The 72089-nt window shown below is 40.2% G+C and overlaps 2 protein-coding genes and 1 long non-coding RNA gene across 10 annotated transcripts; 2 read left to right on the forward strand and 1 right to left on the reverse strand.

Annotated features, from left to right (window-relative positions):
* Positions 1-6113: 6113 nt before the first annotated feature.
* LOC123759039 (mitochondrial glycine transporter) lies at positions 6114-35177 on the forward strand. Of its 2 annotated transcripts, none has more exons than XM_045743788.2 (7): positions 6114-6179; positions 25592-25704; positions 32461-32548; positions 32923-33099; positions 33322-33490; positions 33682-33941; positions 34117-35177. In XM_045743788.2, the coding sequence occupies exons 1-7, from the start codon at positions 6153-6155 to the stop codon at positions 34141-34143; spliced, it is 861 nt and encodes a 286-aa protein (XP_045599744.1). In that variant the 5' UTR covers positions 6114-6152; the 3' UTR covers positions 34144-35177. The 2 variants fall into 2 exon arrangements, with proteins under 2 accessions (XP_045599744.1, XP_045599743.1); XM_045743787.2 differs by lacking the exon at positions 6114-6179 and adding an exon at positions 21393-21814.
* LOC123759042 (uncharacterized) lies at positions 35173-38358 on the reverse strand. Its single transcript, XR_006772971.2, has 2 exons — positions 37780-38358; positions 35173-36680 (listed from the first exon to the last, which is right to left on the reverse strand). It is a non-coding gene; the product is annotated as an uncharacterized lncRNA (long non-coding RNA).
* LOC123759040 (failed axon connections homolog) lies at positions 38357-48414 on the forward strand. Of its 7 annotated transcripts, none has more exons than XR_006772968.2 (8): positions 38357-38493; positions 39120-39235; positions 42877-43009; positions 43338-43534; positions 44138-44343; positions 45364-45480; positions 46144-46322; positions 47237-48414. XR_006772968.2 is itself a non-coding variant. In XM_045743789.2 (7 exons), the coding sequence occupies exons 2-7, from the start codon at positions 39120-39122 to the stop codon at positions 46227-46229; spliced, it is 855 nt and encodes a 284-aa protein (XP_045599745.2). In that variant the 5' UTR covers positions 38357-38493; the 3' UTR covers positions 46230-47147. The 7 variants fall into 7 exon arrangements, 3 of the variants coding, with proteins under 3 accessions (XP_045599745.2, XP_069180981.1, XP_069180980.1); XR_006772969.2 differs by having other exon boundaries at positions 38396-38493; positions 39108-39235; XR_011228531.1 differs by having other exon boundaries at positions 38404-38493; positions 39108-39235; positions 42604-43009.
* Positions 48415-72089: the final 23675 nt, after the last annotated feature.

The following is a 72089-nucleotide window of genomic DNA, read 5'->3' on the forward strand; positions in this document are numbered from 1 at the left end:
AGCATACAACCCCTCCACCTCACCAGTAACCAACCACGCCGCTGCCTTCATTAGCGGAGAAACAGGGGGGCCACCAGGTGTCAGGAGGGGCCACCAGGTGTCAGGAGGGGGCCACCAGGTGTCAGGAGAGGGCCACCAGGTGTCAGGAGGAGCCACCAGGTGTCAGGAGGGGCCACCAGGTGTCAGGAGGGGGCCACCAGGTGTCAGGAGGGGGCCACCAGGTGTCAGGAGGGGCCACCAGGTGTCAGGAGGGGCCACCAGGTGTCAGGAGGGGCCACCAGGTGTCAGGAGGGGCCACCAGGTGTCAGGAGGGGGCCACCAGGTGTCAGGAGGAGCCACCAGGTGTCAGGAGGGGGGCCACCAGGTGTCAGGAGGGGTCACCAGGTGTCAGGAGGAGTCACCGGGTGTCAGGAGGAGCCACCAGGTGTCAGCAGGAGGCCGCTAGATATCAGCAGAGGGGGGGGCTGGGTGCCAGATGTTATCATCACGAAACATTATCTCTGTTATCAAGTGAATTAAATTAGCCTGCACCCTCGTAGTTGCTACACACTCAAGTGATCAACAGTGTTGTTGTGACACCTCTTACGACTCAGCCAAATATACAGAGAAATATAATATTTGTTGCTGTAAAATTAATATTTTGTTTCCGAAATTCCACTGAAGAAACATATCTTAATTGTAAAAGTGATATCCACCAGTTGGGGGAGGCTTCTCAGTAGATTTACTTTAAGTCTTTAGTCTTGAAGTATATTCAGGATCAAAGTATACTCGCTGATTGCATGGTCAGTGAACTTGTTAAGTACCCTTCAAGCTTAGCGCTAAGCCTAAGCAAGGGACTTAGGCAATACAGTTACAGTATCGTGGGTCACAAGACTCTCCTAAGAGGTGGAGTGTCAATATATTAGCAGAGTGAAGTTCAGTGCCAGTACGGCATTTATCATCAAATGGAACAGCCTTCCCTGGCCACCAGGACCAAGTCTTCCTCGGCCACCAGCACCTGACCAGGACCAAGTCTTCCCCGGCCACCAGCACCTGACCAGGACCAAGTCTTCCCCGGCCACCAGCACCTGGAGAACTTGATAAACAGTTTAGTGTAAACATGTCATGCAAGAGTCACTTAGCAACCAACCAAGCCATTGCCGCCTCAGCTGGGGCGGAGGAAGGGTAAGCTTGGGTGTGTAAGGTGAGGAAGGATAAGCTGGGCTGTGTTGCGTGCAGATGGAAGACAAGCTGAGATCTGTGAAATGATTTAGGGCCAGCTGGGGTCTGTGTAGTAAAAATTCAACTTTAACAAGAGCAGTTGGCAAGAGAGATGCAGCGCGCTCTCATCTGGGACATCCCGCCGTTAGTGATAACGTTTGTCCTTGACCGAGATTTACTTCATGTCATTTCTTAGAATTTGTAAAGCAGTAATAGCTTGGGTAAATGTGTCTAGGTCAAAGTTATCCACATCACTTACCTCTCGTCAGGGTAAAGGTGTCTAGGGCAAGCTTATGCTCATCACTCGTCAAGGGTGAACAAATCTGTCTGACATATTGAGTTAGAGGCACCTCTGAGCCCTGAGACTGGCACCCATGAGCTCTTATGCCCAGGAGGACACACCTACCTACACTAAATATATAAATATCAAGCAGACATGCCTTACTATTTTGGCGCAATACTGTATAGTATTTTATTATGTATCGGCATAATCAGACCTTATCAGTGATGTTATGAGGAGTAGTAGTAGTAGTGAGAGTAGCAGTACTGGTAGTTTTGTGATGAGAGAGGTCTCGTGTTACGGAACTTACCATTGTCTTATGTGGAGTGATGCTACCAATGGTCGTGCTTGATAAGATTCAGCTCAAGCGTTATGGGTGCTTGAAGCATGGCGGGGCATGTGTGTAGCAGAGGCAGATGTGAATGTTATGATACTGACTCACCCTTGCTACCCCAGTCATCCTACTGACATGTCTTGGCCTTGACATTGTTCTTTAACTGGTTATAGGCAATCCCAGGTTATAATCGACTCCTCTTTTAAGAGTATACCCTTTGATTAATTCATCAGTTGTGTAAAGTGTTCGAAAGTTTATGTGAGATAGAATTCACGGTGCAAGAAAGTGAGTTCTCAGGGTGCAGGAAAGTGACCTCCCACGATGCAGGAAAGTAACCCCCCACGGTGCAGGGAAGTGCCATTCTTGGTAACTATGAAATATTCAGAGTTCATGTGCACTTTTAGTGATCCATCCATAAGGACGCTGACCTGCGATTAAGAATGTTACAAGTTCTTCTGCGCAGGGTTAGAGTGGGTTGAAGAATGGGATATCAATAAAAACATGAGTTTCAGGAACACGATCACTAACGGCAGGCATAATGAACGCCTTCAAGCATTCTGTCAGGCACTAGAGCCAGCGAGGCTACAGTATAATCAGTCAAGGACTTAATATATGCGAAGTGCCTTATTTGATAAGTCCTGACATTTTCTTCCGCTCTAAAAACTCTGATCATTTCTCTTTATAGACAAACATTTTTTACTTGCAACTTGGTTATATAATGGGATCTCAAGCATTTGAATTTAGTTAGTCAAGCTGAGATCCTTCCTATGTGTATACTTTATAAGACCTTCTCATCTGTCTTCTCAGCTGAAGTGACTAAGTCAACATGTATGAAATGTATCAAATACATGGCTAAAAATGCACAATGGAATCACAAGAATATGATACATCTATGAAGAAATATTGAGCTAATCTTGGTTCATTTGGTAGTGTGTTGCTTATGAAGACCAGTAGTGTGGTTCAGTATCTCTCAGAATATAACCGTACTGGTCACTAATAAATAATGAGAAATTGATTCTCATGTGTATTGCTCCAAAGAGCGAGCTGTCTTGGTTTTTGTTCCTAGCATTGTGGTCACTCTTTGAGTCCATAAGTCACAGATGAAATGTGGAAACGTTGTGTCCATGAGCCAAAAGTGTAGTTTGGAAACTCAGATGAGCCAGAGGAACGTTTGGGAACATTTCTTTAGCGAGCGGGTGGTGGGAAACGGAACAATTATGAGAGGAAAAGAAGCCTAATTTCTTTCAAATTTAAAAACAAAACAAAATAAAGAGAATCGGTAGTCATGATATTTGCATACAGTAAGAGACACATCTTGGTTATATTGTATAACTATTGGATCACGACATTAGTCCATCTTTTGGATGAAGGCAACCGCCTCTCTAACTCACATCTACAAATACACAACCTCTCAAACCCTACACACCGACTATAGTTACGATATGTGCCTACTTGTTTCTTTGTTATTGCAATGAATGTCAACGACTTGGATCCTGCTTCTGAAGTACTTGTGTTTATAACGCGCTACGCACGTATCCCTGTATGTAGGTCCCGGCGCCTCTGTACGCTACAAATATCCGGCATGGCGGAGCTGTGACGTCACTCGCCCTTGGCCGTATTGAATCGATCCCCCTCCCCCCTCCTCTCTATCTCTCTCTCTCTCTCTCTCTCTCTCTCTCTCTCTCTCTCTCTCTCTCTCTCTCTCTCTCTCTCTCTCTCTCTCTCTCTCCCTCCATACTCCCTGCCTCCCCCCAGGTCTGCCCCATACAAACCCTCTTACATCACATCTCCCCTCATTCATAACTCCATCAATACACTGTAAGCATTTTTCACGACACATTTCTTCATCACTGAAACACATCTTTAGATCTACCCATTTCCATCCACACACACACACCTGCCTATATATATATATATATATATATATATATATATATATATATATATATATATATATAAAATATATAATATATATATATATATATATATATATATATATATATATATATATATATATATGATGTCTACGTCATTGATAGTTCCATCGAATGGAGAGATGGAACTGTTCCGATTCGTCCCTTCCCTGCCCAGGGGGCTGACGGCTGAGTGGACAGAGCTCGGTTTTCGTAGTCCTAGGATTCCGGGTTCGATCCCCGGCGGAGGCGGAAACACATGGGCAGAGTTTCTTTCACCCTGATGAGCCTGTTCATCTAGCAGCAAATAGATACCTGGGAGTTAGACAGCTGCTACGAGCTGCTTCCTGGGGGATGTGTAACAAAAAGGAGGCCTGGTCGGGGACCGGGCCGCTGGGACGCTAAGCCCCGAAATCATCTCAAGAGAACCTCAAGACTCGAAACCGGGTCGAATCGCCTCGCTTCCGAGGTGATTGTTCTAACCACTGTACCACTCAAGATAACTGTTTCAGCGTCGTAATATTTTGTTGTGCACTCTCAGTGGCTATTGTGTACTAGACACTCAGTGGCTATATTGTGTACTAGACACTCAGTGGCTATATTGTGTACTAGACACTCTCAGTGGCTATTGTTATTATGCACTGTCAGTGGCTATTGTGTAATAGCCACTCACAGTGGCTATAATATGCGGAAGGATTACAAACGTCACAAATGCTTTCTAGAGCCCGGGTGAGATGCCGCAGCCTTGACGACCTTACTGTTCCGGGATAGTGGTTCCTCATGTGGTCTAGACTAGACGGGAAGGGGAAATGCTTCCTTGTGTGGTTTAGACAGAGGGGGAGTTGCTTCCTTGTAACGTTTTAGACAGGAAATGCTTTTTCGTATATTTTACATATAGGATAATTGCTTTCTCGTATGTTTTAGGCAGAGGGAATTGAGCTGCTTCTCTGCATACACTTGGCAGCAGAAGACCGGGGAAAGGGAAGGGAAGAAACTGTTATTGACGCAGGAATTTTAACATCTGGCTTTTTGAGTTACTGTCAATATCCGCTTAATGCTTTCCGCGCGCTTTTCTTTCGTTCTATGCTCATAATTGGATTTTCCCAAACAAACATGTTACCATAACGCAACCTCTGCAGTCATATATATATATATATTACTCAGTGGGGTGACGTCTCTGTTACCTGCGTCCGAAGAAAATGGGAATTCAAGCACATATCACAACGATTTTATCGAATTTGCCGGAATTCCTGCCCGCTTCTGTCCACATTACATTCCCAGGTAAATAATATATAGGTATGTGTGTATGTAACGGAATCTATCCCGCATGCGCACACCAGAAGTGCACACAAAGTCACTGACGAGTTCACTCACACACACACACACACACACACACAAAAGGCCTCGCGGCTGAGTGGACAGTACTCTGGCGTCGTAGTCCTAAGGGCCAGGGCTCGATTCTCGGGCCCTGTGTGTGTATTTACTATTTGTATCTGCGGAATCGAGCTATTAGCTCCTGGACCCCGCCTTTTTAACCAATTTAATTTTCCTCTATTATATCTACTACATATGTATTTCTCTTACACACGCGCACACGCACACATCCCCAGGAAGCAGCCCGTAGCAGTTGTCTAACTCCCAGGAACCTACTTACTGCTAGGTGAACAGGGGCACAAGGGTGATGAAACTCTGTCCACTTGTTTCTGCCTCTACCGGGGATCGAACCCAGGCCCTTAGGACTGCGACCCCAGAGCGCTGTCCACTCAGCAGCGAGGCCCTTTGTGTGTGTGTGTGTGTGTGTGTGTGTGTGTGTGTGTGTGTGTGTGAGAGAGAGAGAGAGAGAGAGAGAGAGAGAGAGAGAGAGAGAGAGAGAGAGAGAGAGAGAGAGAGAGAGAGAGAGAGAGAGAGAGAGAGAGAGAGAGAGAGAGAGAGAGAGAGAGAGAGAGAAACAGAAACATATGTAGTAAATATGATAAAAGGAAAACAAGTCGGAAGCCATTATATTAGACGGTTAGGCACAAATAGTAAACATAGCAAGAACACACACACTGCTTGCTCCCTTAGTTATGTTTGCAAGGTCGAGCAGATGATGCTCGACCCTGCAAGCTCAACTAAGTGAGTTGAGTCGTCTGTGTACATAGACACATACGCGTGCTGCAGCAACTTCTGGCTGAAATCTCCAAGACAAAACCTTACGACATAGTAAGACGTAGAGTTCCATCACAGTGGCCCCTTACCATTAAATTAATTCAACAGGTAAAAAACATATAAACCTAAATACAAATAAGTAAAATAAATGAATGAAAACTAGAGAACAAACAACCTAACGATCGGAAGTGTAGAGAATGTGGCGGAGGGCCGCTGGCGAGGCGCCGGTGCTCAGTGTGTCAAACAGCGCGCTGAGGGCAGCAGGCGGGAGTACAGCATGGCGCGAAAGAAAACGGCAAAATGGGTGAGTTTGAACAATATATTGAGTTTATCCGGGACAGGAAGCCTGTTTATAAATATATATATATATATATATATATATATATATATATATATATATATATATATATATATATATTAGGATATATATTTTTCTATTATATGTATATATATGTATATATATGTATATATATGTATATATATATATATATATATATATATATATATATATACATATATATATATATATATATATATATATATATATATATATATATATATATATATATATATATATATATATATATATATATATGCACACAGGAACCTGTATAGTCAGTTGATTAACAGTTGGGAGGCGGGGCCAAAGAGCCAGAGCTCAACCCCCGCAAGCACAACTAGGTGAGTATACACACACACACACACTTTAGGCTTGTACCGAGGTCCCTTAAAGGTCGAACTACTGACCTTCCCCAAAATGTTACCCCCACAACAGTTGCCTAACTCCCCGATACCTACTTACTGCTAGATAAACAGAGGCATTAGGTGATCGGAAACGTGCCTAGCCACTTCTGCCCCGCCTGGAAATCCAACCCGGGATGCCCCGATTACGAGTCGAGAACGAAGCCAAGTGGGAATAAGGTACTTGGTATGATAAACAAAGGTATGAGGTAACAAATACCACCAGCCGTAGACAGGCAAGACTATTAAGAAGGAAACAGTACTTGAAGGACGAGTACTAGACAGTCAGGAAGTGACTAAGGTCACACAGCCAGGTAGAAGAAGATCTGAGGTGAATGCTGGATAAGGACATTAAAATGGGAAGTGGACACACCTTCGTTCAGGCGAAGAAGGAAAAGAAACCCGAAAAAAGCAGTAATACAAATGAAGTTCAAATATTGGAAAATGTTGATTCTACTGATGTTAAGTTTTCTTAGCACGGTTAATTAGTTTGAGACTTGCCGTAGCAAAGTACAATTTTTTTTTTTTTTGAGATATATACAAGAGTTGTTACATTCTTGAACAGCCACTAGTACGCGTAGCGTTTCGGGCAGGTCCCTGGAATACGATCCCCGCCGCGAAGAATCGTTGTTACAACCAAGTACACATTTTACTGTTGCGTTAAACAGAGGCTACAGTTAAGGATTTGCGCCCAGTAAATCCTCCCCGGCCAGGATACGAACCCATGACAAAGCGCTCGCGGAACGCCAGGCGAGTGTCTTACCACTACACCACGGAGACTGGTAAACATACGTACTATAGATTGTAAGAAAACTAGTGAAAAAAACTCTTCCTAAATATGTTATGGTTGCCATATTGTTCTGATTTTTAAAACATTGTCCATACCTTGAAATACGTTGATTTAAATATAGTGTTAAAATATGAGTAAATTTTAATTTAATTATGGAAAAATACTTCTTAGGAATAGTCCTCTTAGTGATAACTTGTTTACAAAATACCATAGAAATACTGGTGAATATATATCGGATAAACTTCAACAAATTTGAAATCTGGAATTTCGCAACATATATAAATTGTATAGTATTAGAAACGCCAGAATATGTAATGCAATGTTTTTCATTTGTTTAAATATTGTCATCAAATTACTTGAGAAGGTTCTTCTCCGATCACGAATTATAAGGCCTTTTTCAATACAAACATTATCGAATCAGTTTTAATAAAAATGAAGAAAAATAATGTAATATATGAATATTAACAATCAAGTTTACTTTCTCGATTATACTCGAGTATATAAGTATATATACTTACACTTTAGGGTATGAGTATATTTACGGATGGATGCTTACTACTACTTTAGGGTCTGTGGCTCAGTGGTAAAACACTCGCTAGAGCTGACAGCTAGAGCCCAATAGAGCTCAGGAGCCCAGGTCTGTGCGTGTATTTTTCTCACACTCCCCCAGGAGGTTGATAATAACTCTAGCTGGGATAGAGCCCAGTAGGCTCAGGAATCTGTACACCAGTTGATTGACAGTTGAGAGGCGGAACCGAAGCTCAACCCCCACAAGCACAAATGGGTGAGTACTCACCCATTTGTGCGTGAGTACACACACACCTGCGTTACGCACGTGTTGTGTGCAGCAGGTGTGTGAGGGTTGGAGAGGGAAGATGCAGCAGAGTGAGTGGGAAGTGTGGTGGTGAGATCACTGGGGACCGCCAAGGTGGACCCGCTCTACTGAGAATACGTTCATCGCAGTTCCTTGTCTAGGTTCCTCTTCCTTCTCAGTTCCCAAGACTTACTGCTCACGTGGAGCTTATTCTTAAGAAGTTTTCCTGTTCTCTGGAATTTTATTATTAACATTAATCTTAATTATAATTGAAAACATGCTGTTAATTGAAAGATTGTTGTTAATTGAAAGCTTACTGCTAACCAAGAGTTTACTGTTAACTGAAAGCTTAATGTTAATTCAAAGATTATTGTGAAGGCTTATTATTATTTGAAAGTTTACTCTTAATTGAAATTTTACTGGTAATTGAAAGTTTATCTGTGTGTGTGTACACAAAGATTAAAAAGATACAGGAGGAGACGAGTGTGTTTACATTCCTAGTCATCAACACGGACCTACGTTATACGTTATCTAATCCTCGAATGCAGTTTTGCCTCCAAGACTACGACGTCGCTCAGGCTACGACGTGTTGAGGCGGTGGTGGAGACCCAAGACGCCAGCAGCAAGGACGTGTGGCCAGGCGTTCTCAGCACCACCAGGGGACGTGCCACCCACCATGGGAGGCTCCTGGTGCCCCTCAACACCACCAGGGGACGTGTCACCCACCATGGGAGGCTCATGGTGCCCCTCAACACCACCAGGGGACGTGTCACCCACCATGGGAGGCTCATGGTGCCCCTCAACACCACCAGGGGGCGTGTCACCCACCATGGGGGGCTCCTGGTGCCCCTCAACACCACCAGGGGACGTGTCACCCACCATGGGAGGCTCCTGGTGCCCCTCAACACCACCAGGGGACGTGTCACCCACCATGGGGGGCTCCTGGTGCCCCTCAACACCACCAGGGGACGTGTCACCCACCATGGGAGGCTCCTGGTGCCCCTCAACACCACCAGGGGACGTGTCACCCACCATGGGAGGCTCCTGGTGCCCCTTCAACTGCACCAGGGGACGTGTCACCCACCATGGGAGGTTCATGGTGCCCCTGAACACCACCAGGGGACGTGCAAGTGTGGCACCTACTCAAGTGGAATCCATTGCTAGAGTTGACTTAGTTGTTGTCCAGATAAGGCGTTGTTGAGGGCGAAGTGTTGCACAAATATGAAGCAGTGTTGCAGGATTATTGTTGTGGTCTCAAGTTTGCCTGCATGTATCAGATGCTTGCACACGCGCCAGTGAGACCAACCCCGTTCTCTCCACTAACAGGTCGCGTTTTTTACGTTATAAATGTCAACGTTACAAATGCAACTTGAAAAGTAACGGCTTGCAAATATCTACTGCGCGTTTTCTGCGCCTTCCGGACGCAATAGGTTAGGTGGGTTGCTTGGGTTCGTACGTTTCTGGCTAGGCTAGGAGGGTGGAGTCTGTATTGACAGTGTTTTTATTTTCACTTCATCGTTTAATTATATGTTGATGGCCTTATTCTTGACGAGTAGATCCGTACTCTTGGGTCACCAGCTGTCGGAGTCGGGCGTCTTTGTCTGGTGTCATCTCTTTGGTGTCGGCTCTTTGGTGTCGGCTCTTTGGTGTCGGCTCTTGTAATCATACAAGACCCGACACCATGATATCGGGTCTTGTAACATTTCGATGGTATTCCACACCCTGGCGGATTGTTGCTGTAATCTGGTGTTCAGTGATCCTGGGGCTCTTGGGTTGATTGGTTGTAGAGATGACTGTCTTGCAGCTCTCTCTAGTGCCTTAATTGCACTGCCTGTAGTTAGTGCGTGTTCCTTGTCTTTAAGGTCTGTGGTTTTCAGGATCTGTGGTTTGTTGTTAATGCTGTGGTTTGTTAAGGTCTGTGGTTTGTAATGGTTGGCTCAAACATGTGTAAAAACACGGTCTGCTCGCTACCCCTTCCCGTCATCATACAGTCAGTTCGTCGTTTTCCAAGCGATAAGAGTCTTGATACCAGATAGATATTGCTGACATCTCCAAATACAGCGCTAGTGATGTTAGTCAGTTGTCAGGCACACACACATACGCACGCACACACACGCACACACACACACGCACACATACACACACACACACAGCGAGGTAAAGTCCCTGCTCATGGAGAGGTGGCAGTAAACCAGGCGGCCTTGGAAGGGTTCGAAATTACCAGATATGAGGTTAAGAGGCATGTGTTGGATCCGGACATGAGACAGGCTGTTGGTCCGGACGGAATCTTACCGTGGGTAATAAAATAGTCAGTACATTAGAAAGGCGGAGTCTAAGAGTTAACAGCTCAATCCTGCAGGCATAAATAATAAATAAATACACACACAAACACGAGTTGTGACATGAGGATTATTGAATCCTCCAAGAAGGACTTGAACAAGTTGCTGAGATGGTCGGAAAAATGGCTACTGGAATTCAACACGCTAAGGTGTAAAGTGATGGAAATCAGAACAGGTAACAGAAGACTAAAGGGACAGCACACAATGAAGGGAAACCACCTACCTGTAATGACTCCAGAAAGAGACCTGGGAGTGGACGTAACACCGAACTTAACTCCATAGGCACATATAAATAGGATAATGTCAGCAGCGTACTCTACGCTAGCAAAAGTTAGAACATCATACGGGAACCTAAATAAGGAAGTATTTAAAGCACTTTACATCGACTATGTGAGGCCAGTCTTAGAGTAATCCGCCCCATCATGGAGTCCCCCACCTAAAAAACACACATAGGGAAACTGGAAAAGGTTCAGAAGTTTGCGATGAGGCTCTTCTTAGAATTGCGAGGGATGGGATATGAAAAGCGACTGAAAGAACTAGGCATCCATCAGTCTCAGGAGACTATGGAGTTGGGCTCTGGTTGTCGGTCTGGAGTGGCTTCTCCAGGGCGCAAAGCCAGGGTAGGTTGATACGGAGAAGCTGTTACCCAAGCAGCAGGTCGCCCCCTCCCCCCTCTCCACGGCGCCGAAAGTCTCCACTGGAAAGGCAAACGCCAATACGGTTAGTTCCAGCGCCGTCGCAGGAACTGTCAAAACGAGGTTTTGGACAACAACGAACTGACAAAACGAGGAGGACAACAACGAACTGCCCAATGGGCTCCAGTTCCGGAGTTAACCTCGAAGTTGGTGAAAGAAGGCACAGGGACTCCAAACCCGGAGACCGCCGTGGTCGGGGCCGGAGAAGAACCACCCCAGCAAGGGCAAGAACGACCCCAGCCTCCTGAAGCAGAGCCTGGGGGCCGCACTAGCCCCAGGAGATGGACGTCCCGCTCCCTGCACCTACGGGTTCCAGAGATCGTCACAGCCCCCTTTCACCTGAGGCCGGCCTCCTTCACGACCAAACAGAAGGAAGAGCAATAATTAGTAATTACAACTATTATTATTATAATAATACAACTTATTAATAATTATTACTCTTTCTTCTGCTTGGTCTTGAAGGAAGCCGGCCTCGGGTGATTATAGTTTAGCGTAAGAGTACTGGGAAACTGGAATGCGCTAAAGGACCAGGTTGTGAAAGCAAACTCCATTCATAATTTTAAAAGTAGATAATATAGGGAAATAGGACATGAGTCATTGCTTTAACAACCGACGGCCAGAAAGGCGGGGTCCAAGAGCTAATGCTCGATCCTACAGGCACAAATAGGTGAGTACACACGAGTCTAGCCACAGTTAAAGGCTCTCGTCACCATCTCAGACACATTTGTTCTTAGTTACTCCAGTAATCAATTATTTGTTGAGGCTCTGCTCCCGTCTCTTAACTCTGCGTCAATCTACTACTCTCTGCGTCAATCTACTACTCTCTGCGTCAGTCTACGACTCTCTGCGTCAGTCTACTACTCTCTGCGTCAATCTACTACTCTCTGCGTCAATCTACTACTCTCTGCGTCAGTCTACTACTCTCTGCGTCAGTCTACTACTCTCTGCGTCAGTCTACGACTCTCTGGATCATTAACATTACATAGTGTGAGCCTGGAACCATCATATGTATATTTGTGTCCTTCAGGTGTTTTCAGGTGATAGGTAAACCATTATATATAATGGTAAACCATTATATATAATGGTTTACTTGTGTTATACAGTAAATCATTTGTGGAAAGAAAAGGCTGCACATACATTGTTTACAAACTGCTGAACTGCGGATAACCAGTCAATCAGAGGGATGATGATGATCACATGTTCGAATGTTGGAATGTCCGGTAATCGTGAACTAGGCCGCCGCAGCCTAGGGAACGGCGCACCCGAACGAGGATTTACGAGCTCTTCCGTTTTTCAGGATCCGATGCAGACGCTCTGGGGGCCGGGCCAGATTCACGAAGCAGTTACGCAAGCACTTACGAACGAGTACATCTTTCCTCAATCTTTGATGGCTTTGGTTACATTTGTTAAACAGTTTACAAGCATGAAAACTTGCCAAATCAACTGTTGTTATTGTTATAAACAGCCTCCTGGTGCTTCAGAGCTCATTAACTGTTTAATAATTGTAAACAAAGCCGCCAAAGATTGAGAAAAGATGTGCAGGTTCGTAAGTGCTTGCGTAACTGCTTTGTGAATCTGGCCCCAGATTAGGCCACGCGCTGCGCTCAGTGTATGGGGTAGCAGTCACTACAGGGAGTGTGGGTCACCCTGCGGCGCCACACATTATGTCACAGGTCAAGCCTGCGACGTCACGCATTACGTTGTAGGTCTACCTGTGACGTCATGAATTACATCGCTGATCTACCAATGGCGTTACACATCACAGATAAAGCTGTGACGTCGCGCATTGCGTCACAGGTCTACCTGTGACGCCATGCAGTACGTTGTAGGTCTACCTGTGGCATCACACATTACGGTGCAGTCCGCACTTTGGTGTCATCCATGACGCAACCGGCCGGGCTGTGACGTCAAGCATGATGTCACTGTGACATCACACGTGACGCCACCGATAAGGCTGCGACGTCACAATTTAAAGCTGAGCCAACTTTACCAGATCTCAGTGTATAATGTGTAACATCTCCGTTTGGCAACCAGAACATGTATATTTTGGTATGTGCTTTAGGCAGCCTTTACCAGCCTAGACTGTCCTCTCGTAGCCAACTGGGCTCCACAACCGAAATTAATGATTTGGTGTCCATTGTCCGGGACAGGATATCTTGTTAAGCTAATCGAGGTTCCCCGCTAGGCCGACTGACTTTCCCAGGGATGCAACCCACAACTGTTGCCTTACTCCCGGGTACCTAGTTACTGCTTGGTGAGCAGAGGCATTAGGTGAGAGGAAATGTGCTCAATTGTCTCGCCCTGCCCTTAAATCAAACCCGGGTCTTCTCATTTTAAGACAAGAGGTCATTAGGTACATCTTTGAGGTTTCTAGTGAAACTGCAAATAGGAGTATTTCTACATTAGTTCATCTGAAGCCTGCAGCTAGACTCCTATAGAGACTTATGTATTTCATCAGATTGTATTTTGTATACATCAGGGATAAACTAGCTTCAATACTAAGTAACCTATCAATATAATGAACAGGAACGGGATAAATAAGCCAACTGTGTGCCAGAGCCTTCATGTGATTGGTTAACCTGATCTCCCGTGTATCAACCTGTTGAGTCTACAAGTTTCAAATGTGATTCAGTCTCGGAATGAATGATCGATGATGGCGTGATATTCTTGAGAAAGGCAGTTCCAGCATGAGACTGTTAAAGGTTGAGAACCTACTGTTACGAGTGTCAACTAACTGGTTGTCCACGGAGTTGGGCCAGGTGCGGTACTTCAAGAATGATGGCCTTGTACATAACGGTAAGTCCACCAACATCACGACGGTGTTGCAGGCTCTGGTGGGCTGACCAGTCCAACCAGACTTGGTCAAGACTTAGTCTCTCTCACTCTATCTACTTTACTCTCTCGTATCATTTCTCTGTACTCTCTCTAATTTTCCTCCTCCGACCTTCTCTTCTTCCCCCTACCTTCTCTTCCTCCTCCTCCTCCTCCTCTACAATCTACACCCTTGCACCGAGGAACCACAATAAATTCTACGAAGTTAATGTCAGAGTGTGGCGTTACGAGGCCACGTTACGTTACCCTGGGATGTGGTCCTGTATATCTGACCCTGAGATGTGGTCCTGTATCTTTGACCCTGAGATGTGGTCCTGTATCTCTGACCCTGGGATGTGGTCCTGTATATCTGGCCCTGAGATGTGGTCCTGTATATCTGACCCCGAGATGTGGTCCTGTATATTTGACCCAGAGATGTGATCTTGTACCTTTCATGTTGCACTTAACTCCTTAAGACAACTGTAAAATACTTGTGTCTGGAGCTAGGCTATGGAGCTAGGCACAGATAAAATTCGGCCATTATTGTGATGGAATCAGAGTTTGTCCCCTATGGCTCCCATCCCATATTGGCCTCCGAAGGCAGGCTAGATCTGATAAGTTAGCTAAAGCATGTGCTCCTAAAGACGGAGTTGGTTATCGTCTGGAATGCTTACGAGCAACAGAGATCGCCACAACAAAACTTCACAGATCTGGGCTAAAGTGAAATTTGTGGGTCATCCATCCATCTAAGCCTGCGAGCTTACATTCGACTACAAGTGTTTCTTTGGGTGTAGGTTATGTGGGTTTGGATGGGTGCGAGTTAATGGGTGAGTGTGGATGGGTGGGTTGGCGTGGGCTCCACTACACAGGCCTGTGAGGTGGGTGGGTTGAGTGAGGGGGCGGCCACCCCCTACTGACGACGTTCTCCAACACCAAACATGGCAGCACGAGTGACGGCCGCTTATGCTCCTCCCCCCTCTCTTTGTTATGCTCAACTTTGACAATGTGTGTGTTGGTTTGTATACACACAGTCATACACGACCAAGCACGTGCTTGCATTCGTACACACACACACACACACACACACACACACACACACACACACACACACACACACACACACACACACACACACACACATATATATATATCTTACCAAACACGCCAAGTTGCCTAACAAACACAATTTTCATGAAATAGTATATTTAAAAAAAATCTCATGGAAAGATAAAACTTTCCATTACATTATATATGATTTGATTTTTTTAGTCAAAACTAACAAAAATTTGATCAAACCTAGCCTAACGTAACCTAACATAGCTAAGTCAGTAAATCGTGTTCATAATATATATTAGTATTGTTAGAAAAGAACCAATTTGGAGAGAAATAATTGAAAATAACGAAAACCGTTCTGCCTGTTAGGCAAATCGTACCTTGTATACTAGGACAAGTAGTACGTTTCTTGCTATTAGGTACGACATATACAAGGAAATAATCACAATAACGTGATGGCAGTGAAAAAAATCGCTGGAGCAGAGCACGAATTGAACCAGCGCCTTGGTGTGGGTATGGGGTGCATAATAAAGAAAGTGAATTGACTTGGTGAATGCCACACGCGCGGCATACCCCTGAACCACGACATACTAAAAGCAATACATCCCCCTGACAGTACTGTGGCACTATTACTAAGGCATTGATTCAATCCCCGCTCTGCTCCAGCGATTTTCTCGTTGATATATCACTCGATTGTGATTTCCTTGTGTATTTGATGGGGACGATATTGTGGAGAACTCCATACTTACTCCACAGTGCATACAGGCTATTCGTAAAAAAAAAATACAACTGATTGTGGCAAATGGTGGGACCTATATATCTGACTTGTATTTGTCCTTGGAGGTAATAGTAGCGTCCTAGGTTGAATCGTTTTTTAGCATGTCGTGGCTCAGGGATATGGCATGTGTCTGGAATTCACCCAGATTGTGAATTCTGTGAAATCGGTGTGAAGACTGTGAAATCGCTGTGCTCTAGCGATTTTCTAAATAATAGTAATAATAATAATAATACAGAAATCATATTAACGTGATATATATCAATGAATATATGTAAGGTTAGTGTGATTTTTGTGTGTTTCTTAAGTTGAGGCGTAAGGTACGGGACCACTTTGTCCTTCCACCCGAGTGCTTTAGGCTCAAACGTAAAAACTTGGACGGGCTTAAATAGGGGCCTCCAAACTTCCTGTGATTTCAATAGAAATCTGGTTGATTGGTACAAGGTACGGTGGTCCAATGGTAGAGTGTGCGACTGGCAATTCCTCGTTCGTAGGTTCGCGCAACTACACAGTATTAGTGGATTTTCTCAATAATGATGAATTGTGAATCATTTGGAAATAGTGTGATTAGGTCGTGCTGTTGCTGTCTTTTGAGGTAAACACAGGAGTTGCTTAGGAAATTCTTGAGGTTATCTTGGAATGATTTCGGGGCTTTTTAAGTGTCCCCGCGGCCCAGGTCCTCGACCAGGACCTCCACCCCCAGGAAGCAACCCGTGACAGCTGACTAACACCCAGGTACCTATTTTACTGCTAGGTAACAGGGGCATAGAGTGAAAGAAACTCTGCCCATTGTTTCTCGCCGGCGCCTGGGATCGAACCCAGGACCACAGGATCACAAGTCCAGCATGCTGTCCGCTCGGCCGACCGGCTCCGTATCAAAGTCTGATAAAAAACCAAAGGAAGTAGGTGGTGTGTAGGACAGATATGAACTGTACACACGCCTGATGCACACCCCGCAAAATATTGCATAAGCCATCACCTACTACCAGTTTTTTTAATACTTCCAGCTGTTGCCACACTACTTTGTTTTCTCTTCTGAAGACAGGTGGAGCGTATTCTTAAATAAAGTTACTGCAAGTCTTGTGGCCATTTATTCAGCCAAATTAACGCTGGGAAAAGCTACAGCTTTGTCTACAGATGAAGAGAAATTTGTGTAGAAACACGTGGTTTCCTCGTGATCACTAAACTATTGTCCTCTCCTTCCCCCCCCCCTCCCCCTCCCCATTTTTCCTTCCCAGATCACGTGATCAGTCTGAAAAGCAAGAGGGGGGGGAGGTCCAGTAACCCTTGCTCGACACACACACATATAGAGGCAAAAATAATAACAATAATTGGACTACATTTAATAAGTATAATAATAATAATAAATATAATATCAATGAATATTATAATTATAATAATTATGGTAATAACACTAACAATAATGCACAAAGAAATCACATTAACATGTATCAATTTTGGAGTACCCGGTGTGCAGGTTCGAATCCTCATCATAGCTTCTACTGATTTTCTCAATAACAATAATGATAATGATTTTCTCAATAATAATACTGTAATAATAATAATGGTAATAACAACAACAATAATAATAGTAAGCTAGGCCGCTTCATCCCAGTGCTCTGGCATCACCTGCTCCTGCAAGTCTACAAGTAACATTGCCAAACAAAATCCTGAAACACTTCTCGACGCGAACGTTAGTGAAGTTCTAGTGATGGCTCTCTATGCCTTCTTTCAAGCTCTCATTGATAAACTGTGCCACTAATCTGGAAAAAAGACCTCTCACGAAAAGAATGAGTGAAAACTAAATTTTGTTTTGATACCATACACATTAAAGTGACAATGTCATGTGAGTATATCACTTTCGTCATTAACCGACAGATGCATCCTTTGCTAATAAGATTATGCTTGGCTGACTCATGTTGTGTCGCAGACGCACCAATTTTACAGCACTAGGAAAATGGTGTAAAAAAAGCAGCATTACAAAATTTTGTAGTCGTCGCATCATCAAAACAGCTGCCCTTTTCAGAGAAAGATGAATATCGGTAATGCGCCTCATTTTAAAATAAATTAAATTTTGTACTACATATACCCTTTACGTACACAATAATACTTTTTCAAATATATCCTTGAATTGACATGGTGAAATTTCTTTATATCTTAAAAACTGTAATATTTTAACTAAAGCGATTTGAAGCCGATGAAAATATTTTTAATAAATTTTTGTGGTTGATGAAGTAGCCAAATACACTACACAGGCAGTGCTCATTACACGGACGGTACCCACCCACTTCGACAATACTCATCATTGCAACAGTTACGCTTATACAATAAGCAATCCATACAATCTCCTTTTGTTTATTTTACTCTTCGGTAGGTATAACTTTACTCTTCCTTTCTTCTTCCATGGCTGTATAAAAAGATTATCATGACTAATAACAAACAGGCTGTAAAACCCAACAAGTGAGTGCATGCGTTCAGCTGGAGGTGCGAAGCTTCCGCCGTCCAAGACCAAACCTGCCTACTAATGTTACCCGTCGACCCCCAGCCACCAGCCGCACGCCTCAGCCCACCTCTTCACCACAACAAAGCGTGCTGGGTTTTATCATTTCACCTTTATGTATCAAATAGAGGAATGTATATTTACAAGTAGTTTTATCATTTCACCTTTATGTATCAAATAGGGAGTTATTGCTGGAATATTTGACATTGCTTCGTTTATAATAGTAATGTCATTATAATTATTGTTGTTTTTGTATTATTATTATTATTTATTATAAGACGATAATGATAATCACGGTGATAATACAATAATGATAATATAAATAATGATAAAATGATGCAAGTTTTCGTTAAACATGCATATCATGTACGAATATCATATACTCCTTTATGAGAAAATATGTAATAATTTACCCTGCAGTCATATAATCGCATTGAAGGTCACTTAGATTGTGTGTATGAATAGTGTCTCAGGGAGGCATCCAGGGTTTTCTGTATTTTTAGTTGTATTTTAAAAGCATAGCAACAGATTGTCACAGCTCTATATTTATTTGTTAATTTGTTTGTTTGATTTTACGGGAATTAGTGGTATTAGAGTTCAATAATTGTTATGATACAACCTTGGCTGCATCTGGAAGTCTCCTTTTGTAGCTAGTCCGTATAGCCAGGTAAGCATAGTATCTTAGGGAGTGTCCATTTACTTCTCATATTCATGGCTGATCACATCAAACATGACCGGCACCTTTGTTTCTTGTGTTGCTGAGCTCTATCTTCCAGAGCCATAGTCGCAGACTACGTAATACATTCGTCGCCCTTGGTGTGTTTTATGGTGGATGACCTGCAAGTACCAAGTATCTTGTACCAAGCAACTGATTCAAATATAAAAGATGAGAATTATGAGTACTGTGTATGCTGGTTGGGATATGTCTATTTATATGTTTTATCTGGGTCTAGTTTGTCTATATTTTCGTTGCCATAGATTCATACATGACCGAGTTGACAATGACTGTTTACACTTGGCTGGCTCGCTTGATCTACAACCTGGTGTGAGGATTAGGCTAGGGGTAACTTCGCTTGATCCTACACCCTGGCGTGTGATTTAGCCTGGGGTAACCTCGCCTGCCCCACACCCTGGCATGTGATCTGGGCAGGGTGTAGCCTCGTATATTCCCCAGCTGCTGACGTATGATCTAGGCTGGATGTAGCCTCGTATGTAGCCCACAACCGGCGTGTGATCTGGTCTGGATGTAACCTTGTATGCCCCACATTCTGGCGTATGATCTGGGATGGATGTAGTCTCGTATGTGCCCCACACCTGGCCGTGATATCTGGGCTGAGGGTAGCCTCGTATGTGCCCCACACCTGTGCGTGTAATCTGGGCTGAGGGTAGTCTCGTATGAGCCCCACACCTGGGCTGAGGGTAGCCTCGTATGTGCCCCACACCTGTGCGTGTAATCTGGGCTGAGGGTAGTCTCGTATGAGCCCCACACCTGGGCTGAGGGTAGCCTCGTATGTGCCCCACACCTGGGTGTATCATCTGGGCTGAGGGTAGCCTAGAATGTGTCACACCCTGGCTTGCGAATTAAGCTGGATGTAGCCTCGTATGGCCCACACCGGCGTGTGACCTGGGGTTACTTTGCTTGCCCAACAACTGGCGTGAAATGGCAGACCATCAGAAAAGGAGCAACTGGAAACCTTGGGTATACTGTATACTGCAGCTGTTGTATACAAATGTTGAGACTACTACCAGTGGAGTGTCATTATTTACTAGTCTGCTCTATGGTGAATAGGTCGTGTGAGGAAGTAATACCCAACCCTTCTCGCTATGTATATATCCAACCTCTGATTGAAGTTTCTTTAAAATTAAAAAAAAATTGGCTCCATTTATGCTGACCTGTTAACTGTGCGATAACCATGCTCTGGTCCATTTCTGGAGACCCTATCCACGCATTTTATGTATGTATTTAATGAGGATAAAATAAAACATTTTCTGATTAGGTTACATACCTTAAGTTAAAGTGTAACGGAAATGTAGTATTAGAAAAAACCCGTAACAGACAAAGATCGCATGATACAGAAACACTTGCACCGTTACCTCGTGGGTGACGCACTAAACAGTCAGTGCTCGCAACACAAGAAAATTTACGTACGTCAATAACAACTTTTATAACCATTTGGCCTAAGCTAAAGTAACCATGTAGATTAAATAAACATGGTTACCTGGAAAGGGAGACATGTAAATAAAAAATTTACAGCATATTTATCATTATATAAATTCGAATTAGTGATTTTACACTTACATGAAAAGTTCTCAGTGAGATGAGTACTTCTCAGTACTCACCTATTTGTTGTACTCACCTAGTTGTGTTAGTAGGCCTACTAGTAGGTAAGCCTACTAACCCATTAGTACACTGAGATGTAGGCCTACACCTTAAAATTTATATACCCTTTATAAATGTTGTTTTCTTAAAAACCTTACTTCATAATTTATTTTTTTACAATATTAATTTTCTTATATAACCTGTAAGGATTCCTTCTTAGTTGAGGCTGCATTACAAACTGAACCATAGAGCATACATTTTTAAATTAGTGTTCTTTACACTTTGCAATGAGTATATTTTAATCCCTAAATGTTATGAGTACGCTATAATTAATGGCCATAACGAAGGAAGAATAAGTTAAAATATAATTTGTTTCTGTTTTGTATTCAAAATCGATAGTAGAGAAGTCCCGTTTTCTGTGGAGAAGATAAATGTAGGAATGGCGAGAAAGCGCATGCGGGAGTTTGAAGTTTGTCTGCAATACCACATATTATATCAAGCTTAATATATCTAAAACTTTAACTAAATTTAAATGACCTGAAATGCCGTTACAATATACAACGTAGCAGCTAAAGCCACATAAAGCTGCGATTAATACTGCTGGAGGTGTATGTGAATGCGTGATGGTTAGAGTTGCCGGGTGTCTGCACTTATATATCCCAGGCGGGCTTGGCTGGCCGCCCCACTCTCCCTACACCTGCCGGTACACGCTCACACTACTACTACATCTCCAGCCTTTGGTCTGCACGCTTACGTCTCCAGCGCTCTGCCCTCAAAATAGATCTGTTGTTCACTGTTCACATTAATGGTTTACCATGGTGGTTTCGACCATATCTGAAAATGTGCACATCTCTGTTCGTGTGAACGAGATATATTATTCAGACTACTCTGATACTCGAGTTCGGTGAGACATTGCTCTGCGTTTGTGTATAAAACAGTGATATAGCCCAGTTCTGAGGGACATAGTGGCCTCTTGAAAACGAGCGTCTCCAAAGGCAAGTACAGGCATATAGTCAAATGCCCAGTGGAGCAACAGAGAAGAAAGAGCGTGTGCTACTTGTCAAGACTGAAACTATGGCTCGTCTTGATGCTGTTACCATGGTAAGCGATATTTGTTTTATTTTTGGACGTGAGGGAAGTGTTAAAAACAGTCGCCGGACTTGATCTGCAGAGGTAGTCAGTTGCTGGAATTATTTTACTGCTCACCCATAAACTTGTGTACTAAATTGGTTTGGTAACTAAGATTATAGGCAAGGGGGGATATAAACATTTATATCCTTCAGATTGTTAGTAAACATGATTATACACCATGCAGGGACACTAGTGTGTTATCATAATAATTAGACATTGTATGGAACGTGTAGGTTATTAACTTTTGCATTATATTTAGTCTCAAGTTTGTGCCGGATTGAGTTTGGGTTTCCTCGGTGTTTTAAGGATGTAGAGAAGTGCAGTAAGGTAGCGTGCCAGAAAGCTAATTATAGCTAACATTTCTACCGATTTTATTGGTGTCCAACACGAGAGATTGTCCATTTCGTATTATCCTGCCTTGTATAGCGACTTGTGAGCCTCTTGTTGAATCACTTGTGATAAAAAAGGTTATTGATTTGTGTAGGCGATTAAATATGTATACATACATGTATATATATGTACATGTATGTATATATATGTACATGTATGTATATATATGTACATGTATATATATGTACATGTATATATATGTACATGTATATATATGTACATGTATATATAACATTAATAATTGTGTAACTAGCGTCAAAAATTATTTGCTTAGTTAAACGAACTAGAGGGTTCAGTTCCTGAGCCGACTATGTGCCTCTGTCATCCTTTACACCACCGCCCACGGGATGGGTATGGGGTGCATAATAAAGAAATTTAATTGTATCATCCTGTTAAAAAGGTCTATACCAGCGCCAACTTGTGCTATATTCTTGTTTGAAAAAGCGATTTCCTTCGCCCCCATTGAAAATGGCATAGGTTCTTTTGTTTGTATAATTTTGACTAGTGTTTTCCTCTAGTACTGAAACTTGACTAATTTTCGCCTTGAATATATCTACTCAGCCCCCTGGCCTAGCAATTGGTAAGCATGTTTAATCTAGGCGGAAATAGTTCTCGTGTATCATACAAAACTCGCCAAGCAAGATCCAAATACAAAACAAAATTACCATGGCAAGATCAACTACTGTCATCATGCTCCATACACAACATGGTTACAAAGTTACGTAACCATGCCAGCGGCTCTGGCAACGCGTGCTCCAGGCATGGGGAGCGTGGGTGATTGGAGTAACAACCAGTTCAATCCCCTCCCCAGCTTCCCTTCTGCACCCCAGGAGCTGTATATGCCATTTGGTTCCTAAAGTTGAAGGCTCGGTGCTCGTTGCATACCATCTTAATCAAATTGTATAATTTCTTTTAAACAGTTACAGTGCGTAACACGCTAAGCATTTTAAGGAAACAAATTGTATTGTTTCCGTAGGTATTCATTAGTGTTTATATAAAACTTTGATTTTTGTACTCTGGGCTAATCAAATCACCCTTGCAAGTATGAAATAAGAAAATGAAGGATTTCTCTATGTATGCTCACTTGACTAGACACTGGGCGTAATACTACAATAATTTTGTACTACAGAAAGTTTCTCTACATAGTAATCAAGGTTACATATTTACTGGCTTAATAATCTGCATATATTGCAATAACACCATATGTATTTATTAAATAGTAAACTCCCCTCTTGTAGCCTCAAGGCTGAATCAGGTAGCCAGCCACCGTAAACCAGTTCAAAGCGGGTGATGCAGTGCACTCTCGCTGCCACTTATCACATGTTGGCTCGTCAGAGGTATTATTCTTTTAATACCTCGGACTCTAATTTTTCATTTATGGGCTATAAATAGTCTTAAAGGTTAGATATGTGGGCATGTCGAGGAAGAGATTAACTCTGTTACTGGCTGTAAGTCTTGACGCGCTCCATTCCTTAAATAAAGCAGTCTAAGGTATTCTATGAATTAGAATGTAGAATAACTGTATATGGGTTGGTCAGTGGGGAAATGAAGATAAAAGGTTGGAGAAAGTTAATTTGGGTAATAGGGTGCAAGATTGTTAATCATTAAATCAGTGGTATGGGGAGGGGGGGGTCTAGAACATAATCATCTTTAGTAGTAATGCTATTAGTTTCATAACGCTTTGAGTGTGCATTACATTCTGGGAAGGTCCGTAGTAGAGTAAGTGGGGACTAGATAAGCTTCCCGCCTCTTGAGAATTAAATGACGCAACAAATCCATATTTTGCATGCAAGATAAAACGTGGATTTTAGGTTTAATAAGCATTATCAGGTTACCTTATATTCATACATTACAACAGTATTAATATTGCATTTAAGTAAATAAGAAGATATTGGGAATAAAATGTATACGTAAAATATATTTACTGCTATATGGCAACCCTGCAATAAAAAATAACGCGCCACCGTTGGGGATTGGCTAACTCGGTGGGCCGGTCTTCGGCGCAGTTTCTGATTGGTCTACCGCCTCACGTCAAGGGTACCCTTGACGCTAAAGATCATAGTACTATAGAAGATAGTGTTTGGTACATTTTTATTTTATTTATACAATAGTTTTTACATTCTTCATCATAATAGGTTGTAGCACACTAGGTATTGTTAATATAAATATATATGCTTGCCTGGCAGGAAATAAATGTGTAATGTTAACTTTCGTTTATTTAGAAGTTCTAACTCTTATCCTTGTCACTTCAGTTATTAGTGATGTAATAAGTTTGTCAAGGAACCGTTATTAAAGGTACATGCTATAGCCGTTTGGCATGACATTAAATAATGTCTTCGTGGTAGGTGTTCAGTGGGCATCTTAGCTTATACATTCGGAAAATATTTAATCCTTTATACAATGTATTATAATTAATGTGTATAAAATTTGTAAGCTTCGAAAGTTCAAATGGCTCGGATCTTTTTATATTAATGTCACAGTTCTAGAAAACAACTATTACCATTAATATGGTAATGTAATATATTTGGCATTGTGAGAGATTAATTACAATGTTCCTCTCATCCTTATCAGTTTTGTGTTCAATAAGGGCATAGTCATGCTTCCCTCTCACCCCATACTAAGTGTAAAGAGGAGCTACAACTAGGGGTGCTGTGACCTTGAAGCTATACAATGTTTTCTTCACTTGGCTTTCTTTATCATATTTAAAGAGTTTAATCATTTTAGTGCATTAAGACATTACAAGTTTTCAGTAAATTTGGATAGTCTTATATTTTAACTTTATTAAAATGTATTGTGTGTAAATCACGAAAATCAACACGTGATGAAAAATGTGAGTGTTAGACCACTAAGGAAGAATTGAAACAGGAATTTCCTTACGTACCTTCGTATTTAATAATCGCCCTTCTGAAGATGTATTATTAAATTAAATACGAAAGTACTTGAGGAAATTCCCGTTTCAGTTCTTCCTTCATGGTCTGACACTCAAAAATGTATATATAAAATATAGTAATGTCCTGTATGTATACAGGACAATCTAGTTTATGGTTAAATGTCTTGAGTTTGAAATACACTTACTACATTGTCCAAACATACATTGTATCCAAATAACTATTCATGGCTGTTGTCCATGTAAAAAAAAAAAGTTTCTTTAATAATGGTAACGAAAGATCGATATATTTTATAACTAAAGTGTTATAACCGTCTGTGGCCGCCAGCTTTGATTGTGTGGCAGGAATGTAACGAAGCATTGAAATGTGAATTAAATGCATAATGGACGAGATGTGCGAATAAGATGCATATTGCATTATCTGTATCATATTTACGTGCTTGGTTAATAAAGAATTATTTGGTTAACAGTCGCCGTTGGTGAAGTCTTTCGTGGCTGGGTCTTTCTCGGGGACCTGTTCTACCATCCTGTTCCAGCCACTCGATCTGGTGAAGACTCGCCTCCAGACTACCATCGCCATACCGTGAGTATTTTATGGTTTTGCTATTATTTGTAAGTTAGATAAGCTATAAAAAATAGTAAATACGGTAGACATTGCATATATAATTTATAAACCGGCGTTGCATAGTGGGCGATTGGGAAAAGCAATTTATAGCTTATCTACTCCTTCCTGGTAACAAATGACCCCAAAATTTAGACAATTATGATGTAAAGTATTAGGCCTTTACGTGTAACCAGGTTAATTTTGCAATATCGTGATGTGCCAAAGCGCATTAAACTTGGACAGGCGCTCTCTAGACCTTAATTTGCACCACTACGCCTCCACTGTGACCCGCTAAAATGTCCTGTGCCACCATAGCCAATCATGCCACACATTGTCTTACGGGTGAGGACGATAACTATTATTGTGTAAGATTGTTACCGTTTGTTTAGCAACAACAATATTTTTTTCAAGGTAGTAAGTTTGGAGATTACACCTCCAAAGTATAAAATAATTATATTCCCCTCAATTTGGTTTGAGCTTGCCAAAGACCGTCTTCCCTAAGCTTCCTGAGACAAAGGTCAAAGCAGAATTGAAGGGAATAATATGAATTTTATAGTTTTTTGACAAGTTATCAGAAAATAATACTAGCGCACTAACAACAAAAATTGTTAGTGTAATTAGTCTGAACAAAGTAAAGTTTGAAAATGCTGGGTCTTACAATGAAGTTCGTTTACAAAGGTCTGATCATTCGCTGAAGTTTCCTTAATGAATTGCATAAAATTTACAAATACAGTATTAGTACAAAGCCTAGTACTTTTTGTATCATTGCTTCTCTCTCCAGGCAGTATTTTTGGTACAGGGTCGATGGCCTGATACTTTTATTGCTCGGCAATGATTGAAGAATCTAGTTTAAATTTTATGTATAAAATGTTATGTCTGATTGCAGTATTCATGACAAGGCTCAAATTGTATGTATTAGTTGCATGTTTTCATTGATATTGGACTAAATGAAGGTGTACCTGTTTGGAGGTCACTGGGGAGGCCTGCTAGTTGGTTGCTATGCGAGCGCGTTGTCAAGTACTGTACTGTATATATTTTCAGAGTTCTGATGTATAGTAGTTGCTTGATTTTGGAACTTCACTGAAGCTTTATTCTTAACATTAATTACTTATAATGTTATACTAAGATAGTAATGTTGAATCCGCAGATTATTAGTTAAATTTGACTTGCGCATAAAGGTAACTCATTACACTTTAATATTAAAGATAGTGTTTTTAAGGGTAATATTACTAGCATAATTGGGAAGAGGGGAATTATCATGGAAAAGTGCCAAGCCACTACGACTATATACATGACTAATGTTTTCGTTTTGGCCAAAGATCTTAAAAAAAAAATGGTATAAATGTTAAGAATGTGTGTTCTAGTTGTTAGGTTAAAAGGACCAATATTTCCAGGGGCCTGGTGGGAGGGTTGGCTTGCTAGACACACTGTCGCCACCCCCTGGGCGTGCACGCCCGCTCACTATCGTACATCAGCCACCTTATTAAAGATACGCTCGCCTCAAATAAGATTCGAAATACTTATTGTACAGTACTTTAATTCAAACTCCAATATATCTCGACGGCCTATATATGGGTTAACTATTAACTTTCAAAATAGTTAAAAAAACTGCCCGACAAGACTATTTTGTACTAACAAGAAGCATAAGTAGTGGCGTCATATATGACAATGATCTATTATGATATGTTGGCAGAACATGGTAATAGTTGAAAATGTCCCCTCCATATAATCTTGCATATATGTAGGTTTGAGGACATTTAGATTAACATGGATATTAATAGGGGATGTGTTCCGTGAAATTAGAGAAAGTTGTGTATCCAAAAGTTAAAAAAAAAAATTGTCTTAATAAAGGGTAAAATTCTCGTAATAAGACAGGAAATACACAAGAGAAAACCTGGAGATGAGGCAGTTGTCGCGTCCATTGGATAAGGTAACCAATCGTACACCTAGAAGGAAGGGCAAGATTGACCTTATAACCGGCAATGTCAGTTTGGCATAATGCGCAACTGGCTGTGTAGAGGGGGGGGGAGATTGTATGGAAAGGGATTGTTGGGAGGAGATTGTATGGCAGGGGATTGTTGGGGGGGAAGATTGTATGGCAGGGGATTGTTGGGGCGAAGATTGAATGGGAGGGAATTGTTGGGGGAAGATTGTATGGCAGGGAATTGTTGGGGGAAGATTGTATGGGAGGGAATTGTTGGGGGAAGATTGTATGGGAGGGAATTGTTGGGGGAAGATTGTATCGGAGGGAATTGTTGGAGAAGATTGTATGGGAGGGAATTGTTGGGGGAAGATTGTATGGGAGGGAATTGTTGGGGGAAGATTGTATGGGAGGGAATTGTTGGGGGAAGATTGTATGGGAGGGGATTGTTGGGGGAGGGAGATTGTATGGGAGGGAATTGTTGGGGGGGGAGATATTGTATGGGAGGGGATTGTTGGGGGGATATATTGTATGGAAGGATTGTGGGGGGGGAGGCAGGGATGTATGGGAGGAATTGTGCGTGTTTGTCCATATTAACTTCGGCCTCGCTCGCTTTTAAACAAAAAATTATATTTTCTTTTTGTTTCTTGCAATTTCCCTGCTTGGCATCTCTGTTTCATTTTCGTCCTAATATTGTGGCAAAATTGTAATTAATTTTGTCAATAAAGATGTTAATAATAATAAGGTCATGAATTGATGTTGGGCAGAGCGGGAGTGGCGGCGGCGGCGGCGGCTACGGGGGAGCCCGTTGTGTGGTGGCTGGCTGCCTGGCTGACCTCGCACAGGGTCCCTCTCCAACCCTCGCTCCAGCCTCGCGCCACATAACCCTAATAATGCAGTTATAAGCGTCAGATATAGTTTAGTTTGATTTACAGTAAATAACCGGCTGGTATATTATCGAATGATGGTATTGGCTCATTATTTGTTGCTGTACATAAGTATTAAACAGGCAGGTTGTAGTTGACGTCGGTGGATGTTGGCTACGCCTGGAGATAGGTTTCGTCAAACGCCTCGACCAGTCGGTGCTACCTATCTCCACTCTACCCGTATTTGATAGGATGGAATGCGAGTTGACTTGAAGGTGGTGGGGATCTCTCTCTCTTTGTTGCTAAGAGCGTACTAGTAGTTACGTAATTGTGTAACGATACACAATTGGTTCACTGTTAGTCGTATGCATTGATATTTCTAAACGGTTGAATTTTTGCTTAACTAAATTATCGAATACAAGTATGTATGAACCAATATTTATGTAACTGGATGTAATTGTTTTAAGATTTATCGTTATATTATTACATTAAAGAAACTAGTTTTATACGTGCATATAATTACAAATGAGAAAATAAAATTGTATAAATTGTACTGCAGATGTTCTATATTAAAAGGAAAACCATTTTTATTTATGACGTTAAACCATACTGGCTTAATGCTTATTTGATAATTGGTCATTTATTTAATATGTCCAATATCCCCATCCACTGAGCATGTAGGAGCAGAGGAACGTAATGAGATCAGGAGGGGGGGGGGGACGGGGGTACAGATAGCCTAAGCTAATCTAGCCCTTTGAGATGTATTTTCTTGTCTCACTAAACATACTTGAACTTGAATGAGATCAGGAACTGAACCTCACAATTTCAGAAACAAAATATTATAGGAATAAAATCGGTTTCAAAACTCTGCATACTTAAGCAGGTTGGTTTAATTTAATTAAGCTGAGGTTTTGGATATAACCAGTTAATTATCGCGTATACAGTATGGTTACATTAGACTGATGGGCTATGCACATAGGAAATCCTCTAACCCAGTAATGGGAATAACTCTCACTTAATCATGGAATTTGGTTCCGGAGCCGATTATGCCTCAAACATTTAAGGTCACCCTGAAGTTTTAGTTTAGTTAATTTATTATGCACCCCATACCCATCTTGTGGGCGGTAGTTTAAATGGTTACAGAGGCACATAATGGGCTCGGGGACTGAACCCCACAATTCATTTAGCTAAGCCTGAAGTTTAGATTTTTTTCTCATTAAATTGCCTTATGCGTTCGCTGGCTAGCACACAGGCACAGAGCCGTCCTCCTTCCCCCGCACCATCCGCCAGACTGACCTCGCACAGGGTCCCGCTGCTACCCTCGCTCCAGCCTCCCGCCAGCCTCCCGCCACCGCGGCTCTCACTATTATAATTATGTAGTACTGTGTATGTGCGCACTTTTAAAAATAGGAATACAGCTTCTTGCCAAGTTGTGACTTTCTTGTATGGTAGACATTTTGCCAATGATTTATTTGCAAAGAAATTCATGTTATGTAGCTTTCATTTACTTTTGCGGTTGGTATTTTTTTTAATTAACAAGCTTAGATATACACAGCAATGTGCTGCTACCCTATTCTTTATGAAGATTTGTGTAGATCAAAAACTAGTTATAAGTTCATCTAATATTCCTATCTCGCAGGATAGTCATACATGGAATAAGGAGAGAAAATACCCGCCTCGGTGCAAAAAAAAAAAAAAAAAATAATCTGAGTTTCATGTGATTTCTAACGACCATATGAGTCTAGGGTTCACAATAAACAAATTAGGGAGCATTTTCCGGTTTACTTTTAATGTTTTTAGATTTGTGTCTAACATTGTACGCGAATATTTGATTAATTTTGTTTGGGAACTATGGTGTATACACCTCCCCAGGATGCAACCCCACAACAGATGACAAACTCCTGGATACCTATTTACTGCTAGTTTAACAGAGGCATAAGTTGATAGAAACGTGGTAAACCATTTCTGTTCTGCCACAGAGATTCGAATCATGATAATAGATATTGTAGAATGAACCCAACAGTACTGCTGGAACTTCAAGACCCTATACAGTACTACTATATATACTGTACAGAATATATATATTTTTAACTTTACAACTAATATTACTAGTAATTTATCTGGCGTCATTGGAAAGATAGAAATATTTTAACTTTCATAATTAAACTTTAAAAAAAAATACAGTATATGGATTGCATTTAGAACATAAGTTTGCACAAGTAAAATTAAACTTGTCACTGTATTTGCATTGTTTAAATATTTCACTAATGATAACAATTAACAGATTATTAGGATAATTTTTAAAGTTTAAAGTTTTAACATTATTAGGACAATTTTTAGATTTGAATTTTCCTTCAAAAAGTACTGCCACAAAAATCCTTTCTAGTTGAGATGGGAATATTAAATAAACTTGTGGCCAGATTTTGATTGACTCTAGTCTTTCATACAGAAAAGGGTAGCAACACATTGTTGTGTATACCTAAGCTTAATTTTTGGTATATATATATATATTTTTTTTTAATAATTTTTATTCAATTACATTTATATATTGGCAACTCTCCAGTATTGTTAGTAATTTAAATTTAGATGCTTTAGGGAGCAGCAATTCTCATAAATCTTGAAAGATATTTCCAGCTGAATTTATAAACTTCAGTGCTAGTCTGGATTTTACTTCAGTAGGTGGGTTGACTTCATTTAATACTTAAGTGTGTAGGCGATTCCACGGGTATACAGTTACACTGCTTGTTTTGTTCTACATTATGGCTTGAGATTAATTCTTTTACTCATTGTGAGTTTTGTTGGCCTTATCAAAGAAGTGGTCTGTATTGAACACAAAGGAGAACTACGGGCTCACCATAGCCAGTGCTGCTTGGAACTCTTTGTCCCAAGTAGCGAATCTTAAACAACAACAATAGCTTAATTTGTTCAGCATTATGTAGGTCTTCATCAGCCCAGTCATTGGGTTTGCCGTGTTGTTGGTCCAGAGGCCCTTGACCTTTCCTGGTACTGTATGAGTCAACTTAATCCTGGGATAAACTTTTGACCCTTTACATTTTAACTTTTTTTCACAGTGGATACTTTTTTTTTTTTTTTTTTTTTTTTTTTTTAAAGGTCTTGTATGCTTTGACACATTAGTTCTAATAAGGTGCATCAGAGATGTGTACTGTACAGCCAAATAACCATTTTTTCTCGATATTGGAGGTTTGATTAATACCAGAGTTTTGGTGACTACTGCTCTTGCTCACTAGGCAACTTTCAGTGGCTGGTGGCTCCCAGGGTGCTATTCTATGTCAGTCTGCTCCATGATAGTTGATATGGTAGTGTATTAATGCCTCATAAATAGGCCATTATATAATATTACTCTGGATTGCTTTTAAGACAAGAAACCCAACTTCAGACTGCAGTGCTAGTGCATGTTGACAACAATTTGACATTGGTCATGTACTCTAGTGTGCAGTAGTAATTTTTATTTTTGTATTTATATATATACACAGTATACAAGAAGGTATATTAGGTTGTAAGAGTACATGCCATTGGTGTTCTGAGCATTGCATTCTTGCAAAGCCATTGGTATCTAGTTGGTAATTGTTGTAGTGTCGTTTTTACATTAATAGGGCATCTTGACTTCTTGACGCTTGAAGTGGAATCGGTGTAAACTGAGTATTTCTGAGAATAAAAATGTTTTATTAGTCGCCAAGGCAAGCTTAAAAAATACAACATAAATACATTGGTGACATCTGCTAGGTATATAATTGTTAAACTGACCAATGATATGCCTTGATCAACAAATCACCAATATGCACCCTATGTTTTCCCGTGAGGGCGACAATATTTTAATACTGTGTAATAATTTGAAGGATAATACCTTAAAAAGTCCATACAAAAGAGTGATTAATTTATATTGTACAAGTTGAAAATTTCTGATTCTACTTTAAATTTCTTTTTCAGATCTGGTGGTTCAGTTGGCATGTTAGCCACAGTTGGTAAAGTGGTTCGCAATGAGCGCCTGTTTGGATTGTGGAAGGGCATGACTCCTGTAAGTGTTCCAAGATATCCCTTAAAACAGATAAATATTTGTCTGCAGAGTAGCCTTTGCATTTAAAATTGTATTAAAAATTACATTATTGTAACTGAATTTGTGACATGAATCATATTAAATACAGTATTACTTGGAGCCCAACCACTTGGACTGGACAATGTATCGACAGTCTTGCTTCTTGCAGGTCGGCGTTCAATCCTCGACAGTCAAAGAGGTTGGGCACCATTCCTTAACATTATCTATCCTAAATCCTTATCCTCATATCCCTCCCAAGTACTATACAGTACTGTCATCATAATGGCCTAGTGCTTTTTTCTGATAATGACCTTATCTTGGTGGGTTATGAACCTAATGTTTACAAATAATTTCAGAGCATCTTCCGTTGTGTGCCAGGTGTAGGCCTGTATTTTTCATCACTGCATTGGCTGAAGACCACCTACTGCGAGGGTCAACCAGGGCCTTTGGAGGCAATCATGCTTGGGGCAATGGCTCGTACCATTACTGGGGTCACTATGATCCCAATCACGGTCATAAAGACCAGATATGAGGTAGGAACAACATTGATATTACTAAGTTGTTTTTTGAGCTCTTTGGTCAAGCTTAGCCATTATGTAATGAATGCTTGGTTATCAGATAAAGCTGTAGTAGTCTATCAGTGAATGATAAGTAATTTTCCTTATATTACATAAAATATCATGGCCCTGGTTTCCTACTTGGTGATGGAGCTTCTTAATATTCTTGGATATTAAAAAAAATCCCCGTTTTTACAGAGTGGCGTATACAGCTATGGTAGTATACGTGAGGCCATGTGTTCGATCTACAGAAAAGAGGGTGCCAGGGGTCTGACTTGTGGCCTGGTTCCCACACTTCTCCGTGATGCACCCTTTTCTGGGCTCTATCTCATGTTTTATACACAAACAAAGAAGCGAGTTCCACAGTGTAAGTTTGCTTATAATTACCGTACAAAGTTTTTAGGACTTTTATCATTTAAAAATGTAATAAATCCTTTTCTAATACAAAGTTGATTTCCCACATCACTTGGTAAGCTTAATAACTGAATTATAATACTGTATACAAATGGATTCTATTGGACAAGTGACAGTTAATTAATTAAAATAAATTGTTTACAGTATACATGGAAGGCAAAATGGCTCCCCCGGTTCACTTCACATGTGGAGTGCTGGCTGGACTTATGGCATCAACTGTCACGCAGCCCTTTGATGTCATTAAAACCAAGATGCAGCTTTACCCAGACAAGTTCACTTCCTTCTATCAGGCTGTCTGGTATGTCAAGAAGAAGTATGGTCCACAGGGGTACTTTAAAGGGCTGGTCCCTCGCATGCTCCGACGTACTCTTATGGCAGCCATGGCATGGACTGTGTATGAGCAGGTAAGGCTGTCAAATTTAGTAAAGATTTGAATTGGTAGTCTGAGATACTGTAGTAACCTTTTTAGTAAAGAATTTTTAAATATTGTAAACTTCAAATATTACTATCAAATGTCACAAGTGATTATTGGATTTTCAGTGTGTATCACTTGTATAGATACCAATTTTTTTTTTCCAGATCACAAAAAGCTTTGGGATGAAGTAAGAAGTGTAATGACCAACAGCATGTATAAACATGATAATTTAATGTATAGTAAATTAATTAGCTACTAACCATGAACTCTTAACTGACTATGGTGAACCTAAAGAAATTGTATGAACTTTAGAAAAAAAATATTGCATAACATGTGAAGCAAAGAGTTCTAATATCATATGTTTTTTTAATCCTCTGTAGTTTGGACTAGTTTTATTTTTTTTTTAACCAGCATTGCTCTTGTCTGAATGTTAAGCCCACATACCTGCCCATGAAGTTAGACGTGTATACTGTATATATATTTTTGTGCAATTTATGAACCAAAATGGGATTTGGTACAAAATAGTATTTAATTTTATTTATGGGTATGATTCAGACGGGTTGCAGTGCAGTTGTGGTCGGTCATTTCACTATGGTAATAGAAGTGTTTAAAGTACAATCTTGCAATTTTAAGGTGTTACTTATAATTGTAATAAATTTTATTAATATCCTATTACGTTAGGGATCAGAGGCTTCTGTGATAAAATCCATATTGTTTGATATTTAAGCCTTTATAATTTTCTCTGAACCTTTTAAAATAGATAAAGGTGTCCCTTAATTTATTACCCGGCCCCAAGGATCTCATTACCCTCTCCTTCATAAGTCTTCAACATATACTGTACATTGAAATGCTAAGTTTTAATGCTTTTTGAAGGCCTCTGTTAGAATGTAACTCCCATGTCTGGACTTGCTTGAGCAGCCATCTCAAGTATTCAAATGTTTTGTAGGAGTAAATTTTCACAAGTTAAACTATGATGAATTATAAGAGTTGCTTCATTGTTACTTGCACCATTTCTCTTGTCTCTCTCCTCTCATATTCTATTCCTAATTTTTGTCTGATTTTGAATGGCAGGAGAAACATGGAGATGGTATAGTTATGCAATGAATTGACTAAAAAATAAAATGTGTAGTTTGTGAAAATTATATGCACAACCTCATTTTAGAGGTTATTTTTATGAACTTATTTGTATCAAGAATGCAGTAAAAAACAAAAACAAAAAGCAAAATGCTAGTTTTATTAATGCAAGCTTATTATTGTACCTGGTAAAATTGCAGCCTATCATATCTGATATTATATTAAGACCAAGCTAAATAAATTTAATGAATAAAAAGAAGATTCCCGCATTGCAGAAATGCATGCTAATACAATAAAAGAACAATATTGGTATGGATATTGATGCTACATATGTGAAATTTATTAACAGCCAAGGTCAGCAATGTGAAAGCATTTGTTACACTTTTGTGGGAAAAAGCAAGAATGTCATGATAAAAACTGTTATTGATTTGGATTTCCCACAATGACAATAGGAAGATCAGTAAAGTACTGACAAAGTATCGAGATACAGACTAATATTAAAACAGTTCACACGTAAATGTGCAAGGCTATCATAATCATGTATAACATATTATCATGGCTTTCTTCATGCAATAAGTTAATGTAATCAAGCCACCTCAATACATGGTTAAATCTTGAAATTTGTAAACTTCCTCATCCTGTTTACAACATGATTCCATATTCTATCCATATCCTGTATGGGTTGATGATTTCCTTTTCAGATTTCCAATCTTTTGATTCCTCATGTTCGGGGCAGTGTTAGCTTATTAGCTTTAATCTTGAATGAGAAGCCTTTTTAACCTAAACCCAAAAAGAATATACTTTATCTTCTCAGACAAGTTGAAATAAATTGTATACTGTAATTTGAAATCAATAATTACAAGCAACAAAAATAGTGAAGATACTAGTAATCTTTAATTGTGCTTATAATATTTTTTGAACCAACTAAGTGTTCATCTTGGCTTAATTTTAGCAGTGACAGTGTGAATAATACTACTATCAATTTACAGGTCATGCTCCCAACTTGACTAGCTTTGCTAGCATGCACTTGCATGAATTTCTCGTTAATTCCACACACACCGAGGTATTTTAAAATTAATTTTTAGCTTGCAATTGGACAAACTTTACTCTTGCCACCTTGGCTCTTGGAATTTTTTATCTGTGAATATATTTTTCTTCCCTTCGTGCCACTTTTAATTTATGTACAATATAGCATTATTTTTATCACAGAACAGCATATATTTCTATAATGTAAACTCTTGCAGCAACACGTCCATTTATGTATCGGTAGATACCTATATAGACATTACATTACATTGGTATTCTCAATACGGTGTAATGTCAGTCACCCTTCACACAAGTAGCTCAAGACACATGACCCACTTTATGAACAAAGAATTGGTTTTTAATGTTCCATGAACACTAAATGGTCCACTCCACTCATTTTGGTAAACTGCTTTCTCATGTTCATAATGACCACATACAAATTCAATTATTTTCTTCACCAGATGTGTTTTACAATGTGATCTATATGACTACATCCGTAGATCCACTTTGTTCTTAACTTTGTGGTACTATCCTGCTGTGTGTTCACTTTTGTGCACTCGTTTGGCAGTGCCATTCATGATTTCTGGCAAATTTCCACCTTTTCCAGTCCTTTTTTTAACATCTGTACCTGCAGTTTTAAAACAAAGCATTGCATTAATACCTAAGTTACATGGATATGTGAACTTCTTGCATAAAACCAATAAGGTTCTTTCTTAGTTTTTGTATACTCTTCCAATCACTCAAAGTACTAGTTCCTCTCGAATTTTATTTTATAAATTGCTAAATATTCTCTGATGCTTATCTTTAGCACTTGAGTCAGAGTATTACTCAATTTGCTGCAATTGATTTTTTTATATATTTTCTGAACAATTAAATTTTCAACTTTTTAACCTTTCATGCAGCTTGTACTGTTTGATGCAGTCTCGAGTGCTTCACCTCATGATATCATTCACTTTGTTAAACTGACTTCTTATTCACCCTACTTGTGTTCCTCCCAGTTAGTGCTATTGTACTTGGAGATAGCTTTATAACAAACGTCCAAGAAGTGTAAATATGAAAGACTGGCAAGGAAAGTACATGAAATGGTAGAATACTAGAAGGGATAAAACTGGTTAAAACAAGGAAATCAGAGTTGTCCTAAACAGGAATGAAATACTGTACTGGAGAAATGTGGTAAGCTCGGTACTGCAAGTTAAAATTTTGGGGCCAACCCTGTCATACACAGTACATCAGTGACATAGATGGAGAATATTATATATCACATCAAATTTGCAGATGACCCTAAAATTTAATAATCATTTTTTTGGGGGGGACAAGAAGCCAGTTTATATGTACAGTACGTATTGGGCTTGCATCGATGTCCCACCCCTTTCTCTCCCGAGGGTAGAATTACTGACCCTCCCTAGAATGCAACCCCACTAACATCTGGGTACCTGTTAACTGCTAGGTGGGCAGGGGCATTGCATGATATGAAATGTGTCCAACCATTTCTGTTCTGCCTGGGATTCGAACCCAGAGTTTTCAATCGAGCCGAGAATGAACATGACTACAACTGTGGTAAAGTAGGTAGTAAAAATTTTATCGAGTCCTTACAAAGATCTTCGTGAACTCAAGTGGTCAGAATATTAGTAGATACTTTATTATTGAAAAATCCAATATGTATATGGAAAAAAAAACTTTGCATGTAGGGCATAAAAATGCACATCACAACTACCAAATCAACATACCTTGCAGCAGAGTGATGAAGACCTTGGAGTCAAAATCCACAAATTAATGAAAGTTGCACAGCAAGTGGAAGCTGTAGTAAAAAAAAAAATTATATACAGGCTAACCAAATCCTGGTACCTGTAAATCAGACATAATTGGCTACGTTTCCTAGAGTCAAAGTTATTGAACTGTAAATCTCTGGTGCACCCTCACTTTGATTATTGTATCCAGGAATGGAGACCTTGTTTTCAGAGGCATATGTTTTGGATAAAGTTTATCACTGAGCGACTAAAATCATTCCTGAAGTAAACAAACTCCCATACCATAAATGTTCCATATTGGTTTATCCAAAAATGCTTTGCAGAATAGTGGCTTCATTTGTATGTGTAACTCCTGTCACCACAATTATATATTACTCCTATTTTTCCTTGTACACACATTCTTTTGAATATAAACTTGAATTTGAACTATGAAGTAAAGACTATGACTACATTCACAAGCTGTGTGTGTTTGTGAGCATGTTACAGTTGTGGATTTATGAGAAACGACGATCAATGTCAGTTACTCTGTCGGAACGTTCTCATTTTAAGTTGCCAGTTAGGCATCATCATGTAATTTACGGGCTTTGTATCTCCTGTTATCAGGAATGACGCCACAGTCGTCTGGTGAAGAAACACTCAGTGTTGTCGAGGCTTCCTTACACACCACTACTACACTGCCACTCCACTCTACAGGTAACGAGTATATTGTCATTTATGGTCTGTAACGTTAAGGCCGCTCAAATACTTTTGTGACGAACTAACAAGTTTGGTAAAGAGTTTAATATATGGCCTGTCTTTAGGCTCGACACCACTAAAAAATCATACTATTACAAAGTTACTAAGGTGCGAATATTGGGCGTGACGAGAACAGGGCTGTATCTCTTGCGGTCCCGATCTTGTCATAGAAAGTGAACTTAAAAAAAAAAGTCTTTCAGAGTAAAATATGAATACTGGACAAAGTTAAGCATGATGTAGAAGGAGTGTAAGAATAAATGGTGGTTATTAGTGTAGTTTCCAATTTCGAAATATTTGCCTAAATTTGAGGGCCACCACGGCCCCTCATAATGTATTCACCTAGTTGGGTGAATTGGGTAATTTAAAATGTGTGTTTACTCTTTGTGACCTTAATGTGACCAATGACTTAGAAGTTGTTTTTTCTTTAAAGTTAACAATCAGTGGATAAATGTTTCGAAAACTTCGTAACTTGATTTTTTTTTATTAGCAAAATTAGGTATACACAGCAATGTGCTACTACCCTATTCTATGTCAGATATTACACGGCGTAGATCTGAGCCTCTGCAGTTTAGTTTGTCCAACAGATGGCTGGAGGAGCCGAGGCGGAGGATCAGGGTTGGATTTTCGTGGTGACGACCACGTTGGTGGTGGTCCTGGGCTCTGTCTATGTCTACCGCTGTGTGGTCAGGAGGAACAGAAGGTACGTTATGTGTAGGTCGGGGTTTTGGATATCTAGTGAATAAGATATAACGCCAAATGTAAATCAAATTGAACGAAAAGCTGGAATACTTAGGTGAGTATTTTGATTATCTCAACCAGTTTAAGATAAAAACGAAGCTATACCTAATAAATTCCCTGTAACCTACCTTACCCTTCTATTGTCAACCAATGTCTGTTTTTTCTTAAAGAGCGCTGTTTGTCGACATATTTGTATTTGTGCTGCTTTTTCAGCTATGTTTTCATTTCTTGTTTTCATTCTACTCATTATGCTCAATTAGTATTAAGCTTGTCATTTAAGTTTATCATGCCCAAAACGCTTTGCGTAATAGTGGCTTTAGGCATTGTATGTACTGTACTAGCTCTACCTATAAGTCAACCAATCTTTGTAAAAATTTATTGTATGTATGTACCTTACCTAAATAAACATTTTATTTTATTTTATTTTATTTTTTTTTTTTAACAAACTGACGTTGACATTGAAAGGAAAGCTTTGTTTCATGTTGAGAGTTCTCAAATCTTCTAAAATCCCAATCTCATGATGGTTTATCGGTCATATTTTGTAGCGAGCACTAGCAAACTTTTCGATAGATCAAGACTTAACTTTTCGATAGATTTGTCATCAACCACATTAGAATGGATAAATTATTTGCAGAGTTTTAAGTCTTGCAAGCCTACTGGTCTTTAAATAATAAATTATAATAACGGCAAGAAATCCTGTCATCCAAAAATTTTAAAAGTGATACAAGTAAGACTGTCAGTAACATGTTAACATAGATATTTATATGCAAGAAGGTACAACTGGTTGTAGAGGTATGTTGGTGATAAGTGGTACATTCTTGCAAAGCTACCAACACGTATAGCGTTTCGGGCAAGAAAAATTACAGATAAAACAATACTTATTATTTACAATATTACAATAAAGTTCCGCAGTTCCAAACGCTGGGGACGAATGGGTGAAAACAATATAGGCAAAAACCTTGCTAGCACCACTGATCACCAAGAAATTAATCTGTGAAAATATATGAAAATGGGTGGCATCACTCAAAATATTTTGCACATTATTTAACTAAATATTCACACTTGATGCACTTTAAATAAAATAAATAGGAGTACTAACATTACCTGCAACAACAAAACATATATAGTTGGAAAATGTACAGTAATACTTAAATGTACCGGGACGAGGGATTAACACTTCTTGTTCCACAGTCCACACAGCCATTGATTATTTAAGCTAGAACAGGGGAACAATTCAGATTCGCCCTTTCTTTAGTTGCGAAAGCTTAAAGACTGCCCTTTTAAGCCAGCTTACCTGGAAATAGTAGGCAGCAGTCATATACATGTATATGAAATAATGCTAATATAAAATCTTCTCAAAATACATGTTATGTGAATATAAGACTTGTCAGGGGAAAGGTAGCAACATTCTCTTCTTCCCCCCTCCTCAGTGTACTCGAGCGATGACCGATGTCAAGATGGGCATATATCTTATACTTATTTCCTAACGCTAAATTTCTTATGATATTTACATCTTATCCTAACTAGGCTTCTTGACAATTCTTATGCAAGTGATCCAACCCACCATATATATTACAATACAAACTCTGTATACTCGTAATGTCTCTGGATTTATATAAGCCTACATAAACTTGTATATAATCTACAGAATATTACATATTAATCATTCATTGTTTACATGCAGTATTATAGTAATAATAAAATCAAAGTAGACAGTGATATTCAATTAAAACATCAATGTAGCCTGGCCTGTTAATGTTGCCTAGGAGCTGTTAGTAATATACTTACTCAACGTCCCATTTGCATATTTAATGCTGAATTTCCATATAGCGAATATAACTTTAACTTTATCACTTGCCAACTACAATATGCATATCAACAGACGCTTTCACATTCAAGTTTGGCCTAGTCATGACACCTTGAATAGCCTAGCCATAACGTACAGTAATGATTACGTATACATATTTCAAGTTCTGTTCCTTAGTTTGCATATCAAATACTCAGGATTAGATCAGTTACCTGCCACAGGTAACGGTAACCCAACATGATTGTCTAATATTATGCTTTACGGATATTTTTTTATTTGCAAATTTTGTTTTGAACTCATTCAAATTTTTAACACAAGTGCTTGTTCTATGACAGTTTCACAGTTCTCTCCTACCACTTGGGCTGGAACTGTAGAGCTACGGTCTCGCTTCATGCAGGTCGGTGTTCAATTCCCGACCGTCTAAGTGGTTGGACATCATTCCTTTTTCTTCCCCCACGAGTGAGAGCCATGGCCCCGGGGTGATGTAAGCACCATGACCTCGGGGAGATAGTGACGCACCAGAGGCTATCTATTACTGTACCTTGCAGTGACTAAATGTGTGAAAAACTTGATCACCAATAATAATTATTACAATAAAAACAGGACGGTATCCATTTTAAGACATCTTATTGTAATAAGACAGAATTTGACAGCCCATCGTCCTGTTTTGATAGTACTTAAAGTAATGATGAGGACCATAGTATATATACCGACGTACAACGAAACTAGAAAGTTGAATCCTAAACTATTGAGTTGGACAAAGCAGAAAACATTTTTTTACTTGTGTTGCTTTAATAAACTAAACTAACCCAACCTCCCTAGGCCTAATACACGATATCTGAGGCCTGATATAGTATATATATGTATGCTATATTAGGATATTAGGCCTAGGAATATTTAATTTATGTTTTAGCTTCATTTATTTTAAAAGAATTCCTGACTAGTCAGTATACTACTATCTAAAAGCTAAGTACCTACAAAGTCGTGACTATTGACGATCGTCTCAATGGGTACTATCTGCCCTGGAGGATGAGATGGTATTTAGCATAAAACCTCACCCCCCCCCCCCCCACCCTTAGTCAGGACATAGTTTGATTGGGTTTAAATAGTTTTATTCATACCAAATTTAATTTTGTTTAAATTCTGGCTGGATTAAACAAAAGATACATACAACCTTATGCTTAAATATTAAGGCAAATTTAATAACATGCAGCTTATAATTTGAGTGACATAAATTAACAAAACATGGTATAAAATTTGACGAGACTTTCAAAAAAGATACAGCATGAATTTGGTAATTTTCATTGTCTATAAATTACAAGGGATATGTAACATAGAAAACTAATTATGTACATGAATATGTAAAAAAAATTCTACATTGGCAGACTCAGTGCTAGTCAGAATTAAACTCGGGTTGCACAATTTTATATCGGGAATCTGACGTAAACAGGTTTTAAATGGCTTGCCAACATATTATAATACTGTATGTAGGATATACATAGCAACCTTTTTTTTCATTACAGAATTACAGATGAGGCATATTTGAGGTCAGGCACACCACGTTCAACACAGCCGTCCTATCTGGTCGCTTCCTCTCGCGTCAGGATGTCAGACCACAAGGCCGACATGTCAGAGAAAATATTGCAGCAAGCTGCTGATTGTGCGACTGAGGATATTAAAAGTTCAACATACGCTTTTCGCGACTTAAGCGTTTCTCCCCTTTTCTTCACTCTTTCTTTCATTACAACTATTTAAGCTTTGCTTCCATCACGTGTCTCTTAACTCCATGTTCGCAGGAGGAAGTGGCGTCAAGCAGGTGAGAACGTGGTATTGGTACACTGCTTTCGACCTGGCTTCTTCACCCCCTGTGTGTCGCCCTTCGTTATGAAACTATTAACTTACCTCAGACTGGCGCAGATACCTTATAAGGTACAGTCATACATGCGCTGTTCTGGTGGCTGCACTATTGCAACATATTGAAGTGGCTAACCAGACTGATAAATAAATTAGTTATTGCATGTCAGGTTAAATGGAACTACAGCTGGAGTGTTTGTTAATCGATGGGTTTCAGTTTGCAGCTAGAATAAATGTTAAGTAAAATTATATACGAGATTATTATATGCATAGACTGCGTTGGTGTTGATATATAGTAAACTATAGGAGATATACCGAGTATTAATATCTAAAAATTATAGTAGCATGCTTGCACCTTTCCACCTCTACGTCGAGCGTTACTTCAAGCCTTGTGGTGCTGCAGGTGGAGCACGAAGAGCCCAAGGGGAAGCTTGGCTTGTCTCCGTGGGTGACGCTCAACGGGGAGGAGCTGACAGACTCACAAATAGTGATAGAAAGACTCGCCCAACATTATGGCAAAAACTTCAGCAAGAGGTTGACGGAGGAGCAGCGGGCGGTGGCTTGGTCCTTCACTATCATGATAGACGAACACCTCTGCTGGTAAGAGCACAATGGTTCATAATTGTGTTGAAGTGAATTGTAGCAACACGATGACCCAGTTAAATATATTGCGTATCTTAGACTGGAACCATGTTCATGCAGTCATCTAGACTTACCACAACCACTCCTGTTTAGATTGTAGTTTTTGTAACTATGTGCACCATAGTGCAAATATTGACGTACTAAGCAATTAGTATAACTACTATTCACTTTATAAGAGTTCGAAAAAAAGGAAGCTAAAAAAAACAATCAAATATTCCAAGGCCTAGTATAGCACACATATGTACTATGTTAGGCCTCGGATACCGTGTATAAGGTGCAGGAAAGTTAGGTTACGTTAATTGTTTGCCTTTCAACATAAGTAGAAAATTGTTTTTCCGGTTTGTTCCAATTCAATAGTACCGATTTCTATTTTCTACTTGAGTTGTACGTCGGTATATGTACAATGGTCCTCATCCTTCCCATAAGTAGTGCCGAAAGAGGAGGATGGGCTGGATTCCATCCTCCTCCTTAGAGGTTAAGTGTGAAAATCGTCCAGTGTGCCACATAAACTTGGCCAGTTGCATCTAGATTTTGTATTTTTATTGTTATTTCCATTTGTAGGTGCCTGAGGGAGTGGCGGTTTAAGGTGGACAATGGAAGGACACTTGTGGAGGGTATGCGACACCTGTGGTACGTGCACCTCTTTAAGTACTTCTTCGTGGAGTCCAGGAAACAGACGCTGTGGCATCAAGGCATTGGGAGGCACACTCACTCTTGGGCCTGGAGCCTCACAAACAAGGATCTACATGCCCTGTCCTCTTACCTTGGTAACTAATAATCTGTAAATGTCTGTATAAGCGAGCTATGCAATCGGGAGAAGAGGAAAGACTTTGTATCCAACGAAAACTGACCTGGTCTGGAATTCATCGGATATTTGTAAGTAGAATACCCGGGATACTGCGGAGGTTTGGCTTTGTTCTATAAGTAAAAGAGTAAAATATTGTAATTGAATGTAATGTTCTTTACAGCGACCCTCTTTTTTCCTAATGTTTATGAGATAAATTTTTTTAGGCAAGTTCGTGTAGTGCTCGCAAAAACGTAGGGTATTATCAGATAACGCATTAGCTATTAAATATACTGTAAATTGCCATGTTAATGAATGAAGTAGATTTGTGGAATCAGGATTCAAAATGCCCTGAAATAATTTTAGTCAACATGCTCTTAGAATGTACACTTTCGGTGGTGGATGTTTGTGCGCGTGCGTGTCTGGGTTAGTTACTGTGCACAGCCCTGAGATCAGATATGCATGCATCACAGACTTAATAGTTTCTGCAAGTATTAGTCTAGACTATGAGGAAAGGGGGGGGGGTAGAAGAGGGATACTAGTCCAGTCATTCTGACTTTACAGTACTAAAATGTTACCTGATGAATGTCCAGACTCTTCACGGTTGTTACCCCTCATTTTTAGAATGACCTTTTAGTATGGTATGTTGAAACACCAATTATCACACAAGCAAGTACTGTTAATTTTTTGTGTATTATCAAGACAACTTTAAACTTTTTAAGTTGACTACATTAGCATGTTTCATGAAAATAAAGTATTTTTATGTATCTTTTCCTGGTGTCTTGCTAGATTTTATTAAAGTTTCGTCAGAGGACACAAGAGTAAAATGATGTAACTTTTGTCACATCATTCGTGAAACTGCTTGATTTTTGACATCGAAAGACATTAATCTATTGCCATGCTGTTAGTCTACAAGATGAATTCAGTATAAAACTCTATGTACACAGTACTTCATATAATTTGACATTTGATTGCTAAAACATGATTGATGTCGGTGGTTCAGGCAAGAAATCTTACCTGATGGGGGAGGAAGCGAGCGAGGTGGACTGCTCCATGTTTGCCTTCCTCTCCAACATAATGTACAACTACCGGCGCTCCCCCTACTACACCACCATCACAGGTTAGTGCACCACTTCACTTGCTCTCTGGGCTGGGTGAATTGTGGGAGTTTGAGATTTTTTTGTGCTGCTCTCTTTAGTCCTGGACTATGTTGAGGACTGAAGTATACTTTGTTTGGTCTGTAAGCTGTGGTGGTGGTCATAATTACCATCCCAACGTTGATAGGCCTAAAACTGAACATCAGATCGCAGTATTTGCCTAAATCAGTATATCATGATTAAAATAACATGTTTTCGGGGGCTAAGTACTTTCGTGGTAATCACTTCAAGATTTCCTACGTAATTAATGCTTTCATGTACTTCCTATCGTTTTGGTTATGTTAAGGATTGGTTTGGTTTGGTTTGTCTAGGTTAGGCTACTGTATTACATCCTCAAACATGTGAAACGTGAATCTAGTCTGCTTGAGTATTGAGGGCTTAAAGATAACTAGTATTCCAGAGCCTGGTCTATTTTAAAACCTGGATATATACTAAAATAGTTATAAATTGAGAGACTACCTTGCCAGTTTATAAATACTGTTATTGGAGCCTTAGGAGTATGACAGATATCCAAGTAATTTAACGAGGAAGGCCACTCAGTAGACTGCCTCCCTTAGGACTGAGGATAGACTGGATTAAAGGCAGAATTTAAACAGAAATGAATATATATCCCGCTTATGTTTCAGAGGACTGTCCGAACCTGAAGGCATACGTTAAGCGGGTGAAAGAACGTCTCTGGCCTGACTGGAATCAATGTTTGGATCAGTCGTGACCACACCTGCAGTGGACAGCTTCCACCTACAGTGTAACCAAAACCTCGATGCATTAGAATCCTCCGCGTGTCACTGTAGTTCTGCAGAAATATGTAATTTTTACCACTTCATATGTGAACTTAATACATGCAAGGATTGATAAAACAAATACATAATTAAAGCATTCACCAAAATGGTGTAATTATGAAATGTTATATTAAATCTTAAACTGAGAATTTACTATTATAATTTTGTATTGGAAGGTAGAATATCTATCATTGATCTGTAACTACTATCTCTAATACCATAATAAACTGACAAATTATGACCTTTTGTAATTGGCTAAAGAAAAATAATTGCTCTCCAAATAATAACTACAAGTCTTTATTAGCTTCATACATCTTGCTAATTTTAAGACTTTTCTTATGTGAATTCCAAACTAATGTACTTGAAAGCCAGTCCCCCAATTTAGGTCTTTGACAATAATATTAAGTTAAAGCTTAATTGTTGTCGAAGATTGTGCTTTAATGTAGTATTTAAATTGAATACACTAAGGTAAACAACGTAATAAAATTATATAATCGTTTCTCAGACACTTTACACCACATTCTACTTGGTATTTAAGTCCTGTTAACAGGGACAGAATATACAAGCTGAATAACTCGCGGTTAAAACTATTAATCCCTATCCAAGGGATAATGCCTAGACATAAGATATAATAATTAGTTATTTGATCCCAGATGGTTAAGTGGTTGGGCACCGTTCTGGCCTATCCCAGATCCTTGTCCTAGATCCTTGTCTAGATCTATCCCTTCCAAGTGCTATATAGTCGTACTGGCTTTGCGCTTTCTCCGCATAATTACCTCACTTTTTGTTTTATTTATAAAATTATGAATATTGTACATAGCTTAATTACATTTTACAAAGATCAATAAAAACCTGATGTGTATAATTTCATCCATTGCTGCTGCTTTGAGATTTAAAATATAAAAGGCATCAATCGCTTGATGTTTACCTTACTTTCCAGGAAAAGGAGAAGACAAAGCCTCTCTTTGGACCTATGGACCGCGTTAGGAAGATGTTGCGGCATGGAAGGGTGTCCTGTGGAGGCTTTGGAGCGACACGGCAACGGCAGTAAGCTGTGGCAGTGCAAGTCACTGCGTTGCTGGAGAAAGGGGGCTCCAGCTGGGGCCTACAAGCTATTGTTGACCCAGGGAGGTCGTGAAGCGTTCAGACCCCGGAATAAATCAGCGCGGGTGTTGGGGAATGATGGAAAGGGACTCAGTAGTACAGTTTCTGGGGACCAGTCTTGTCTATAAGATCGGCAGGGAACATGTATCAGCATTACGGGCTATTCATGCCCGTGCCACCTCTTGGGTGGCTTAATCTTAATAAATCAATCTGCATCAGCAATATAGCATCTATTGATACTGGTGATGGCTCAAAAGGGCCACCACTTACGGGGGGTATTTATGCCCGTGCCACCTTTTGGGTGGCTTCATCTTCATCTAACACATTAACAAGGGAGACATCCCCCGTCACGCAGGGTGCATTCGCACCTCCACAGATCTCCAGTATCAGCTCTTGATACTGGTAATGGCTCAAAAGGGCCACCACTTACGGGCTATTCATGCCCGTGCCACCTTTTTGGTGGCTTAATCTTCATCAATCAATCAATCAGCAATATAGGTTCCACTCTTCTGTACTCAGTGGGTCAGAGCAAAGCTGTCTGGGCGGTTCTTGTGACTGGTTCCATAGTGGTGTTGAGGTTTGTCTACATAGGCATGTCTTACGAAGAAAACGCCAGTGCAGACGAGTAAGAGAACCCTTGTGACACACATAAGGGTCATCTTAAAATACCAATCACTAAACAGGAACGGTTACCTTACCTTGAGATTACCTTGCGATGATTTCAGGGTTCAACGGGCCTCAATCAGACCTGGACATCGTCATAGAGACAGCGTCGTCGTCATCATCGCATCGTCATCGTTGAGGGGCAGGGACCTTTCCTCGACCGTCCTTCATTGGTACATGTTTAGCATGGCTGTCATACTATAAGAGCCGACGAAGCAAGTGCTGATAAGATTACTAAGAAAATGTTCAACAAATTCAGTTTGTTGTACAAATTTATCGTATACAGTATGTTTCCTATCTTTTTATGTATAAATTAAACTTCTTATTAACATTATTAAATATAGTGCTGAATTGTGAATTATCATTCACTTTAAAGTTTTGTTTTAGTTCTTGGTCGCATTCTCGAGTGTTGTGGGGTACATTGATAAGTCCTGCTTAACAATGCATCTTGAGTGTTACCTTTTGAGGACCACCACTGTCAAGGGTCAGCACTTATAAAGTGTTTGTCTTCATTAAAGTTTGTGTCCTGCGTGAACTTATTTAATAAGTGCAGAATTTGAATACACCCTAATGAATCTTGAAATTTTTGTGGCGTATGGGAAGTAATTATCAAGAGAATGGCGTATGGGAAGTAATTATCAAGAGAATGGCGTATGGGTATTATATTTCCGTTGAGGCACCAGGTTCAATGCAGTAGTCGGGGTGTAAAAGGCTTGAAGCTTTCACTTTACATACCTTGTCTCAAATCTAACCTCTACTGGCTTTATATATAATCGTTTAAAAACCAGTCCCCATTTACTGCTGGGTGATAAAGAGCAAGCATTTAAGGATCTGTACCCAGTTGACACTCCCTACCCATAGCTCTAACCTGGCCGAAATAGCTCGCGAGAAAGAAAATTGAAGAGGCTACTGGCTTTGAGAGGGAGAGTTGTGGAGGCTACTGGATTTAGAGGGAGTAGAGGTTAATGGGTTGAGGGGTTGTTGTTGTAGAGGGTGTTGGGTTGAGGGGGTTATTATGGAGGTGAATGGCTTCAGTGGAATAAAGACGCTTATGGTATGTGCCGGTGTTCAGCCCGTTCACTTGATTTACTACAACGTACAAAATATAGGAAATTAGAACGCACGAACCTAGGCCACGCACGTCTGTGCCAGGTAAGTACGACGAGCTCACCATAGCCCGTGCTACTTGGAACGTCTTGTTCCGAGTAGCCGAATTTAAAACAAACAACAACTCAGGCCACTCATCAAACCTAACCAATCTACACAGAAAACATAGATGTTTGTGAACTCTTACTTCTCATAGTACCCCTTATTTTGTACATTGGAGACCAGAGTGCACAAACTGAGGTAATATTTTTGTTGTAAATTGATGTGTATATGACCTTTATATTGTATATTATATAATAATAAGCAAAAAAAAAAAAAGTTACCACCCACAATGAGGGTCCCTGTGTGATAGATCAATCACGAAAAGAAAACGGGACATCACATCAGTTTTCCAATTTTAATGTCAGTTTTGGCCTTAGGGGATTTATACGTCAAAATGCGATGTACTATTCAAGAGGACGGATTGGATATATATTAATACTGTGCACCTAGTAATAGAGGTATGAACTGGAGAAGCGCCATACAATGTAGAGTGTCAGAGGCGCGCGTCATACATACGAGGCGCGCGTCATACATATTTGGCGCGCGTCGTGCACGCCAGTGTGGGAGGCACGCGCCACCCGTCACGTCGTATGGGTCAAGTCGCCATAAGCTTCGGAGAAGTGAACACTTGACCTACATTCTATCCTTGAGAGTTATGGACTTGCGACTCGGACAGCCCGCCGTCGCTGACAGGTAATTTAATTTAAAAAATTCTTTTGTCATTAATTTTTTTTGTGGGGGGAAGTATCTGCTTTCCCAGAGCAGCAGACGATAATACTCTCATCGAAATCTTTATTTGTACAATTGCATTATGTGGCTAGAGGTTAGGACAATTTGGCAGTTGATGTCCGGTAACGGAACTAGGCATCTTGGCAGTTTTGGAAGTGACGCCGCTGGTAACATCATGGCTCTTCGGCCCACGTCAGACTTTTGGCGCTGCGCTTGGTCGAATACGTTGGTTATGTTATAGCGCTCTGTTATCATGCCCCTTAATACCTTGGACCTGCATCCCAGCAGTGCAGTGCCCCTTGGACCTGTATCCCAGCAGTGCAGTGCCCCTTGGACCTGTATCCCAGCAGTGCAGTGCCCCTTGGACCTGTATCCCAAGAGTGCAGTGCCCCTTGGACCTGTATCCCAAGAGTGCAGTGCCCCTTGGACCTGTATCCCAAGAGTGCAGTGCCCCTTGGACCTGTATCCCAAGAGTGCAGTGCCCCTTGGACCTGTATCCCAAGAGTGCAGTGCCCCTTGGACCTGTATCCCAACAGTGGAGTGCCCCTTGGACCTGTATCCCAACAATGCAGTGCCCCTTGGACCTGTATTCCAACAGTGCAGTGCCCCTTGGACCTGTATCCCAACAGTGCAGTGCCCCCTTGGACCTGTATCCCAACAATGCAGTGCCCCTTGGACCTGTATCCCAACAGTACAGTGCTCCTTGGACCTGTATTCCAACAGTGCAGTGCCCCTTGGACCTGCATCCCAGCAGTGCAGTGCCTCTTGGACCTGTATCCCAACAGTGCAGTGCCCCTTGGACCTGCATTCCAATAGAACAACGCCCCCTGAGCCTGCACCCAAATAGCGTAGTGTACAATAAGCAGTATCGCACGACCGGTGACGTCAGCAGCAGCAGCCGTATTGTTCAGGTGTTGGTAACAACAATGCCCGCAACACAATAATTATGATGTCAGCTGCTCAGACAACTAGAGGTTTATGGTGCGTCCCAAGTTCACAACAAGGAAAAGGGTTGAACTGTGATGCATGGCAGTACTGCAGTTGTCTCAAACGCATCACACATTTGGTATATTTCGATGCTGGGAAGTCTGTATGGTAGTAAACATATCCATGTAAGCATAACGGTGACTGACACGACAATTCGAACAGGAAAGTTAGAAATTAAGTGCTGGTATACCAGTGGGCGGGGCATAAGAGGTATACTTGTAGTCGTTGTTAGGTAAGCACTGTAGACAAAAAGGGTATATAACCCAACTCTTGTTGTGGCAGTTTTTGTTCTATCATAGAAGTGGACATTTACACAATGCTAACCATCATACATATAATTTATTTTGTCGTCCGTGGAAAGGGTTAGAGATCTATTTTAATACTTATAGTGTTGTGGAGTAAGGAGGCACTAAGCCGCAGAATGTGAATGAAGTGCTTTTACAAAAAAAAAAAAAAAAAAAAATACAATTCTAACTAGCATATATATCAGTGTGAGGGGTGTGAGGAAGGGTGTGCTCCCAGAGATAGTGGGTGGGGCGGTTACAATGGAGTCCAGTCCTCCCCCCTTCCCCGCTTCCCGTCCCCTCAACACACACTAGGGAGCTGGTCAAAAGAGCAACGTGGGTTCTCAGGGTCTCAGTAGATCTTAGGACATTGTGGTGAAGAGTACCTGAAGCCTGGTCTCGTGAACTGGGAATGATCATAATTATTGTGATTATTGATTTATTTGCTATCAGATGAGTATCTGCAATATGGACAGCTTGTGTTATCAAGATAAGTTCTTAACCACAAATTTTCCATAATCTTTATTTTTTTGTGTCCAGTTTGTGTAATTCTAATAAAATACACATGTTGATAAAATAATTTTACGAATTGTGAGAGTACTGTGAGTTTGTAATATATTAAAACTGGTAAAGGGAAATATATATACAATACAACTATGCCGTTGAGGACAGTGGATAACAGTTCACATCACAGTCAAAGTGCCATTATCATTCCAAAGTATCAGCGAAAGAAAAAAAAACTATAAATATATAAAAACATGGTCATGTGTTTGGCTTGAGGGTGGACAGGTTTGTGGTTGCCTGAGTGGCGTTGGCATAGGTGAGAGGACTGTGTGCAGCGTTGGCAGTACTGGCCACAGTACACTAACCAAGTGACACACTAGACCACATTGCACATTAGAACCAGATGGAAACTAGGCAGAGGCTAGGTGATACACTCAATTACGCCAGGTAACACTAAACAGGTGATACAAACGCAATGTGACACCTAAGCCAGGTGATACTCCCCCCCTTTCCCCACACTGAAATGACATCCCCGTATTGGTTACACTGTTACGGGATCTATGGTTAGTTCAACCTTCCATAAACAGTTGTCTAGGGCTAAAACCTCTTGCTGTCACACGGTGCACCTCGAGTCTGTACAACGTAGCCTACTCTTAGAGGTAACCTCGAACATGACAGTTATCTTTAGATTGTTTTCTGACTGCAGCATTCCACTAACCATGTGACACTTCTGGTCATCTAACCAGAAACTATATTCAGAAACCTAAATACAAAACTCATTGTAGGAAAAGAGGACTATTATGGATTACAGGTGTGTGCTAATTACGAATCTGCGCATTCACAGTACTGTATATTTGTATGAATACCAATGATAAGTAAATTATATTTAGTAAATCATTGTTGGGTGAAGGCAGACACCAAAGACTGGACGAGGTTAGTGGTCACCCCCCCTTCCTAGACCCGCCGCCATGGCTCGGGTACATGGCGCTTGATGTCCAACTAATGTAATTATTACATATTTAGCTACAGTGGTAACATTTACCTGGCAGCGTGTGTAACTATTTTCAGAACACATATCATTAAATAAGCACGACCAGGACATATACATTTATGGTGTAATGCAGTGTTTATGATATTGAAAATTATAATAAATTTAATCACCATTGGGCAGCGATGATCTGCTGATATCTTCTTTTCCTCCCTCCTCTTTCTCCTCTTCTCCATCGACCACCTTCTCCCCTGGTCGTCTTCCTCCTTCTCCCTGGTCCTCCTTCCCCCTTCTCGGATGTCGGTGCCAACTGGGTAATAATAACAGCCTAATGATTATACGCTGACAATTTCGCTCCTTCTATCCTCACCGTCTCCAGAAATACCAGGCTCCGGAATATAATCTTCTGAGATAATATTCAGTTTTTTAATTTAGTTCATTTATTATGCACCCCCACACCCATCCTGTGGGCGGTAGTAGAAATGGTTACAGGGGTACATAATGGGCTCAGGAACTGAACCTCAAAATTCATTTAGCTAAGTTAGTTACAAAATTTAATGTATATTTTTACATCATCAGTGGTTCGAGAACAACCACTAGCACAATTTCTAAGATAAGCAACTTACATATGTGATGTAGTGTCATAATTGATGTTGTTCCTGCACGCCGCCCCCTATCCAATGGGCAACAGTGGATAGGTTACTCAAATTTACTACCTACAATTACCAAACTGGGGATATTTGGCGAAAGTTTCTGGTAGTAGGTAATTTTAATAAAATATTTACACTATATCTTGAACATTTCTTATAAGAGTTGTTTTTAAATCCACGCATTTTCGCACTTCATCTCATAATGACGGAGGGTGTAATTTTGTAACTTCAACAATTTTGTTCACTAAGTTTACATTTGGTCAGGTCTACATCAGCAGGTAAGGAAAATTTCCAAAGATACCTATATCAGAATCTGTGCCGAGTAGTAGTAACATAGGAATCTGCTGATAATACTCATACATCGTAATTCTCATCTATCACCCGTATAACACACATCCTACAGCAGTTATAAATATTATTGACTACACCGCACGTCATTCCTGCCAAAAACTAGGGGACAAACTCGCTGGAGGAATCACTATGGGTGATTCCTCCATACTACCCAAATTTTTGGGTAGCTTGTTATCGTTGGACGTCAGTCTCCTAGCTTTCTGGTGGTGGTTCTTTGCATCTATAACACCTCTACATGTACATATTAAAAAATAATTTTGGAGCTATGCAAGTTTGCAAAAAAAAAAAAAAATTAGAAGAAAAATTGGAATGTGAAAACTCTAAATTTTAGAAAGAAAAAAAAAAGCATACATCAAAATCAAACTTAACTTAGCTTAACCTATTCCTAGACTAGGTTAGATTAGGCTGTTAGGAATAGTTAAGTCTTAATTTTCCTCCCTAAATTTGTTCAGGTTCTTATTTTCAATTTATTTTTTTAGGTTGTTGTTAGACTACATTGCTTAGTTTGAAGATGGAGTTCACAGAGGGTAGATATAAGCAGAGATGATGGGTTGAGATAAAAGATTATTGCGGTAACCTCAAGTTCCGTGCACTTGGTGCTTTCTGAAGCTGGGGCTCGGAGACCCTTACTAATACAATCCAGTTATCATTTATGATATTTTAATCATACTGAGGTTCAGTAGTGAACAGTGATGAAAATTATATTTTTGTCACATGTTAGAATCTGGGATATTATTATTATTGAATGGTTTATTTCTTCACTTCACTGATAAACTAGTTCCGGATATTCAACTTAATATCTAATGTATATTAAGACATAATTACTTGATAACAACATTCCGCTTAAATATATTTTGTATTACGGACAGTCTCGCCGAAGTTTTGACGCCATATTTGATCTACAACTTTCCGTTCCAAACAAGAGATCCACTCCGAGGCACTTGTATCTCAGCAACCCTACCAGGAGATGAACAGTCTACCATTTCCGGTGAATGTATCCACAGTTGCAGCCAGTCACGTAACACAAGCCAGAACCGTCAAGCATGTGAGAGAGTTGTGTGTGTGTGTGTGTGTGTGTGTGTGTGTGTGTGTGTGTGTGTGTGTGTGTGTGTGTGTGTGTGTGTGTGTGTGTGTGTGTGTGTGTGCGCACCTATTTGTGACAGCAGGATCGAGCTCCTAGCTCTCTGACCCCACCAGTTCTCTAATGCAATGACTCGATTTAATTTGTATATATCAACTAGGGTAACTACTGAACATCTCCATTTATATATATATATATATATATATATATATATATATATATATATATAATGGTTCGCACAATATATATATATATATATATATATATATATATATATATATATATATATATATATATATATATATACATATATATATATATATATATATATATATATATATATATATATATATATATATATATATATATATTGTGCGAACCATTAAGTGTTCAAATTGACCCAGTGTATATTAATATTTTGTGTATTGTTCCTAACCCAAATCAAGAAACCTATCCCCCCCTCTCAACGGGTCAATAATTCAGTTACAGGTAATGGTTTGGTTTGACATTGTTGGGGTCGGGAAACTGTTAGACTTATTAAGGTCCCCAAGGCCAACGATTGTCCTTTCATAGGATCCAGCCCACAACGGTTGACTAACTCCCAGGTACTTATTTACTGCTTGGTGAACAGAGGCATCGGTTTATAGGAATCTCCGAAACGTCTCGTCCTGTCAGAGAATGAACCGAGGACCAATCGGGTGTAAATCTACCTATAGTACGCCCCTCACATAGATCACACGAACTGTTCCCATAGACATTAGTTCATTTCGTTTTCTCTGAACCAAAACTTAACCTGATACTCATGACCTGAAAATACAACAAATACATACAAATATGGATTATTGAAAAATAAATTTATTTAAATTAATGTAAACGAACAACAAGAAAAATATTATTAATGAAATATATAAAATAATAAACATGAAATCAATACACATTAATAGATAGTTACGGTCAAATCATACACAAGCCTATTTACACAATTGTTAAAGCTGTAATATATGTAACAAAATTTATATATATATATATATATATATATATATATATATATATATATATATATATATATATATATATATATATATATATATATATAAACGCTATGTTTGGATGGGTTGGATTAAGTTAGGAGAGGTTGACTTTAAAATTTGTTGGCGAACGTTTTTGTGAATTAAGTGACCTTTATTTAATGTATACGACTGGCTCTGAGGTGCTAAATTTAAATTTTTATTTTTTGAGTATTAAGCAGCACACGGCATACAAAAGTGAATGCAGGATAACGGAAACATAAATCAAAACACTCATTTGAAAAATCATAAATGAGAGTGTATGTTACCACATCACGAGCCGTCGCTGCCTTAACATTCAGCTAAAGTTCCGGGACTGTCTTACACTCCCACCCAGAGTCTGACCGCCACCGCCTTTCGCAACGTTGGCAACACTGCACAGCTGGAGGGTCTGGGTTTCTGAGATGTATTGAAATTCCTTTTATGTATAGTAAGATTTTGCTTATGGGCTGTTGTGACGATATTACGTGTACTCGTATACAAGTGTAGATGTGTATCACCATGAACACTCCCCCATCCACACACACACACACACACACACACACACACACACACACACACACACACACACACACACACACACACACACACACACATAGCAACCAGTTTTAATATTGTTGACTAGCAATTTGTCTTCTCTGTGACATTCCTAATCTTCAGCTATAAACTATCGCCCGTAAACATGATGCACTCATGAGCAAAAAGCCAGTCAGTTCCTTTGAGCGGCCTCAGAGTAGAATGGATTATCCCGCAGTCTCGTAATAATCAATACAGCATATATTCAGACATTCTCAAATACGGCATTGTTGATCATAGTGTCAGTATGTCAGTCATCTATGAACGCTTCTTCAATATAAAGTTTACCTGTTCATAAAACTTTGCATGATTTGTTAATTATTTTGGTCCAGGAAGCAGCCTGGAATAAATTAATATTAATAATAACAATGATGATTAGAATAAAAATAATAAGAATAAGCATAATAATTGTAAATGTGTTGAAGAAACCCGTACGGTAGATGATCGGCTTGCATCACTGATAACATCGCCGACGTCGTCATCACCACCACCATTACCGTCACCATCATCACCGTCACCACTGCAATCATCACCCCTTCCACCAGACTCAAGAGACAACCAGTGCCACAAGTCAAGAATATGTGAGCAAGGTAACAAAAACAGGAGTTGGAGGTAGTGAGGGGAGGGAGAGAGACGCTGGCCAAACCACCACCACCGTTCAGTTCCCGCCCGGGCCTCGTTCAGTGTACAAGTGTACTCACCGGCTTAATTATACCAGGTGTGCTCGTCGAGCGAGTTTATTCCTTACCGCCGGAGAGAAAAGTATAGTTCGTTGTACAAACGAACAGTGGTATATTTAGCAAGCTACGCCGGGTGGTATTTTGTGTCATTGAAAAGTTTGTAGCGTTATTACACGCAGTGCTCGCGGACTGCGTGAAATTTGATGGTCATCCGTTTGCTTTATGTTGAAGTGAATGAACTCGCCTAATCTATCGTTGAAGAGAAAGAGATCAGTTTGAAAATCTCTTTACACTTCACTTGGTTCGATGCTTTTTCGAGGCGTGGGTGAAAGGTCTACATTAAGCGTGTTTACCTCAGTGGTGTTTGGGGCTTGCAGCTTGTGTTGTGAGTCACGTGGTCGAGCAAGCAGAGCAAAAGATTAATGAGATCAAAGGTGAGTAAATATATTGTGGCTGTTTGACTGGTAAGATGTGAATATCTTATACCGGGGAAAATAAAGCCTTTCCAAGGAAGTTTTAGATACATTTTTAATAGATACATATATGTCATAAGTAACTGTTATGGACCTTACCTTTGTTTATGCTTGCTAGTAATTGAATCTTTACACTTGAAGACATTTGCATGCATATAAAAAATAATTAGACAGTTGTAATTAATATGGCCCAGCTGTGGCGACTTTGCGCGGGTGACTCCCACTGAGATATACAAGTTCAGTAGTGACTCCAGTTGAGATACAGTCTGGAGGTAACTCCCTGGGTTGCCGCCTGAAACCAAAAATAATAGTAACCTAACAAAACAGAAGCACCAGGTAACGCCCAACTCGAGGTTCTTATCTACTACTGATAATGTTTATCTTTGATTACTGATATGAGAGAGAATCTGTTGTCTTAGACTCGCTCCCCTTAACCTACGAAACAGGCTGTCTCGGGCTTATAACTTTACTCTAGCCCGATATGCTTCCAATTTAGCCAAACATGTTTTTCTATCTAGGAATTAATGTGTTTTGTATCTGGAGTGGGTTCTGGGAGTTCTAGCCAAGCTCGACTTGTGATAACTAGGTCCAACAGGCTGTTGCTTGGGGCGGCCCGCAGGCCCACATGTCCACTCGTTAACCTGTCCTAATAGAACGTCGTATTTTTACGTATACACTACCCAAGGCCAAAAATTGTCGTACTTGAAAATAGTAACGGCTCGCGAAATTGACATACTGTCCCGTTTTCTGTTTTGGGTCCTCTGGTGGGTTAGGATAACGGCACTTTAGTACGACTGTTTCTGGACGTTGGGAAATCTCAGGAGGACGGGCTACACAACGACCCGGTTGATGAGGCACTTCTTGCAGGAACCCATCTAATTGCTTTTTGAAGAAGTCATCCTTTTCTTCGGCAATATTTATATTGCTTGCTGGGAGATTATTGAATAGCCGTGGACCTCTGAAGTTCATACAATGCTCTATGATTGCGCATATGGCACCTCCGCGCCTCACTGGTACTATTCTGTATTTCCTTCCATAATTTTCACTCCAGTAAGTTATAATTCTACTGCAAATTTGGGACCTATCCTTCCAGTATTTTCCATGAATATATTATTTTATATTTCTCTCGTCTCCTTCCCAGAATATATTTTGAGATATTTGAGACGATCCCAAAAATTTAGGTGTTTTATCGTGTCTGTGCGTGCCGTATGTGTTCTCTGTGTTCCCTTTATTTCAGAAATCTGCTCGGAAAGGGGAAGTGAGTACCGAGCAGTACCCAAAACGGGACAGTACCCGCGATTTAGATAGAATTAACATTGCAGTGGGATCCCTGGGTTAGAACGTTCTCATGATACACAGATATAGTGCCAATGCCTGAATTGTTAAAATGTTGTACCTTGCATACATCAGGTATTTCGCGGATTATGCTGCACCTCTGAAAGTGTGCGGAAGAACTGTTCGAGAAACGTTCAAACGTTATCCAACCCGTCCTCGACTCAGTTCATTACATCCAGCGGTCGACCCCACAGACGCATTCATAAATTTTTACATTTTTACATTCATAAATTTTTACATTGATCGCTGGATGCTGTTCATTCAAAACGGGAATTTTCTCAAATATAAATTAATATTATAATAGCATATTGTGCATATATAGGCATAAGTTAGGTTATGTTCTGTTGGCGATTATTTGTATTTGCAGTACGTGGGTAAAGCATTTATAGCGTTGTGGTTCGAAGAAAATGCGTCAGTGAAGCACTTGTTCCTGAAATGTTCGAACGTCATCACTTGTGAGTCGTGTGTAAACCGTTTTCATTCATAAACAGGGGGTTTGGCGGGTGCTAGGAATCGCTTTTGGGTCTTTGGAGGACGGGCTGCGTTATCAATTGTAAGTTCAAACCGTCCTCATCAACAAAATCCAAATGTTTGTTAATTTAGCCGCCAAATCACCTGTTTATGAATGAAAAGCGGTTTACACACGACTCATAACTGATGACGTCCGAACACTTCCGGAACAAGTGCTTCGCTCACGTCTTCTGTTCGAACCACAATTCTATAAATGCTTCATCCACGTACTTCAAATACAAATAATCGACAACAGAACTTAAACACCTAACCTAACCTACGCCTAACTATACATATAATTTTTTATAATTATATTAATTTATATATGAGAACAAATCAATTTTTAATACACATGTTAAAATTGATGAATGCGTCGGGGAAGGACGGCCACAGCCTAGTGTGAGAAGGACGGCTACAGCCTAGTGTGAGGATGGGTTGTCGCATCTCACTCCTGTAAATGCTTCACTCCTGTACTTTAAATACAAATAATCAAGAGAGCCTAAACACCTAACCTAACCTATACGCCTAACTGTACATAGAAGTAAAAATAGAATCTTTTAATGTTCTATAATGTTTTCTAGAATGTTTAATACACAGTATGCTCAAATTGATGACTGCCTCTTTGTGGGGGGGGGGGGGCTATGTATAGGGGGGAGTGAGACGGCCGACGCTTTAAACAACCTAGCCTAAGGACAGGATGGAGATGCCGGTATACACTATCAGACGCTGAAAGCCATAATTGTACAGCCAGATTCCCAGTGTAAAGGGTGTTTGTCCACGTTGTCACCCATCCAGGAGACTTCGCGGTGAGGGGTATAGCAAATGTTGACGCAAGTTCGAGTTTGTTTCACAGGTAACTTGAAATTAGTTATTGTAGTGGAAAAGGTCTTTTAAAAGAGATTAAATTTATGATATTTTTGAATTTGACAACTTACGAGGAACACTACTATTTGTGTGAGTGTGTGTGTGTGTGTGCGCGCGCGCGCGCGTTTGCATAATCGTTGTAAATGGAACCTGATCCTTTGTCCCCCATCCCCCACACTATCTCTCGCATAATGTCTCCGGCTGACCACGCAACACACGCCCCTCACCTCTGTTATCTGTTTCACAAAGTAGTTATAGTCCTTTAAACACACACTAAAAAACCAACCATACGCTTCAACTATCTCAAGCTCTTATAATAACGATACCACTTTACGATGCAATAATTATCAAAGGTATTTTGAGAGAAAATAAAACTCATGTTGAAAACAAAGGGATATTAATGTTCACTTCTCGCGCTAATTGACAGTTTTTGGTAGGTTTATATCTTCCAAATTCTTCAGGAATCTTTGTTTTAAATAGTACTCAAAATAAAGCTGAAATCACGCAGCTAATTGTAGTTAAATGTAATTATCCTTAACGGAATTTTAAAATTTGTTCACCGTGAAAATCTTAAAAAGAATATAATATGATACAGATGTATGTAAACTTAAGTTATTTCTTTATCTTGGAACGTAGACTACAATATTCCGTTTGTTTATGGCATACAGGGTTAACTTTAACTGAGTGAGCATCAACTGGCAAAGAACAAGTCTGTGTATGTATATCCACCTGGGTACTTAACATGTTAATATTTTGAGGACTAGACTAACAGAATCATTAAGGTAATAAGCTGTTTGTTAATTATTAGATGAAAGCGTTTGACCTGAATTACGTCTGCCATGTCGATTCTCCCATTACTGCAGTGTCGATTATTTTGGTGTTGCTCGTAGAATCTCTTTGTTAATGGACTGTTTGTGTATAGAAATTATATGATTTTGAACGGAGTCTAATTTTCGGTGCCTTTTCTGACTTCGTAGTTAACGAAGTCACTAAGCTGTGATGTGTTGTTAGATAACGCCAAACACTAGGTTGTGTCGCAAGCTAGCACCAAACACACTAGACAGTGTCGCTAGTTAGCACCAAACACACTAGACAGTGTCGCTAGTTAGCACCAAACACACTAGACTGTCGCTAGTTAGCACCAAACACACTAGACTGTCGCTAGTTAGCACCAAACACACTAGACTGTCACTAGTTAGCACCAAACACACTAGACTCGCTAGTTAGCACCAAACACACTAGACTCGCTAGTTAGCACCAAGCAGATGAAGCAAATATAGCTGATAATTGGGTGTGTTGGTATGTGAGATGGGAAGGAGTCTCCCCAACCTGTGGTTGTATGCCATGTGAAGGTTGCGGTGGGTTGGGCTGGGTGGGCGCAGATCGCTTGTATATCTTGAGCGCCTCGGCTAGCTTCCTAGGGATTATCTCACCCTCTGATGGGCTGAGGCGAATTCTGTAAACAGGTTTTTATACTCTGAAGATTGTTCGTGAAAACTTTGTTTTTGTCAAAACTTTTAGCGCTGTATTTATTTTTTGTATCAGGTAGTAGCTTATTTTTCAAAATTACACAGAATTATGTGGGATTATATGCATCAGTTTTTAAATATTTAAAAGATTCAAGATTCCCCCTAGAATTATTATATAATTTATTGAATCAGTGCCATGCAGCGTCTCATCAACGTGCCTAATAATTAGGTTTTTGCGACCTATCTCTAGATTTCTGACAAGTTCTACCTCTTTTCATTCTTCCAAATTTAATTTCTGTCCGACGTTCTTCAGATACTATTTAACTCTTAACGTTGAATTAATTCATTAGCAAGCAAACACCCATCCTGAGCGCATTTATTGACCTGTCATATGTGACTTGGACTGTGGATTTTAATTTCTGGCTAGTACAGTGTCTTGAAAAATTCAGTTTAAACTTCTTTTTTTATAAGAAATAATTACATAAATAAACAAATAAATTTCAATATGTAAATAAACTAGACACAAAACACACGTAAACAAATTGTGCTTGAGGTGGGAGTTTATTTTCAACAAAAGATGTTGAGTGGAGGGCGTTTAAGGTTCACTGTAAACGTCAACCGTTGCTTCTACCACCTACCAATGTCTTACGCTCGTCTGATATTCCAATTGTAAGGTATAAGGCGTGTAGCTGATTGTTGTCGTGCGTGTATATGGTAAGACAATATTTCATAAGTCTTGAACACCAGTAAATATAAAATTCTAAACGAGAAAAATCAAGTGACACTTGTGTTTGTTGTGTTGCGCATCAGGTGGTAAAAATAGTTCAGGTGATCGTCTGCTGTGCGTGAATGCGTGTGTGAGTCAAGAGTGAAAATATCGCTGGGTTAGTGAGGAACCTTATGCTCCTGCCGTCTCCCTTGACTGGACTTCTTTTCCTACATCTTCCCTAGTTAGTAATAGTCTATTTATAAAACATATTACATGTGGCATGATTACAGTTCGCATTGTGTGCATGTGTATAAATTCAACCCTAAATTTGTAATCACTAATCTAGTGTGGACTGGTTGTGACATTTCCAATCGTCCCGACCGCTTTGACCTGTGCCCAGTATACCTCCTTTATAGGAAACAGATATAATTAACGTTGGTCGATAGTTTGACTCAGAAATTAGATCAGTGTTTTTCAACCGGGGTTCCGCAAACCTTCCTGAGTTTTCGCGAACCTTCCTCAGGGGTATTGCAAACTTTCCACAGGAAGTTCCACGAACCTTTTTCGGGCTTCACGAACTTTCTTCGTTCCGCGAGAAATATATATCAAATAGAAAATAACAAAATAAATTATGTATTGCAATATAAAGGTACGTTGACGTAGGTTATTTTGCGTCTAGACAGAAAGTAAGAGCAGGTTATTATTGAGTTAGCACTTCACTTTGTCATTCAGGAGGTCTCAAGTATAAGGAGTAAACGTCAATAAATACAGTGTGATTAATTAGTGATGAAGTACTGTAAACAGTGCTTTAAAATGTAAAAATTGGTGGCCGGTTTTGCAATTAAACAATAATGTTTACGTATCGTATATCAGTGGGTGTAACACGAATATTGCCTCACATTTTCAGACTATTTGAAGTGAAGCCTACTTCATGTTAAATGACTACTGGTTAGACTTATTTACAATATATATATATTTGTGACGACTTCCATTTACATCCTAATTTTTTGTTCTTCGGTATTTCAGATGTGGGGACTTTATGGTGAAGAACCGATCCGAAGTACGACAACACACATTAGAGCCTTGGTATTGGCCGTCCGCTCCAGCGCTATTCTTGTTCTGTTACGTGTAACATCCCGTAGCTTGTGTCAGGGGAAGGGGGCGTGGCTGGTTACATGACCCACTGGGTCATAGGGTGAGGAAGAGCCTGTCCGTTGAAAACGAGAGATGTGCGATATATAGTGTTGAATAAGACAGGATTCTGTTATTATTGTGTGAAGCGTGGTCAGTACCCTAACAGTGTTTTGTGTGAAAACTTTGATATTTTTATGAAAATCATAATGGATTGGAAACCTCGTTAGTTATAATGATCACTCACCCTCTACTGTAAAATAAAGAGTGAGTTTAATGTATCCACTTAATGGATTTAAGTGCTTAGAAATATTGCAATTGTACAATTATACAAGCCCATTGTTCTCTCGTTATATAAAACCAAAAAAGATTACGTGTGATAGTGAGGAATCTGCCTCTGCGGTTTCCATAGCAAAATAACCCGGTTTGTTTGATTACAGTGTGAGTGCACCTTGTATTGCGTGTCCTGGTGAAACTGAGAATTATACAGGCGCAGCGGCAGCCAGAAGATGCAAAAAAGTGACAGTATAGTGAGGCTATTTTTCATTGTGATAATGAAGCCTTGTTCTTCCGTCTTCCTGTGAGAGGGAAGGCCAAGCCTAATCCAGCTTCATGTTAAAGTGAGGTGTTAAAGGTATAGTTGAATAGTGCTGGTGTAATTAAAACAGCAAGAGGAATGTACCGAAGTAGATGCAGCAGTGGGGGAAGGTCCGTGCTGGACTATGACCCCCTTGAGGAAGAGCACCGTAGAGAGACTAAGCGTGCAGGACCCATGGAGGGACCAGACCCTTTCACGCAGAGGATCCACGAAGTCAAAGGTCAGTTACTAAGTCTCTTGTCTCCTTAGTCTCTAAAGTAATATGAAAATTTAATTAAATTTTCTCAGCTTCCTTCCTAAGTGAATAGCAACGCAAGGGATATATATATATATATATATATATATATATATATATATATATATATATATATATATATATATATATATATGATAAAACCTAAAAGGGGAACCACCTCTTGTACAAGTGTAGGGACCCATAGCGTCGGAGAGGAAAATAAAGAGTACTCAGAGAAGACCTTGTGGATCCTCACGAAACACTGATATTTTCTTCTTCTACCACCCCTATTATTTTTGCATATATATATATATATATATATATATATATATATATATATATATATATATATATATATATATATATATATATATATATATATATATAATAAAGCATGTACAATAAGGTAAAGTGAGGTGCTACTTATTCGATATTGCCAGGGGCAGTAGGTGAGATGCTAGCTGGATATTCTAAGGATCTACCTAAGTATATGCTGGCTATTGATAGTTTGAAGAGATTATTTGATGTGTAGTACTTAGCGTATGTCAAGTTTTCTATTGTTGTATCTGTCTCTATTTCGATTATTATTTCGGTGTTTTTTTAGGGTATGTCTGGTGATATGATAGTATGGGAGAAACTAAATATCTTTCCAATGTTGAGGGAGAGTTTGTTAGTCATCTGGACTTTTTTAATACAATATTTTATGTCATGAAATGCCATTGTCATAGACAAATGAGATGCCTATTTATCTTGTCGGAGTTTTCCTACAGCCAGGGCGAGGCTGTCTGTACAATCACCCAGCCAGTATTGGCCTTAACCTGACTGACCGCATAAAGCCAATGTTATCCACTTAGCACCGTTGTTACCCCTAGAAAGTAGGCGAATGTATTCTCACTCGTACTATTCATAGAAAACGTTATATTCTTGCAGATAGACTCATCTAGTTTAACGTCCTCATTTTATATTACTTTATTTTTTAAAGTTGGACAATATGTTTTCTCATTCACAAATAGTTCCTAGCATACACTAACCATCCTAACACAACATACCCTTCCAGGATCCTACTCTAAGTTGTCTTAAGCTAAATGAACCTAGCTTAATGTCCAGAAATTATTTAAAGGTATGAAAACCAATTATTGGAGATAGTTGGAAATAATGTCATGACCTCCTTTCCTTGAATTTTTGTTATGAATAATTCAATATATTATTGAATCTAGCAAACTAACAAGTCCTTTCATCCTCCTGTCCCATATCCCGATCCCTTGCAAGTGCTATACAGTCGTAGTGGCTTGGCACGTTCTCCTGATGGTGCCATTCCCCTAGTAAACTAACAAGAGCCATCTTAGATAATAAAACTAAATATTTAAAAGTGATAGCAGCAGCCAATAGGACCAATGTGGATGTGTGTTAGCCATCCTTAGGCCTTGCGGGTCCACGCTGCGGTCGTGGGCTACATAATCAAGATTTGCTGGGTAATGAAATAAATGTTAAATGGGTCATAATATTAACTTAAAACATGTAAAAGCATTTCAGTGACCTGCGGTAGAGTGCTCAGTAAACAATGTTCTGCCCGCGGCAGAACAAAAGCCTTTGGGCAACGTTTCCTTTCACCTGATGCATATGTTTACTTTGTGGTAAATAGGTACTGGGAGTTCGACAGCTCTTATGGATTGAATCCTGACTATGGGGAACCGGAGGCCATTATAAAGTGATCATAATATATATGTAATAGCATGATCGCAAAGGCAATTAAACTTTAAATTGCTAGTGTTTTTTCGCTCTAGAGTGTAAACGTTTAAATTGCTAGAGCTAGATATATTTTAACACGTTTTCAGACGCAATTACTACAAGAATGAGAGGCAAACAATGTATAAAAAAGCTCACATTGCATGTTGGTTAATATTTCAAACCGTATAAGGATTACAACAGGAGAATAATTGTCGATCTGGTCAGGTATGTTGTGAACAGTCAGCTAATTCTCCTACCAATATAGTTTTGAAATAACTTATTTATAAGAGAGGGGCCCTTGTCTCTTTCGTCTCATTACTATCGACTTGGTAATGGTCCAGGACGGACCGAAACGTCATCGTCTCTTCAGTTTCTAGTGTGTGGTCTGGTCAACTTATTTATAAATTGATCCATTAATCACAGCTAATTACGAATTTTCGAATTACGTTTTTTTATAAGGCAGATTTCAAAATATTAATCTTGACGTATCTCATAGATCTTGTGATAGGAGATGGACCCTTTCCAGTTTTATTTGCTTTTGTCCACAGGTGGTACAGGAGAGTAGCAGGCTTAGAGCTTTTCTTTCCAGCAGCTTATTACCTGAAACACGACCCGCCGAATAGTTTACAACTAGGTCCCCAATTACTGCTGGGGGAAGAGGGGCGAACCGTTAAGAATCGGTAACTATATAGTCAACTATACCAACTATACCCTATCCAGGGTTCGAACCTTGGCGAAATCGTTCTCACGGAGTAAAGTGAACACGCTACCAGTGAATCATATCATATGGTTAAGCTTTGCCAGTATCATGTTACCCACTTCAGCATGGCTTCCAATGCAGTGTGTTGTTATACGTCCCCAGACACGCTGGCATATCCATGGCTCTCTTCGAGAAATATTTCCCCGTTGTTTTCATGTGCTGTTTCATCATTGTTGTTTAACCAGTCAACACAATGTCTTGTTTTCCCTCTAGATACCATTCGTATTCTATTGCTGTAATTCCTTCTTTATCAAATATTCCCTTCTCTTGCATCCATATATAGTGTTTCCAGTATTTGAAATAAAGAAAATTGTGATGCTACTAATACAATGGGCAGTCCTATTACAAAGTAGTGATATACCTGTATAGACTATTTCAAAGATAATATTAAAAAACCTAACACTAATAATTTGTCCTATTTGAGAAAACTTTTGTAAATGACTGTCTGGTCTTAAAGAGGACGATGTAATCTGATTTGTCTAGCTTGGGCAAGGGCCATGACAAGTTCAGAACTGTCTTGAGATACAATAGATAAAGCAGAAAGTGTATTATTGCCGCACAGAGTGCCACTTTACGCTGGTATTTATAGGACAACCATCCCGTGGGGTCACTTACATGTCTGCATTATTATGTGAGCATATACCTAGAGCTGGAGTTCAACCGCTGTAAACCCAGTTATTTACGCAAGTAGGCACACCTTTTTTTCTAAAGAATGAGTTTACTTGTTAATTAGAACAACGTGCAAAATACTGTATATAAGTGCTTGCACCGCCAACAGCAACAGTAACAGTTAAGATGAATATATTGAAAATATCTTACGTGATTATTAACATGTGTGTAACCATCTCTACCATAAATAACAAGAACGATCACTCACCCATTATTATTGGCAATAACAACATCACCCACTCATCACGACCATTAATAACGTGATCACTCATCCATCATTGCCATTAATAACAAGATCGCTAATCTATTACCATCGTTAATAACAACAAGTTCACTCACCGATCACTGCCATTAACTAGAAAAATGATCTCTCACCCGGCATCTATTCTTCAAAACACCAAAGAATAACAGTCCCTACTTAATCATCATTGCAAGCTTGCCAAGACCGGATCACCAACGATATCTGGGTCGCCGTGGTCGGTAAACATGTCATTTTTTTCATTTGATGTTTACTCTCATGGGTGACTAAACCACAGAGGTCTGAGATGAGGGGAGGGTATTGGAAGCTCTTCGCCTCCCCTCTTACTGGGCTCTTTCATCCCAGTGTAGCGATGGACGGTTGAGGGGCGTGGAATTTGACGGTGAATATTAGTGAAGGTGGACAGATTGAGGGTGGAAATTAACTGGGGTTTGACCGAGGTGTCTGCAAGTAGGTAACCGGGGGTGCTATATTTGGGGAATCGGAATTTATTTTAAGAAATCGTGAGACTTTTAGAGTAACTCTGGGCTTTTTTTATATGACTAACGGTTTTTTAATGAAATTTATTTGTTATTGCTTCGGTTCGTCGAATTATATTGTACTTTGATATATTACTTCACTCTTTTAAATATTTTTTCTATTTATTCCATTTTGTTTTTCTTTGCGTCGTCTCATTCTGCTTTGTTCTTCATCCTTTGCTTTCAATTTATTCTTAGGCTCTGAACTTTGAATTCTCAATTTCAAACGCATTTGTGTTTCACGAAAGGGGAGCAACTGACGGCAACTTTAGGCTCAGGGAAGCCTAGCCAAGCTTATTGGAATCTCCGGCAATTGCCTCGACCGCTGTATCTAATCTCTCAGTCCCTTTCACGAAGCCGAGTATTTGGAGATCTAGTGAGGGCTCACCCTGCTGCAAGAAGCAAGGGCTCACCCTGCTGCAAGAAGGAAAGGTCCACCCTGCTGCAAGAAGGAAAGGTCCACCCTGCTGCAAGAAGCAAGGGCTCACCCTGCTGCAAGAAGGGAAGGCCCACCCTGCTGCAAGAAGGAAAGGCCAACCCTGCTGCAAGAAGCAAGGGCTCACCCTGCTGCAAGAAGCAAGGGCTCACCCTGCTGCAAGAAGCAAGGGCTCACCCTGCTGCAAGAAGGGAGGCCCACCCTGCTGCAAGAAGGGAGGCCCACCCTGCTGCAAGAAGGGAAGGCCCACCCTGCTGCAAGAAGGAAAGGTCCACCCTGCTGCAAGAAGCAAGGGCTCACCCTGCTGCAAGAAGGGAAGGCCCACCCTGCTGCAAGAAGGAAAGGCCAACCCTGCTGCAAGAAGCAAGGGCTCACCCTGCTGCAAGAAGCAAGGGCTCACCCTGCTGCAAGAAGCAAGGGCTCACCCTGCTGCAAGAAGGGAGGCCCACCCTGCTGCAAGAAGGGAAGGCCCACCCTGCTGCAAGAAGGAAAGGTCCACCCTGCTGCAAGAAGCAAGGGCTCACCCTGCTGCAAGAAGCAAGGGCTCACCCTGCTGCAAGAAGGGAGGCTCACCCTGCTGCAAGAAGGGAAGGCCCACCCTGCTGCAAGAAGGAAAGGTCCACCCTGCTGCAAGAAGCAAGGGCTCACCCTGCTGCAAGAAGGGAGGCCCACCCTGCTGCAAGAAGGGAAGGCCCACCCTGCTGCAAGAAGAAAGATGGGGGCCGGGAGGGCATCATTCAGAGGAAAGTATTTATCGTCGAATTGAATAAGAGAGCAGGTTTATTGTGTTAACGTTTGAGGAAAGAACATTTAGCATGAAAATGAAATGCAAAAGGAAGGCATTTCCATTTATATAGATTTGATACTTATCGTATGAGAGAAGAGAGCAGTTAAGCCTGTTACCAGAAGTACAGTGAACAAAAGTCAGGTGATCAAGTATTGTTAACATGCATCTTTGGCCAGAATATATTGATTGATGTGTTGAGTGGTAAGGCCCCACCTCGACTGATGTGTGGATGGGTGAAGGTATGCTTGTGGAGGTGAATGTATTACTCGCACCAATTAGCTTTTAAGAGCCGCAAAGCACTCAAAGGAGATCTAAGGATGCATTACAGATTTATTTCGTGAGTGACACTACAAGCACTGTCACACCCAAAGATGCTTGTGGCTTTATAGTGAGGAGAGTGCCAAGAACCGAGGGTGCCAGCACGCATGCACTTGCCAACAGTTCACAGCAAAGGGGTGTAGCGAGGGTATTGTATTGATAGTGAATTTGTTTGTTTGTTGGTGTATTGCAGTGGTGATAGGGTTTGTGTTAACGATAGTGGTAGTGTGCAGTTCTGATACGAATTTGGTGGTTGTACTCAGTGGTAGTAATGGTGTGGCCGGGTGAGTACACAGTGGTGCACCACCAGGGTACCCACTGATCTTTGCCTGATGCGCATGTAAACGTAAATACATATGTGCTTGTCCCGTCAGGAGTACTCACCTAGTTGTACTAGCGAGGGATGCGTTACGGCAGTTAGGCTCCTTCTCTCGACTGGCGTATAGATTCTAGAGCCTATTTGACTTTGTCATGTCTACAGTTTAAGTGCATGGAGACTACGGCCACCACTCCACCTAGCGTCTTTCATTTGTTCACTATTTTGTTACTGAAACAAAATTTGTATATGCTTGTTGGCTTATTTGAACAAGTTCGTTAGTAGATGCGTAACTGCTCGATTCCTGGCCCATGACCAGGATTCATCAATCATTTACGCAACCACTTACGAACTTGTACATCTTTTCTCAAGCTTGGCGGCTTTGTTTACATTTATTAAACAGTTTATGAGCTCCGTAGCACTTAGGAGACTGTTTGTAATAATAATATTTTTTGGGGAAGCTTCGATGCTCGTGATCTGTTTAATAAATGTAAACAAAGCCGCCAAGAATTGAAACAAGTTGTACAGGTTTGTAAATAAGTAAGTAAATGCCTGTTGAATCCTGGCCCAAGCTGTCTCCAGCTGTCCCTTCTCGGGTATTTCTTCAGCTTGCTCCTATTCCCTAACTCTTCTCCCTTATTCACGGGGCCTCGAATCTGCCCCGCGGCTGAGCTTAAAGGAGATTGGATGAGAATATTAGCATCTTTCCGATGATTGGATGAAAGCCGGATACTGTTCCAAATAGTTCTCTTCCAGTCATTATTTTCAGCTAATTTTAAGCGTGATGATATCATCTACGACTTTATGTACTTTCCCCAGGGCGCGTGTGCGCGCGTGCAACACGCGGACAAGACGGACACGGACACAGAACATGCATGCAGCACACACTCAGACCAGCCTGTCCTCCTAAGATTTCCCAACGTGAAAATACTATCGTACTAAAGTGCCTTTATCCTAACCTACCAGAGGACCTAAAACAGAAAATGGGACAGTATGTCAATTTCGCGAGCGGCTATCATTTTCTAGTACAATTTTTGGCCTTAGGCAGAGTATACGTCAAAATGCGACGTTCTATTAAGAGGATAGGTTTCACAGACACACACACGTACACGCACGCGCACGCACACGCACGCACACGCACACATAACTGGAACATGCCGGAGGAGTGATAGGTAGACTAAACGTTAGTCTAGATAGCAGAGCTATTAATCCAGCTGTATAGTGGATTAATTGGCGCCCGGACATGAAGGAGATATTTGGGATAACTTAGGAGCTAAGAATTATATCTGCTGGGATAGGTAAGACTAGCTTAGGCTGGGTTGGGTTAGGCTTGGCAGGGTAAGGCTAGGTTAGATTGGTCAGGTAAAGTAAATTTTAAAATACATTGGTGATCTGTATTATGCACCGATGACTTGTATTCCCACCCACCCAAAAAAATGAATTTAGTGTTATGATTGGGGAAACATTCAGTTTGTTTATTATTTGTCGTCTGAATCATGTCACTTAAAGCACCTTAGCCATGTACTCGCCACGGGCACCGTTTTTGCCCTGTACTCGCTGCCAGCACCTTTTTTACCCTGTACTCGCCGTGGGCATCTAGTTCATCTGCTTCAAGCTTCATTTAGTGGCACTGCATCTGGCAGTATCTACCATTCGTTGCTTAAAGCTGACACAACGTTAATGGAGGCGTCTAGGTTTATGGAAGCGCGGAAGTATTTGCAGGGAGAGCGGCACTGCTGTAAGTATTGTAACAATCTCTTAAGCCACTCTAAAGAACCTGTAAAAAATGAAGAAAAACGAAGCGTAAGAGCAACATGACGGTTTCAGCCAGACATTATAATGGTATGGCGATGATACAACGGAAA

The sequence above is a fragment of the Procambarus clarkii genome, chromosome 15 (assembly GCF_040958095.1).
Source record: "Procambarus clarkii isolate CNS0578487 chromosome 15, FALCON_Pclarkii_2.0, whole genome shotgun sequence".
Lineage (NCBI taxonomy): Eukaryota > Metazoa > Arthropoda > Malacostraca > Decapoda > Cambaridae > Procambarus > Procambarus clarkii.

Bases quoted from the DNA above. Each gene is read 5' to 3' on its own strand.
- LOC123759039 (XM_045743787.2), top strand. From the start codon at position 21,731: ATGCCCAGTGGAGCAACAGAGAAGAAAGAGCGTGTGCTACTTGTCAAG. The intron at 21,815-25,591 runs GTAAGCGATATT...TTTGGTTAACAG, and splicing joins GTCTTGATGCTGTTACCATG to TCGCCGTTGGTGAAGTCTTT. The intron at 32,549-32,922 runs GTAAGTGTTCCA...AAATAATTTCAG, and splicing joins TGTGGAAGGGCATGACTCCT to AGCATCTTCCGTTGTGTGCC.
- LOC123759040 (XM_045743789.2), top strand. From the start codon at position 39,120: ATGGCTGGAGGAGCCGAGGCGGAGGATCAGGGTTGGATTTTCGTGGTG. The intron at 43,535-44,137 runs GTAAGAGCACAA...TTCCATTTGTAG, and splicing joins ATAGACGAACACCTCTGCTG to GTGCCTGAGGGAGTGGCGGT. The intron at 44,344-45,363 runs GTAACTAATAAT...TCGGTGGTTCAG, and splicing joins TGCCCTGTCCTCTTACCTTG to GCAAGAAATCTTACCTGATG.